This window comes from Coffea eugenioides, chromosome 9 (assembly GCF_003713205.1).
Source record: "Coffea eugenioides isolate CCC68of chromosome 9, Ceug_1.0, whole genome shotgun sequence".
In the NCBI taxonomy this organism is placed as follows: domain Eukaryota; kingdom Viridiplantae; phylum Streptophyta; class Magnoliopsida; order Gentianales; family Rubiaceae; genus Coffea; species Coffea eugenioides.
Genome location: NC_040043.1, coordinates 42,284,629 through 42,356,717, shown reverse-complemented (window position 1 = coordinate 42,356,717; position 72,089 = coordinate 42,284,629). Strand labels below are relative to the sequence as shown.

The following is a 72,089-nucleotide window of genomic DNA, read 5'->3' as shown; positions in this document are numbered from 1 at the left end:
ACTATACCACTCCAAATTGAAACTATTTCCAGGTAAATTACGTTCTCGTTGGATTGGCCCTTTTGTTGTGACTAATGTCTTTCATTATGGTGCAGTAGAGATCCAAAGTTTGAAAACGGAGAAGAAATTTGTGGTGAATGGTCACCGTCTCAAGCCGTATTATGAAGGATTTCCAATTGAACGGGTGGAGATGATACAACTGGAAGACCCGATTTGCTTAGTTTAAGCAAATTCTAGACTCCGTCTAGCCAAAGACGTTAAAGAAAGGCGCTTTTGGGAGGCAACCCAATTTTTTATTTTGACAGGTGATCATGGCGTGCCCGTGCGAGGAGGGCACGCATTAATCTCACAAGTTCCAATTTCAAGGTCAGAGGATGTTTCTAAAACATGGCATGCCCACGCCATGTTGGTAAAATCTCAACATTACGAAGTGGAATCTTGGCGTGCCCGCGCGGAGAGGGCACGCGTTAATGTTCAAAAACTGATTCTCAAGTCAGAGAATGTTTTCTAATCTTGGCGTGCCCACGCCATGTTTGACGAACTAAAAAAAAAAAAAAAAATTTCAAATTTTTGCAATAAAAAAAAAATCAAAAAAATCGAAAAACAATTACTTCCTTTCTTAACATTCGGTTAGTTTTTCAGCAATTCAATTTCTGAATTTTTTTAAAAAAAAAAATGTAAGACCAAAAACTATATTTTCTTTTTCTCCTTTCTTCTTTTTCTTTCCTTCTTTTTCTTTTCTTTCTTTCCTTTCTTTCTTTCTTCTTCTTCCCCGCTGCTCGCTTCTTCTTCTTCATTGTAAGCTCCGCCAGCCGCGCGCAACCCAGAGCTGTGCGCAGCTCCTCCTCCCTGTCCATAGCTGCCGCCGACTTCCGCCTGAAGCCCACCACAACCCAGCGTCCACCTCTGCATGCAGCCGCCAGTGCCTCATCTCCACCAGCTCGCGTCGACCTCCTGCAGCCCAAGCAATGCCAGCCGCCACCACCTCCATTTGCTCTCTCACTCTCTCTCTCCAAACACCACCAACTGCCGCCGTCACTACTTGCAACGCAACTAGCTCCACTCTCCAGCTCAGCTCTCTCTCTCCATCTCGATCTCCCTCTCCACTGCGTCAGCTCTTTCTCCGTGCGCTACCCAGCGTGCAGCTTTTCCTTCAGTCTCCACCAACAGCCACAGCAGCTGTCCGCAACTCATCTAAGGTCGCAGAGTTCAGCGGCAAACACTACCACCGCGCGCGAACTTTCCTTGGCCGCGCCAATACCTCCTGCCCAGCTCACTATCGCAAGCTCGACCTCAGCTTACCACCAACTCCAGTCGCTCCTCTCCACCTCACCGGTGCACCGTCGCTTCCCTCACGCGCGACTTCAATTCCAGATCACCTCACGCCACTTGCCAATTTTCGACAGGAGGTGCTGGATTTTTCACTTAGTGAGTTGTTTGGGGCTTCAACTGCAATTTAGGTTCTTGGCAAATTGGTTACCATTTTGAATTTTTTTTTAATTTTATTTCTGCTTTGCTTGGTGTTGTTGGATTTATCAGTGCTTTGGTTGGCCGTTTGATTTAATTTTTCCCTGTGAGTCCACCAGTGGTATTGGTTGTGATAGTTTGCCTCCAATTTCTTAATCTTAAGTGATTGACTGTCCAATTGGAGACACTTGTTATGATTTTGGGTCCAATAGTGTCTAATTTATTATAACTTGTGTCTAATTGTGGGTAAATTGCTGAGATTATTTGTTTAATTGGGAGGTGCCTTTAACACTTAAATTTGCTTATTGAAGTAGTTGCCTTGTGTGAGAGTCTTTTGTCTTTTTCATTTCAATTATTACGTTGATTGGGGTGATTTTGAGGTGCATTGTTTTTGCATTTGGCTAAGTTTGGAACCACAAGTGCTTATTGATTGCATTTACTATAAGTGTTGGAGTATTTCTATAACTTGTGGGTGATTGAAGTGTGCATTTTATTCACTGGGTTGGTTTTCATTTGTTATTGCTTTAAATTTTCTGTTTCCATTATTTGTTAGCATTTGTTGTCTCTTGTGGATTTGAGTGACATTTGGAGAAATGGTGAAACCCAAATCTTCTTCTAAGTCTAGAACACCCCGGCCCTTCGACCTCCGCTCCACCTCCTTCAACCCCAAGGGCTGATCAGAGAATTTGATGTCTTGACGACTTCAGGGGAGTTTCGTTGCCCTTCTTCTTATTTTTACTAATTAATTATCACATTGAGGGCAATGTGTACTTTAAGTGTGGGGGGAGATTTGGATTTGATTGGAGTTTCTTTAAATTGTTGCTTTTCTTATTGTTGTCTTGATGAATAAATGTGGCATCTCACTTGTCTATTGCTGGTTATGATTTATTCTATGAATTTAGTTTAAGTGGCAAGTAAAAGCATGTTATCTTGGTGAATATCATGAGTTTAATGACTTGGTGCAAATTGTGGTTAAATTGTTTAGGCAATATAAATATTTTACTAGCAATTGTTGTGTGGATTAGGCAATTGTTGATCTTAGTTCTCCATATTAGGAGATGACGTGGGCCATGATCTTTAATTATCTGGTTTTCTGGTGCTTTAATTGTGATTAATAAATGACCCTACTCCGCTAGTGTCGTCACCCAGTAACCGGGAGTCTTCACCACAAGTGTCGACTTTCGCGTCAAAAAGTGACTATATATATGAGTAGTTAGTCCTGAAGTTGTGAAGAGTTGAGTAACTGGGCTCTTTCATCTAAAAATGTCAGAGTTCACGTCAAAAGACTTGAATAGCTTGGGACTGAGCATTTATTAAAAAAAAGAAAAAGAAAATAATAAGTAAGCTTATGATCATGTTGGCCTGCCGATCCTTGTTCTTCAATGTTGAGATTTTGATTTTCAGTTGACCCAATTGCTAACTTTTGCTAGTTTAATATTTTGATTTCTTAGACGAGTTAGCTATGAATTGGACGAGTCTATGATTTCAGGAGCTAACCGGGAGAAATATGTCTTGACACTTAGCCACTAAAACTTGATTTTGGGATAAGCGTAGCTTGGCAGTAAATGAAATGAGAGTTAGCCATTGTTGAGTTTAGTGTTCCCATACTTGAGGACAAGCATGATTTAAGTGTGGGGGGAATTGATAGGGTATTAATTGTTAGTAATTTTATCGTTAATTTTCCTCTTTATCCTTGCCAAATATTGTTTTAATTGTCAATATATATTTATATTTGGTATTTGGATATAATTTCAGAAAGTGGAGCAGAAAAGTGCTAAAAGGGGACCTTCTTGAGAAGATTTCTCCACACGTGAAAGCTTCTAAAAGCTTTCCACCATCAGCCCAAATTGTGCAAACCAACGGAATTGCTGATGAAGAATTGAATTGATATGATGAAATCCACTAGCAATAAGAAATCAAAGCGGGGACCACGTAGAAAGTTTGTTCTTATTGTGGGAGATATACTCATTAGTCAAGGTGTTGGCTTTGATGATTGAGCTTTTCCACTTAGCTTCCTACAGAATTGCTGATGAAGAATTGAATTGATATGATGAAATTCACTAGCAATAAGAAATCAAAGCGGGGACCACGTAGAAAGTTTGTTCTTATTGTGGGAGATATACTCATTAGTCAAGGTGTTGGCTTTGATGATTGAGATTTTCCACTTAGCTTCCTACGGAATTGCTGATGAAGAATTGAATTGATATGATGAAATCCACTAGCAATAAGAAATCAAAGCGGGGACCACGTAGAAAGTTTGTTCTTATTGTGGGAGATATACTCATTAGTCAAGGTGTTGGCTTTGATGATTGAGCTTTTCCACTTAGCTTCCTACGTCACTAGTTCTCTTAGGAAACTAGTGCTAAAATAAAATAAGGGAAAGGCACTAGACGAGTGCTATATAAGACATTAGATTAGTTTCTCTCTACGGAGAGGAAGATAGGTAGTTTTAGTCATAAAATAGGATTTTGTTCTTTCATGTTTTGTGTGGTGTGAAGATCTCTTCAGTTGGTTTGTTTTGTATTTTTCTTCCGTCTCTTCCTTTAGACTAGTTTCTTTCATGAAACTAGTTCTATTTCATTAGATTACGGAGAATCAAATTTTCATTTTCAGTTACTAGCAAGAGTTATTTATGTCTTCGAATTCAATTAAATTGCGTGGGAATTTTCTTATGAGGCGTGGCTAATCTTCTCCTCTAGTCAAGGATCAACGCGAAGACGCAGTCCCAAATATCTGTAAGATCTAATTAATTTTACGTGTTCCTTAATTTGTTAATATTTGCATGTTTTCTATTTTAATTTCCATGGGATTATTTTGTTAATTGGATATCAAGGGCCCGATGTGCAATTTGACTTATTAATCTCCTGTCAAATTAATCAATTAAATCCGTAATTGTTTAGTTGGTTAATATTAGTGACAACTAGTATTTTCACATACTAGGGGGACATGCAATCTGATTTAAATAACCCTCGTAGCGTGTTATTAATTTGGGTTAGGCTTTTCTAGTTTTTAATGCAATTAGGAAATTAATTCCTACGGTCGTACCTAGGAGTATTTCCTGGTTAGGGGTAATCAACGGTCGTACCTTGGTTATCAATAAATTAAGGAAAAGCTGGTCGTTAGAGTTTATCGGCGACTATAACTAACCTGTTAATAAAATTAAGTGAACCTTCTTTGCATCAATGATCGGATGAATGGACTGTGTTTGCGTAGTTGTATCCTTGGCTAGAATTTATTTATCATTTATTTAATTGCTATTTACAATTGTATTAATTAATTAATTATTTTTAGTTAAATTGTTTAATTATTTTTAGTTTATTTCTGATAAAAATCCCCCGTGTCCCGAACTTGAAAAGAATCGAATTTTTCCCAGTCCCTGTGTATTCGACCCTACTCACTACTATACACAGAAAATTCATTTTTTTCGAGTAGGTATTTATTATTGCACAGGCTCGGCACCTGTCAGCACTGAATTGCCACTGGAAAAGTGGCACTGAGGATCCCGTGTGCTGGATGCTACATCATCTATATTTGAATTTAAATCTTAAATTTTATATATGTGGCATGCATCTAGACCCGCTGGTATGTACACCGTCAGTATATAAAAGATTTACCCTATGGTGAGGAAATAGTATACAAGCTCAAACTGAACCTCACTGCAATGTGGATCCTTGGTACATAAAAACATATTTGTGTCTTTTAATTTAACCAAAACTGCATAATTGTCATTTCATGTGTAAGTGTCATTGATCATTATCTTTTGACACTTGTATTTTGACGAAGTGCTTTTGAATTTTTGTTCATAAAAATTTCCCAATATATTTTGTTGATACCAAATTTATTAATTTCTTACACGCTCATTTCCTTTTATAATTCTTGAGGTTAAAGATTTTAGGGTTAATTGTAAAGTTTTGAAAAGGTATTATGCTAGATGAGGTTATTTATAATTTATTGTCAACAAAAATTGACTACATAATTTGCTAATTCTATTCATTTTTCCCTTGGATATTTACCATTACTTATACATATGCTTATCCTTGGTATATAAAAGTATGGTGAGGAAGTAAGAATCCAACAGTTGTATTACGCAGGATGAAATGTGCTCTTTCAGCGCTGAGAAGAATTGCAAAGTCTCATGCCTATTGAGAGGGAAAAAAAATTTTCTGTCTCTTTTCACCAGGCGCGGTTCCTCTTTGTCCAAGAATAGGAAAGAGAAAAAATATCCCATTTATTAATATATTTTTCTTTCTTTTTTGTTTTTGTTAGTTATATTAAAGTGGTTAAAAATTTACAATTAAAATAATTCATTGAAATTTAGGAACTTTTCCCTAATCAAAGCCTTAACATGAACATCAAACTTCATTCTTTGATGCAATGCTGAAATTACCTCCTCCAAGGGTTCATATAATTGCAGGAAGCTCCTCTCCAATTAATCACTTACATTTACCTCCCTTGACTCAATGGAAGATGGAACAACCACAAGAACACACAATCAATATTTTAACAGTTAAAAAAGAAAACAAAAAAAGTAAAATTAGAATAACACAATTATTGGATGCTTGGATCAATTCATGGGACAATAATAAAACTAATAAGTATTGCATGATTATCTACCTATCTCAGTCCCTAATCAAACCTTCTTCCCTAATACCTTCCACACAGCCTTCTTCATGAAAAATTGAAAATTCCCTCAATCTATTTGCCTAATTACCATGTCATTCCCATAGATTATGGACACTAACACTATTACGGATTTTATGTCTTATGCGTATATTTTAGTAAAAGGATAGTTCAAGTTTGTTTGCCAGGTTATAGGTAGGTAAGGCCTCAGAGTCAAGAATCATTTTAAAAAACGGAAAGGAGTACATGGGAATAAATTAATAAAAATGACAAAATAAATTGTAATTACTAGATGGGTGCTCAATAAATTTCAATCATTGCCTTTCGAGTCCAAGTGTTCTCATTTTTAAATTTAACAAGTTTTCCTACTAATTCATTATGCAAGTTTTCCTAGTATAGAATTCAACAGGACAAAAGCCTAAAAGCATTTGGCTGACAAGTGTCGAGCCTGTATAATAACAAATACCTACTCGAGAAAAATATAAACTTATATATAGCGGTGAGTAGGGTCGAATCCATAGGGACTGGGGATAATTTATTTCTTTTAGAATCCAGAGTATGAAGGCTTATGTATAGTTTTTGAAACTATAGACGAGTTATGTAAAAATATACTAAATCACAGGGAGGTAAAATGTAATTTATCCAAAAAAAACTTAGGAAAATTACCTGTTTCATCCCTTACATTTTACAAAAATATTCTTTTCGTCTCTCACTTTTAAAATGAAGCAAATTCGTCCTTGACATTTAAAAATTAAAACTATTACATCCCTGAACCTAATTTTCAATCTGAATCAAACCATCCAATAACCCAGCAATAAATTTCGAAAATAGAATTGATAGATCATTCGGTCAACTTCATCATATTCACATGACATTTATTAAACCAAAAAAATAAAAATTATAACATAAAAGGCCATTCTTTGTCTTGGAATAGTGGAATTTTTTTTTTTGATAAATCTTTTCATGCACCGTTAGTATATCCGCTTGCGAATCTAAATGTGTATCATAAATATAAAATTTGGTGTTTAAATTTAAATTAAAATGATATGGCGGTACATAAAACCGTCAGTGTACACAATGATAATGTAGAAAAGATTAATCTTTCTTTTTTATGTTATAATTTTTTATTTTTTATTTTTAGGTTCATTAAATTTCACATGAATATCAAGTTGAGTTAACCAAGTAATCTTCCAATTACACCCCCAAAATTTGTAATCAGGTTGATTGGTGATTTGATTTAGATTGAAATTTAGATTTAGGGATGTAATAATTTCAGTTTTTAAATACCAAGGATGAAATTGCTTCATTTCAAAAGTGAGGGACGAAAAGATTATTTTTGTGAAATGTGATGGATGAAACCGATCATTTTTCCAAAAAACTTTTACAGTTATTATTTTTATATTGGATTAATTTTTCTTATACTGTCAGTGTATTTTTAAGTGTTAAAAGACCAACAAAAATCTATGGAAAAGCATTCCCCATTCTAATGCCAATTCCCAATTCTCTCTGTTCCTGGAAATCTTTCCCAAGTAAGTACCACAAGCTGCACAGAATTCACAATGGATGCCACGATAGTACCACAGACCTGTTTAGCTTGAAAAACTCCAGCACTACTAGAATGCCAAAGTTCATACACTGTCTAAGGACTTCGTAGCTTCGTAGCTTCGTAGCTCAATTACACAATTCGCAGATGTTAGCTGCACACTTTTTAATACCCTTTTGGATTTGTTTCTTTTAGACAATAGTTTGGCAGCAGGTGTATTGATTGTTGTATATACTATCTTTTTTTCCCCTTTTTGTTCTGCATTCTTGTAGCTATGTTATTTTTGACATTAACTCGGACACATTCGTGTAAGCTGTGAGAATGAATGAGAAGCCCGTGTAATATTTGTAGCCTATAATGTTAATAATTTTTTTTTTGTCATAGTTTTACTTGGAATATAACTAGCGTGTAAAGCATATATTTAGTGGAAGGAAGTCAAAATTATATGATCGAAGAAATGAACACGATTACGGACAACAAATATCTTGGAAACAGCAATTGGACATGTTTTCGATTGGTCTATGATGCCTATGCGTCATTCTTAAGTTTGCAACATCTTCACTTGCACAAATTTTTCTTGAGTCATTTGGGCAATTTAATACTTTTTTTTCTATACATGGTTCTGAATGTAGTCAACTATAGGACGAAATCAATAACAATAACTTGAAACAAAGAGAAAATAAATAAATAAATTGCTAGCTATCCAATCAATGGGTATTTGGAACATCATCATGTACATTTTGCCAATGACAGTCAGGGTTCGGGTATACTAAAGCTAATTTCCCTCCTATATTGTTGTTGGCAAAATACAATGCCTTTGTTTGGATAGAGTATTATTCCAAATAATTATTTGGAATAATTACTGTAACACTTTTTGTCATGTGATGTATGTGAGATAAAAAGGAAGTTGATAATATAAAAAGGTACATTGGGAATTGTGTTTATGATGCAAGCGAAAATTTTTTTTTTTTGAAAAATTGGCTATAATTAATATTTTTCTTATGTCATTAACTTTTGATTATTTTTTGACTCATATTTGATTCCTTCATTTTGGTAAGTAATGCTATCTCTTGTTAATTTTCTTAATGTAGTCATTGAAAGCATTACTTCAATTTAATTTCCTTGTTTAGCTAATTTTTTGAATTAAAATTTTCTGAACCATAATTGACCACCTTCTTTTTGTCTATGGGCAGGTCCAAAGGGTGTTGATGCACTTTCGAGATTCATTTAGCTTGGATTCTGTGCTTATTATTACCTCAATGGAGTACTAATTTTGGGGATGGTGATGACAAAAGGCCGTTCAAAATTCCGACAACACCCCTCGAGTCTAAAAAGAATCCATAGGGAGGATATATGTCTACTTTTTCTTTTAATTGTACTATTGCTTAGGAGAAAAAGAATTAGAGGGTTAGATGTGGATTTTCACTCTATACTTTTAATACAACAGTTTTTGCTTTTTTATTCGTATCTAAAATTTGCTTTATTTAGCACTGTTGGTAATTATATTTGTGGTGCTCTCATTTTCTCATCACCTTGCTTAATTAGCCAAGCGAATAGGCCTAAAGATTTAGTACTACTTGTTTAGATTAGAAAAATATTCACATTATATGCGAATTAACTGAAGATAAACTTTCCAAGTTGGGCCCTCGAGATAATAAGCTGTGGATCTCACAAACGAATTTGAGTCTGATGCACAAGAAAATGATTTTGAGATAGACAACACTGACATAACGTTGAATGAAGTGACACAACGTGCAATGTATGTGCTCCAAACGAGCAAAATAAAGGAGTAGTGAAGAAGAAAACAAATAGAAGAAAAAGAATATATTACTTGTCATGATCCTTTTTTCCCTTTCCACTTTTGTTGATGTGTGCGATGTGATTGAATCAAATCTTAGGGGGTGCTTGGTTCATGCTTTGGAATTGGTATTGGAGATGGAATAATATACAAAAAATCAGTATGGGTATGAACCCCTATTCTACATACTGGTGCTTGGTATAAATATAGTTGGAATGGTATCAAAATTAATTTTTTATTTTTTTAATTATTGTTCTCTTTCCTGGATTGATAATCACGCCCACCACCAAATCACTACCAATCCAAATCTTTTTTTGTTTTTTGTTTAACAATTACCAACAAAAACTCATGACTAATCAATAAAAGATCTGGATATTTGTCATTTTTTTTCTTTTCTCAATAAGTTGCAACTGGAACTTTCAAATATTCGCAAAAAATTTTGCAAAAGGAAACGGCAAATTGCATCCTTTGCTGAAACGTATGAGAAACACCATACAATGCAATCCAGCTAGAGACCTTCACAAAGAGAAGAGAAGAGATCAATTGCGATGAGGAGGACGATTTGATGGCGAGGGAGGAGAGGAGAGGGTCCACTGGGGTGAGGGGGGAGTGACCGGTAGTGGGAGAAGAAGAGTGATTTGTCAGATGCCATGGAAAAGGAAGAAAATCGGAAACAAAGGAGAATGGGGTGTTGTCAGATGCAAGGGAGGAAGGGGAGGGCAGGATTGTTGAAGTCAAGGGAGGAAGGGGAGGCTCGACAGTGGAAGTCTGGGAGAGAGAGAAAGGAAGTATTTTAACAAAATATTTTATTTTTTGTTTATTCACTGTTGGAAATGAGTTGAGAATTTTGAGTGAATCCTCCCAATTTACTCAGGAATCATGAATTGGATATGATTCTAATATTTCAATTGCCATTACAGTGTATCGGGAACTAAATATTAGAATTATTGTCATTCCATATGCCAAACCCCTCAAAACAAGCGGCTGTCTTTCCTACCCCAACAACCAAATCTCCACCAACCAAACAAAAGAAAGGAAAAAGAAGAAGAAGAAGAAGAAGAAGTCATATAGCCATGAATATCATGCTTTAATGTGATGCGGTAAAATTATAGCATAAATATGTATTCAGTGAAACTCAAATTCGAACTTAAGTAGATTTAACTTGAGCTGATTTTTAGCTGCTCGAATAGCTTTATGACCTCGAACTTAAGCATTGTGCGTGCGGCTTGAAACATCAATCATCGAGCCTAACAAATATTCATTTACTTTTTGGTTTTGGTTAGGGTAAAATTTGTAGTGTATCATCCCTTATTTAGAAAACACAAATATTAATTAATGTTGCATAAAGCTCAATTAAGATTGTTTGATCTTCATTCAGTTAGGGTTGATTGAGTTTGAGATCAAGTTCAATCAAATTAGAATTATAATTGAGCCAAGCTCGAGCTTCAATTTCAAGAAGAATGTTGGAATAGATATAGTTTATAAAAAAAAAAGGGAATGAAAGAAAAATAAAGAAACACAGAATGACGTTGCCAAAATAAATAAACGAATAAGTAAACTGGATGACAGCTGTGCTTCACTTTGAGCAGAATAGTTTATCCCTGTGCTTTAGCATAGTTGACTGTACAAATTTAAAATCGAAACTGTCAATTAGTCTGCGTCACATCATTTTATTGGTGTCTCCCATTTTCCATGAGGCCAGACTTTCTTTTCATTTTTTCTTTTTCGGTTTTTTTTGGGTACAACGCTAAATTATTGCATAATTACGTGTAGTTTTTGAAGTTTTAATGCCAGATGAATTTCCTTAACCTCCCTTGTTTGCAAGTTAATTATTTGATCTTTCTAGTTTTGCCTTGTATCAATCAACAATTCTTCTCCCTATTTCTGGATCTCTGTCTTGTACAAATTAATAGTGATTTTGAAATTACAAAAATCACATTGTTGTGTGTAGGGATGGCAACGGGGCGGGGTTGGGGCGGGGGTCCCCTCCCCCGCCCCCCCCCCCGCCCCGTTGCCTATTAGTTCCCCCCGTCCCCCGCCCCGTCCCCCGTTTCCTGCTCCCCCCCCCCGCCCCACCCCCGCCCCGCCTTGCCCCGCTTTCCCCGCGGGTTAATAAAGTTTTATTATATAATTTTATTATAATTAAATTTTAATAAATAATCAAGTACTAAAATATCAACACATCACCAAATTATTATTTATTGTAATTTTACAATTGAAACTCATAAAAACAATCAAACAAAAGTTATTTGAATACAATCCAATATGATGAAATAAATATAACTAAAATAGTCAAGTTTTCACTTTTAGTACAAATGCAATCACTAATTTTTTATTGTGTTTGTGCTTTTTTTTGAGCAAAAAGTGTTATTCTATTAAGTGTAATTAGAAATTTAGTATAAATGTATTAGTAAATTTAGTATAACTAATTAATAAATTCTATTAGTAGACATGCATAATTATTCATATAATTGATAATATCAATTATATTACATAAACTAATATACATTATATAATACATCTAACTAATAATATCATTATCATAAGTTTATAACTAATTAACTTACATATTATATATATTATATATATATATTTTTTGTTTTGCGGGTGGCGGGGCGGGGGATGGGGCGGGGGTATACTCCCCCGCCCCCCGCCCCGTTTCTAAGCGGGGGGAAATAATTCCCCCCGCCCCCGCCCCAACCCCCGCCCCGAGAGCCCCCCGCGGGCACCCCCCCCATTGCCATCCCTAGTTGTGTGTGTGTGTGTCTATATATATATATATATATATATATAATAGTGAATGATAATATGGAGGGACTTTTTTTTTTTTTTCAGGCACACGGGATATTTGGGCCTTCAGCCCGACTAATCCCTTGCGACCCGAGAGGGGAGGCCCTACCCCCTCGAACGCGGTAGCCCTAGGCAAGACTCGAAACCTGGTAAGTGTGGCTTGAAGAGGCACTTGCTACCAGAAGAGCTAACACAGGGAGGGCAGGAGAGACTGATAGTAAGAAATCTTAAATTTAAAATCTCTCATTTATTAAAAAAAAAAAAGGTCAGGGAGAAGGGTTAGGTTGCCACATTTCGTTACCTTGTATTTATTGCACTCTATTATTTTCCACCTAATTAAATTAATAACAAGAGGAATCAGCATAATTGATTATGGTACCTCAATAATTTCATATATTTATATTTTTGTTGACTTCATAAATCAGGAAAAATTATATATATTTATATATATAATGGCAGGGTAGAAGGGTTGGGTTGCCGCATTTCGTTACGTTGATACATTGTGCTCTATTATTTGTCACCTAATTAAATTAATAATAACAAGAGGAACCAGCATAATTGAATATGTTACCTCAATAACTTCATATATTTATATGTTTGTTGACTTCATAAATCAGGAAAAAAAATCCTTAATCAGTATGATAAGACCTAAACATTCCTAAACATTTTTTCCATCCTAAAAGCAAATATATTTTTGCTTAAATCCGTTCATTTCTCTGATATGCCTTCACTAATCAACCAAAGTTTCAATATTTTGATCCAGAAAAACTGAAGAAAAAAATTATGAATATATAAACTCACAAATTTATCATATCCATGTTTACTATTTTGAAGTTTTGGTTAAAGTGGGGTTGATAGCTCATAGCTGTGCGGGGAGGCTTCATTCAACGAATTTGTTGATGTTGAACTCTCTTTAACTTTTGTCTAAGTTAATTAACAAATATTTTATTTATTGTGTTTTATTTTATTTATTGTGTTTCTTTCTTTCTCACTCATATATTCTTCAGATTTTACATGCACTAATCACTTAAAATATCTAACTGATTAGTAAAACCAAATTTTAATCACAGTGTATGTCAACAACAGTTACAGCATAATTAGGAAAACTATTTTTGGTAAATTATTTGAGCAATAGTATGTCTGTGAGGAAAACCCGCATTTTATGCTATGGCCTTTTACTCCATGGTTGGAATTTAAAAGACTTTGCACCTTGATTAAATTGATCTCATATTTATTGTCCAATTTGCAGGTATAAGATACAAATAATAAAAGAAAGGGTATATGTAGGATTAATTACACTTTTTCCCTTGTGGTATAATACTTTTTTACATTATCATTTTATGGTATTAAAATGTATATAACCCTACGTGGTTAGCACACGTAATCTTGACATCTCAGGTGGCTTCATTATGAAGAATGTTTATGTCATTTTGGCAATAAAGTCAAGATGGAGAGCTTTAAAATCATAAAAGGGTTATTTAGAAAAACGTTAAACTGCAAAGGACTAATTTACCCAAGAAAAAGCAAACGTAAATGGATCAGCAAAAATATCATGTATTAATAACGCCTATTATTAATAAGAGTAAATCTTATATACACTACCAGTGCATGCGTTATCACTATTAGATCTATGACACATGTGTAAAAATTAAATTTTAAATTTAAATTTTGCATGGTTGTCATTTATCCAATGCTGACAGTGTATATACTGTCTGTGGAGGAAAGATTAATCCTAATAATAATTTGTAAAAAATGTACAACGTTGAATTCAAGGCAAATAAACGAGAATTCAGCTTTCTGGTTCTAATACTAGCATTGAATGAACAATGCTGCATCCTTACCTAAGGAAAACACTTTATACACGTTTCTGACAAGGTAGAAGGTATTGTCATAAGATTTCATCCAACAAGTGATCTTCTGAAGTGCGATATTGTCTCAACTACCATTAATTTTTAAGTCTTGTTTCTGTTTTCAGACAAGTGATCTTCTTGTCTCTTGTTATGCCAAATCAAAGACTAAATTATCTTTAGCACTCTCATGACACCACTCGAATAATAAACTAATGAAGGTCACCACTATGCTGTCCTCCTACTCTTTTCTGCTCTTCGTATTGCTCATTTCTGCAAATCCTTATGCAAGAGCCCTTCAAGAAGGAGGCAATGGAATAGAAGAAGAGCTTGAAGATGTGAAAAGATCAGATTTCCCAACTGAATTTCTCTTTGGTGTTGCCACTTCTTCCTATCAAGTATACAAATCATGTGTTTCTTTAACTTTTGTGTATTTGCCTGTGTTTTTGGTGATATATTTTTCCATGCAGTTCTCTTGAAATTTGTCTAGCATGACACTACTCCAATGGTTTTAGATTGAGGGTGCAATTCTTGAAGATGGGAAGAGCCTTAGTAACTGGGGTGTTTTTGTCCATAAAAATGGTGATAGTGATACTTTTTTACTGCTGCTTATAACAAGGTCTTTTTCTATACAAATTTGGATAAAGAAATCTGATTAAGTTTCTACTTTGCTTCAAATTGTATTAGGCAATGTAAACAATGGAGACACTGGAGATATAGCCACTGATGATTACCATCGTTACCTGGTATCAAATTAACTAAGTTACCAACTCCAGTACTCTGATATCCTTTCACTTTACCCTTAACATTTTACATGAATGATATGAAGATGTACATTAAAGATTTCAAGCAATGAATCCATTTAAAGCATGTGGCTTTTGAATCATTCATGACAGGAAGATATAGAGACAATCCATTCTCTTGGAGTGGATGCTTACCGGTTCTCCATTTCCTGGTCAAGAATACTTCCAAGTGCGTTATTTTCCTTTCAAGGATAAACTACTTAAGGAGTTCCTAAACTACTTCAATAATTAAGTTTGTTCCTAAACTATTTCAATAATTAAGTTTTGACTTCTCATCTATTTCAAGTCTCAATTTGGTCCATCAACCATAAAAAAGGTCAATTTTTGATCCTTTAGTCCATCTCCACTAGTCAATCTGATGGATCTAAAGGAAAAATTTAACGGATCTAATGATAGGAATTGCTAAATTATCAAAATTTGACAATTTTTATTATTAGTGGATCAATTTGTGTTTTAAAATAAATGAGACGTCAAAGTTGACAATTGAAATAGTTTAGAGGCCCTTTAAGTAGTTTACCCTCAATGGTATAATCCCTTTTGGTCCCTCTTCTTTTCTTGGAATGCCACAAACTCACAATAAATCTTTGAATGGTTTGTTTAGATGGGAAATTGGGTGGTGTTAATGCAGCTGGAATACTGTTTTACAATAGTATAATCGATAATCTTCTACTCAGAGGTATTGAGCAAACATCACATGTTTCTTCCACCCTTCATCTCTTATTTATTACTACTCTGTCGTTTGAGAGGTTTAGATCACGTTATATCCAACGCAGGCATTCAGCCTTTTGTCACAATTCACCACTGGGACATACCCCAAGTGCTTAGTGACGAATATGGGGGCTGGCTAAATCCTCTGATTCAGTATGTTGAACTTAATATTATGCTGGATTTTATGTGAATGGTATATAACTCCGCAATAAGATCAAAAGCTTGGGTCTATGTGAATTGAATTAGGGATGATTTCGTCCATTTTACTGAAACTTGTTTCAAGAAGTTTGGTGATCGGGTGAGGTATTGGGTGACCATCAATGAACCAAATTCGGTTGCAGATCTTGCCTATGAAAGGGGAAAACATCCTCCAGGTCATTGCTCCCCTCCTTTTGGCAACTGCTCAGCTGGTAATTCAGATACTGAGCCCCTGATTGCAATGCATAACATGTTACTTGCCCATGCCAAGGCTTCCAAGCTCTACCGTGAGCAGTTTCAGGCAAGTAAAATACTTCGTTGGCATCAATGATGTACAGTATCAGCTGTTTTAATGGATTTTACAGCTAAAGTTCGTTGTTTTCGTCACACCAATCTTGGTACAGCCCAAACAAGGTGGTGTAATTGGAATTGTGGTCCATGCAATTATGTACGAACCATTTACTGATGATGAGCATGACAAGGAAGCTGTAAAGAGGACATTGGCTAATAATGTGGCTTGGTAAGTGTTGGCATCTCCTCCTTAAGCTGTGCCATTTAGCCTGCGATTGGGAGCTTTTACTGTCCTCTCCTCTCACGCGATTGAAGCCTATTTGGATAGAAAGATTGAAATCAAGAAGCTTCTCTATGTGAAATAAATCAAAACATGACAAGATGACACGTTCTTGATGTGCTATGTCTATAAAACAGGGCTTTCGATCCTCTAGTGTTTGGTGATTATCCTCCAGAAATGCGTCGCTATCACAGAAATGAGTTACCCAAATTTACACCAGAAGAAAGACTGCTCATAAGGGATAGCATTGACTTCCTTGGACTGAACCACTATGCAACTCTTTATGCTAAGGACTGCATACACTCAAGTTGTGCCCGCTCTGACTCTGCCTGTGCCCCTGGTGGAGACCGTGCCATCGGCGGCTTTGTCTGTACTACTGCAGAGCGTGGTGGTGTTTTGATTGGGGAACCAGTACGAGAATCAGATATTCGCTGAAATATCAAATTCAGATTGCTATATGACTCTTAAGATTAGTTTTTTCCCTCATGCACTTTTTTTTTCTGGTTTAAACAGACAGGGTTGCCTATATTCTCTGTTGTTCCAAGAGGAATGGAAGAGATTGTGGACTATGTAAAGAATCGATACCATAACAAGCCTATGTTTATTACTGAAAATGGTAAAAATATACTTTCGATAACATGCTTCTGTTATCATTTGTCTTACCATTGAGAACTCATAATTTTAACTAATCTGTAGGTTATTCTACACCTCCACAACAAGAACAAGTTGATGACTTCCAACTTGATGTCAAGCGAATTGCATTCCACAAAGCATACCTTGCCTTCTTGGCTCGAGCCATGAGGTGATATTGTTCCCATGATTGTAGTCACATTCATCTATCCTCATCTACTGCCATTAATGATGCTTTTGTCGAGCAGATTCTTCGCCAATTATGGGATAAATATTCTCTTTTCTACTGATTTAGAAACTAAAAAAGGTTTATAAATTTTTCAACACTATGGAACATTTTTTCTTTAAGAAGCTATAGCCTATAAGCCTTCCCCTTTTGCCTCTCATCCTTCGGGCAAGGTATGAATGCATTTAAACAAATCATATCACCTCTCGTACAAAAAAGATTCATGATTTCATGTTTTTCTTGATGCATGCTTTCTTTCGTACTGAAAATCTTTGCTAGAATAGCTGATCAATTTACATACTTTTGTTTGACAGAAATGGTGCAGATGTGAGGGGCTACTTTGTCTGGACATTGATGGATGACTTTGAATGGTCATCGGGTTATGATGTAAAGTTTGGATTTTATTCTGTTGATCGTGCAACCTTGAATCGAACTCCTAGGTCCTCCGCCAAGTGGTACAGAAACTTCCTCGGGAACATCAGCTCCAATAGCATGAAGCCAAGAACTGCAGTTGCATTTTGGAGCAAAGTTGGTAGAGCAGAAGAGTGATGAACTGGTTGTTTTCAGTTCATTTTCCCCTATGTATATTTCCCCTATGTTTATGGATTAATCTTTCCTGCATTGTTCGTGGATACACTGACAGAGTTGAATAGATGCTATATCATTTGAATTTGAATTTAAACATTAAATTTTATATATATGGCGTGTTATGCACGTAGATCCGCTAGTATATACACCGTCAATATATAAAAGGTTTACCCTACAGTAAGGAAATAGTTTACAAGCTCAAACTGAACCTCACTGCAATGTGGATCCTTGGTACATAAAAACATATTTGTGTCTTTTAATTTAATCAAAACTACATAATTGTCATTTCATGTTTAAGTGTCATTGATCATTATCTTTTGACACTTGTATTTTGACAAAGTGCTTTTGAATTTTTTGTTCATAAAAATTTGCTAACATATTTTGTTGATACCAAATTTATTAATTTCTTGCAAGCTCATTTCGCTTTTTAATTCTTGAGGTTAAAGATTTTAAGGTTAATTGTAAAGTTTTGAAAAGGTATTATGCTAGATGAGGTTATCTATAATTTACTGTCAACAAAAATTGACTACATAAGTTGCTAATTCTATTCATTTTTCCCTTGGATATTTACCATTACTTATACATATGCTTATCCTTGGTATATAAAAGTATGGTGAGGAAATAGGAATCCAACAGTTGTATTATGCAAGATGAAATGTGCTCTTTCAGCGCTCAGAAGAATTGCAATTTGCAAATCTCATGCCTATTGAGAGGAAAAAAAATTTGTCTCTTTTCACTAGGTGTGGTTTCTCTTTGTACAAGAATAGGAAAGAGAAAAAAAAATCCCATTTATTAATCTATTTGCCTAATCCCCATGCCATTCCCATAGATTATGGACACTAATACTGAGTGTGTCCACCTGATTTATACACACTGATTTGCTTGCATCATTAACACATTTTTCAATCACTTTTTTATCTCACATATACTGACCCATTGGAAAGGAGAACTCCATCGCTGATATCAAAAAAGTGTTACAATATTTTTTCATAAAATTATCTCAAATAATTTACTATCCAAAATATCTTATGCGCATATTTTAGTAAAAGTGTAGTTCGAGTTTGTTTGCCAGGTTATGGGTAGGTAAGGCCTCAAAGCCAGGAATCATTTTAAAAACCGAAAAAGAGTACATGGGGAATAAATTAATAAAAATGACAAAATAAATTGTAATTACTAGATGGGTGCTCAATAAATTTCAATCATTGTCTTTCGAGTCCAAGTGTTCTCATTTTTTAATTTAACAAGGGTTTCCTACTAATTCATTATGCAAGTTTTCCTAGTATAGAATTCAACAGGACAAAAGCCTAAAAGCATTTGGCCTTTTCTTAATATAAAATCTTTGGACCTTTGTCCTCCTTAATCAAAAGAGAATACACTTTATCGCCACCCAAGACCAGCCAAACGTTAAGTTTGAGTTGGATTGTCAAAAAAATGTCGTGACTAGATTGTCCTTTTATAGCGATTAATGGGCAAAAATACCCTTAGTTATTTAATCAATATCCTTAGAATTAAACACAATTTTACCTCCTCTAAGTTTTGGAATTTATAACGCTTTAAAAATTTAGATATCATAATTATTTAATAACATAACAGTCTCTGTAACAATTATCCTTATTAATCATAGAAAAGATACACCTTTTTGTTTAACTATAATTACTTACTTTAATATTGCCTAAATTAAATATAGATAGATATTGCTAGTAATATGAAGGCAAGTTTTCTATTTTAAATGTTTTATTTTAACAAAACACATTTTTTGTTACAGTGGAGCAAATAATCTAAGTTTTGAAAACATTTCCATGTCTTTAGTTTAATCAAAACCCCATAATTGTCATTTTATGTTTAGAGTTCATATTGATCACCATATTTTGAAGCATATATTTTGACAAAGTGATTCCACAATTTTTTATTTATAAAATTTTATCAAAATATTTTGTTAATACCAAATTTATTAATTTTTTACAATCTCATTTTTTCTTTGAGATTAAAAATTTTAAGGTCAATTTTAAAGATTTCAAAAAGATATTTGGTAAATGAGGTTATCTATAATTCATTGTCAACAAAAATTGACTATAGAAACTGTTAATTCTATTTAAAAAATTATAGAAATAAAATGTAAGGAAATGTTGAAAACATAGTAAAATTCTAGGATATTTATTTTAAAATTTATATGAGATATTTCATCAATAAAGTTTTGGGATAAAATATACTGGTTTTAAGTGTTATAGATTACATTATAACTTTATAACCACTTTAATATATTTAATAAAGATTATTAAAGAAATGCGTGCATTTTTCAGTTGAGGAGAACAAAGTGTGATCAAACACTAGGGCCATAGTTGGAAGAAAAAATTTGTGTATGTTTTGAGGCTATTATTGTTCTCATGATTAGGTCTGTCATTTCAAATGAGTAGTACTCTTAATTTATATTTTTATTTATGCGGTTGTTAAGAAGGTAAGATTTTATATCTCTCTTCTATTATTTACATTATTATATTAATAAAATTTGATCTGGCAACTCTCTCTAATAGTATACGACATTTGCCAAATTAAAAAAACGAAAAAAGACTATTATTCCAAATAATTACTGTAACACTTTTTGTGATGTGATATATATAAAAAGATGGTTGAGAATATAAAAAGGTGGATTGAAAAATATGTTTATGATACAAGTGAAAAATATTATTTTGATTTGGGAAGACAACGTAGCTAGGTATACCCCTATTTAACATAAAATGCAATAAGGCAAAGTCCAAAAATGTTTACATTTTTCCTTTTAAACAGCTTGAGCTTTTCTCTTTTCGAGTATTTTTTTTCACATCACATTTTCTATTTTTCTTTCAATGCCTGACTTGGCAAGCTCTAGGAGAATTTAATATTTATCATTCTCCATCTAATTTTATTATCACGTATTATCGTACTACATTAGGGTAACATTTCAATGTCGCTTTGGAATTGCAGTCATGATCTTGTGCTACATTTTGTGTTATGATTTCATGTAAAGTTGATTAATTTTTTTTCATTGTTACTAATTTCACTATCAAATACTACAAAGTTGTATAAGAATTTTTTAAGAAAAAAAGGAATGAATGAAGAATAAATAAACACAAAATTAACCTCACATGAATTTCCTTAATCTCCGATAATTCCAGGCTAATGGATTTCTTTAGCCTTCATAATTCTAAGCTAATAACTTCTAGTTTTGTCTTGTATCGATCAACAACTCTTCTGACTTCTCCTTATTTCTCGTCTCTATCTAGTATTACCTAAGAGGATTTGTTTTTGGCATAATAAAATTTTAGATATGTTTCCTAAGGGGAGATAATATATGCAAGTTTGTTTGTTACAAGTTTTTTAAAAATTTTAGCTATAGTAACTTCAAAAAAATTTCAAAATTTTAAACTATACACTCAAAATATTCAAAATTTACATACTTCAAAATTTTTTTTAAAAACTTCTATAGTAAGTTACAGTAAAGTTTTAGACAAACTCCCAAAAAACTCACTTGCCAAACGAGCCATAATCAATGGGGTGGAGTTTTATTATTCTTTCCGAAAATGGCTATAGGAGAATTTAGATTTTGATAACTACCCAGATTTATTCGCAATTTTTTCCGACAAAATATTTTGCCATTGCCTCAAAATGTTATGCACTAAACGTTGCATTAGTATAATTAATCTGCTACCCAATTAAATTGACTACAACAGTAATCAACATGATTGAGTACAGTACTTGAATGATTTTGTGTATTTTATGTTTGTTGACTTCATAAATTGGGAGTAAAAAGAAAAAGATCATTAATCAGTAGAGCTAACGTCATGCAAACGAACAACTTTCGCATGATTCTCGAGTGATAAGACTCCTTTCACCGACTATGGTAAAATGTGAACATTTTTTTGCCTCTCTTTTGTCTTTTTGTATAAATGGAAATGTTTCGAATTCAAGATCTCTCACTTGCGTCTAGGGATAACAACGGAAGCGGGTACCCGTCCCGTAGGAAAGTAATGGGACGGGGCAGGGAGCGGGGCCTGGGATGGGGACGGGAGGAATTTTTCTCCCCTCATTTTAAATGGGACGAGGTACCCGCTCTCCCCTCATTTTAAATGGGACAAGGGGCGAGGGGCAATACCCCCGCCCCATCCCTATCTCGTCCACCGCTTCAATTTATTAATATAAATAAATGTAATATATTATATAATCTAATAATAATAAATTTAGAATATTTGGCAACTAAACATAACATTTATCCCATTTCTATCCAATTTCCTAGTTGATATTTGGCACAAGCATGTTACGTGTTCTATGAGTATTCCCAAATGTTATCTATACAATCCAATAAAGTGTTTTAATTTTCTTGGTGTTTTATTTCAACAATTTTCTTGTTTCATTTTTCTTTTTTTCAGTTTTTTTAGTTTCGTATTTTATGTTATTCTTTGAATTTAGCTTTAATTTATTGAATAAAGACTCTTAAAAAAAAATCAAATTATCACCCACGAAGAAGGCAGGGCGGGGCGTGGGGGGAATGGAGATGGGGGATAGGGCGGGGACGAGAGGAGTTTTTTGACAATGGGGTGGGGACGGGAGACGGATTCCCCCGCTCCAAACCTGCCTTGTTACCATCCTACTTGCGTTCTTTACTCTCTCTTTTTCCTTCCTAAAAGCAAGAATTACGAAAACATGCTTTTTTTATGATTTCTGTAATTCTTTTAAGCCCCTTCGTTTCTAGTTTCTTTCTGGCTCACATTCTTTAGATTCTGCATGCACTAATCACTTAGAATATCTAGTTTTTATATTAATATTCAAATTTTAACTACACTGAATATCTTGAATTGTTACAAATGTGGAAATCTGAATTTTGTAAGTTACAAAGTAACAGTTTTTGAGTGAGGATGCTATGGTCTTTTAATAATGTAGCTGGTTGGAATTAAAAAAAAATTGCATGTTGATTAAATTGATCTCATAGTTATTCTAATCATTGCAAGTATAACATACAAATAAAAAGATAAATTCATAAGATAAAATTCGTGTATTAACAAGGTCTACCATAACATAAAAAGATTTGTCAAATGTTGATTTCAAGGCAAAATGTTGATTTCAAGGCAAATGAATGCAAATTCAGCTTCCAAGCGTAACGCAATATCACCAACTTGTAATTCCAACTTGTAATTCATTCTAGATGCTTGTACAACTTTACTCTCCTGCCCCTCCCCACACCGTTCCCACATTCCAACATAATCTTGAACTTGACAGCGGAAAAACTTTAAAAGCAAATATGTAATATTTAACTATGGTTCATTTGGACTCTAGATAGATAAATTACTTTTTACTTCCCTATAATTTAGTGTTTTACCACATAACCCTTTTATGATTGAAAAATCTATATATAACATCTTCCTAATTTGGGTTAAAGTGTCACTGTTAGTTTTTTTCGTCAAAACTAACGGTCAATGATAAAGAATCAAAATAAAAGTAATAAATTGATAAATTTACTCTTTCATTACTTCTTTTCTTCCTCCAAACATGAAAGAAAGAAATTGAAATAAATAATAAATAAATAAGAACTAGAAAATACCATTAAAAATATGGTTTAACAACCTATAATAATATTTGTAGTAAAAAAAGATATTTTTTGTTTCTTATTTATTTATTTTATATTTTCATTCCATCTTGTTAGTTTCTTTTTTATTTAATTTTATTTCCCTTCCATCTCTTTTGTATTTGAAGAAAATTAAGATTTTGTACGCCAAAATATAGATTTTCAAAATCATCTCTTTTATTCCCAAAAAAAAAAAAGAAAAGAGAGAAAGAAAAGGAAAAACAAAGTAGCGAAATGGTGAATTTGTCAATTTATTAATTTGACTTTAACTTTTTATTAAAATTAATGGAAAAACTAACAAGTGACACTTTAATCCAAATTACGGAAGGGTTATATATAAGTTTTTAAATGATAGGGAGTTACGTGACAAAATACCAACTATATGACGTAAATGGTGTTTTACCCATCCCATATATAACAATTGTGTCTTCTTAAAAAAATTGTATAAATAATTAATAAAGAATTACAAATTACTTAATTCGTATAATACAAACAACCAGGTGGCAGTGTTCGGCACTGTTTAACGTCATGGGATTTCAGCCGACAAGTCATCCTCAGAAGCTGTATGTATCTTAGCTACCACCAAACGGACCCATTAATATTTTAAGTCTTGTTTCTGTTTCTTGACAAGTAATCTTCTGTTGCTTCTTTTACCAAACCCCCGACTGAAGTGTCTTTAGTCTTTACCCTTCAGAACTATCATTACACCACTCTTATCTTTTTCAACGAAGGTCACCAATATGCTCGCCTCCTCCTCTTTTCTGCTCTTCATATTACTCATTTCTGCAAATCCTTGTGTAAGAGCCTACAATCAAGGAGGCAATGGAATAGCAGAAGAGTTTGAAGATGTCAAAAGATCAGATTTCCCAGCTGGATTTCTCTTCGGTGCTGCCACTTCTTCATATCAAGTATATAAAATTACAAATCATGTGTTTCTTTAACCTTCTTGTTCTTGTCTGCATTTTTTGGTAGAATACTTTCTATGAAATTCTCTTGAAATTTGTCTAATATGAAACCACCTCAATGGTTTTAGATTGAGGGTGCAATTCTTGAAGATGGAAAGAGCTTTAGTGACTGGGATGTTTTTGTCCGCAAAATTGGTAATTAGTGATACTTTTTAACTGCTTCTTGCAGCTATGTGTTTTTCTATACAATTTTGGTTAAATAAATCTGATTAAATTTCTACTTTGTTTCCAATTTTTTAAGGTAATATAAAGAATGGAGACACTGGAGATATAGCGACTGACCATTACCATCGTTACATGGTACCAAGTTACCGGCTCTGCTACTCTAATTTCTTGTTTTTACTTATCTCAATGTACCTTAAACATTCTAGATGAATGATATGAAGATGTAAATTAAAGATTTTGAGCAGCAAAACGATATAAAATTTTGTTTGCTTTTGGATCGTAACAGGAAGATATTGAGATAATCCATTCCCTTGGGATGGATGCTTACCGTTTCTCCATTTCCTGGCCAAGAATACTTCCAAGTACGTTTTTTTTTCTTCTTAGGTACCCCTTTCGGTCCCCATTTTCTTTGAATGCCACGGACTCATAATATATGTTTGAATGGTTGTTTAGATGGGAAATCCGGTGGTGTTAATGCAGCTGGAATCATGTTTTACAATAGTATTATTGATAACCTTTTACTCCGAGGTACTAAGCAAACATGACATGTTTCTTCCACCTTTCATCTCTCATTTACTTCTATTGTTTCAGAGGCTTAGATACATTGTATCAATGCAGGCATTCAGCCATTTGTGACAATTTACCACTGGGACATGCCTCAAGTGCTTAGTGACAAATACGGGGGCTGGCTCAGTCCTCTGATTCAGTATGTTGAACTACAAATCTGATTATGGATTTTGTGTGGATGATATTTAACTCTTCAGTAAGATCACAATTTCGGGTATATGTGACAAATTAGGGATGATTTCCTCCTTGCTGAACATGTTTCAAGATAAATTGGCGATCGGTGACGGAATTGGTGACCATAAAGAACCAAATACAGTTGCAGAATTCGCCGTGAAAGGGAGTGAGCCTCCAGGTCATTGCTCCCTCCTTTTGGCAACTGTTCAGCTGGTAATTCAATACCGAGCCCCTAATATGCAGTGCTACATGTTACTGCACATGCCAAGGCTTCCAAACTCTATCGCGAGCAGTTTCTGGCAAGATCAATACTTATTTGCATAATAATTGACATCAAACTGCCATTCTGCCACCCTTTGTTTTACAGGTTTACAAGCTTAACTTTGTTGTTATCGTTTCAAAAAACGGAGTATTAATCTGAACCACACATTTTTGTTGCAGCCCAAACAAGCGACGGCTGTTACATAGGAATTGTGCTCACTCATTTAGTTTGAACCATTAACTGCTGATGAGCATAACAAGAAGCTGCAATAGGGCTTTGGGCTTTTAATCTGTTGGTAAGTCAATGACATCACCTTTAACTGTACCCCTCTTACCCTGGTACTGAAGTCTTCCACAGTCATGTACTAGACATTTTAATTCCCCTTTTCCTCGCACTCAATCGCAGACTAATGGCTAAGCATTGAATTAAGAAAAATTTCTATTCTGAAAAGAATCAAAAAACAATGCCCCATCTTTTATTGCCATAGGTCCAAGTTTTATAAACAGGGCTTTGATCCTTAGTGTTTGGTGATTATCCTCCAGGAAAATGTGTCAATATATGGGAAGTAGAGTTACCCAAATCACATCAGAGGAAAGATGCTCATAAGGATAGCATTGACTTCGTTGGACTAAACCACTATGAAACTTCTTTCTTGCCAAGGACTGCATTACACTCAAGTTGTTCCTGCTCTGGCTCTGCCTGTATCCCTGTGGAGACCGTGCATCGAGGCTTGTCTCCACACTGGCAGAGAATGGTGGTGTTTTGATTGGAGAACCTGTATGAGAATCAGATTTGTCCTGATTTATTGCATTGACTGTATATCAGATTCTATTTGTTATATAGCTTAAGATTAGCTTTTTCCTAATCTTGTTTTTTAGCTGTTTTTAACAGGCAGGGATGCCTAGATTCAGTGTTGTTCCAAGAGGAATGGAAGAGATTGTAGACTATACAGTGAATCGATACGATAACAAGCCCATTTTTATTACTGAGAATGGTAAACATATACATTTGGAAATATCTGTGATTTGGTTTAGTTTTGAACATCCACAGTTTTTGCTCTTGCTCTTGTGCTCTTGTTCCACATTGAGTTGGCTCTGATCGTGTTATTCAGATAAAATTTGCACCTGGAGTGCAAGTAGATCTATGTTTTTCCAGTTTTACATGTTATGTTGTCTCAAAAACTGCTACCTTTTCATGTCTTATTCTAACTATTACCACACAATAATCAGATTTTTCTAACAAGTGCTCAATGGATACTCGTGAGTACACAATGTGAATGTATACTCACATTTATTACTCCCTGCATTTAAATACTTTCCCGATTTGATCTCACTTTTCCCAGTAATTAATACATGAAATCCATCTTATTGAGTGTCCATTGACCACTGAGCATTGTTAGACAAGCTCATAATAACTCTATCTTACCTACAGGTTATTCTTCGCCACTGCAACAAGATCAACTTGATGATTTACAGCATGATGTCAAGCGAATTGAATTTCACCAAGCATACCTAGCATCTTTGGCTCGAGCCATCAGGTGAGATTGTTCCTCTGATTGTACTGAAATTATTTGCTCGAATAACTAATGAAAGCAAGCATTTTTTGTTTGATAGAAATGGTGCTGATGTGAGGGGCTATTTTGTTTGGGCTTTGATGGATAATTTTGAGTGGTCATTGGGGTATGATGTGAAATTTGGACTTTATTCTGTTGATCGGGCAACGTTGAATAGAATTCCTAGGTCCTCTGCCAAGTGGTATAGAAATTTCCTGAGGAACATCAGCTCCAATGGCATGAAGCCCAGAACTGCATTTTCACTTTGGAACAAAGTTGGTAGAGCAGAAGAAGAGTGATGAACTAATGTTTTCAGTTCATTTCCCCCCTTTATTGAACATATGTTTATCTTTGGTATATACAAGTATGGTGAGGATATTGAATAGCAAGCTCGAACTGTGTCGCACTGCATTATGTTGTATTATGGGAGATCAAATTTACCCATACAGGTTACAGCACTAAGAAGAACTGGAAATTTCGTGGCTATTAACAAAAATAAAAAAAAATTCGCATTTTCTTTCACCAGGAATGGCTCCTCTTTGACCCTGTGTTTCGGAAAATGCAAGATATTTTTTTTTAAAAAAAATTCTTTGGGTCAATTACACCTGTCTCCTTTGTGGTTTAGTGGTATTGTAAATAACGTTCCTATAGTTTCAAAAATAATACATAACTCCTTCATAGTTTAAATTAAAGTGTCTTTTGTAATGGAATCAATTGAAATGTTGAGATTACCTTCATTTATAAACTAAGATGATTGGAGTGATCAAGATATATAAACATAATATGCATGAAACTTTAACTTATTATGGTTCATTGCTTTATCATATAATCTCCTTATAATTTAGCATTTTATCATATAGTCTCTTTATAGTTTTCAAAATCTATATATAACTCCTCCTTCTGCTTAACAAATAAAATTCATCTTAACATAAGGGGTACTTTTGGAATGTTATTCGACTCCATTCTGTAATTTTGGCATTGTAGTCAAAATTATGAGGGAGTTATATATCATTTTTGAAATCATAAGAGAGATATGTAGAAAAGTACTAAATTATAGGGGGCAAAGTGTAAGTCATCCTTTTCTGGATTTTTTTTTTGTCGCAACGATAACATTTGTATAATCTAGTCTAAGGGGAGGGGGAGTTGACAAGATTTTTCCGTCGGAAGAAGTCGCAATTAAGTGGCAAATTGGGAGGCAAGGGACTCTTGACCTCCCACCCCCACCAAGATATTTATTAACAGCCCAAGAAGTTGTTGGCTTTTTTTTGGATAGTCACATTTAATTTTTTGTTATTTTGTCTTTTTAAAGAAGATTAATAGTGGTTCTTCTTTTCTTTTTTTGTCGCAACGATAACATTTGTATAATATATTCTATCCTAATCTAAGCAAAGGGAGAGCTGACGGGATTTTCCCATCGGAGGAAGCCACAATTAAGTGGCAACCCTTTAAGTCTTGGTGGTACTGACGACCCAAGAGGTTGTTGGCAATAGTGGCTCTTCACTTACTCTTTTGATGATTCGAACCATGACCTTTCAATTATACTCAAAGTATCTTACCAACTAGGTCACACTTGATTGCCAAATCATATTTAAGTAGTCAAAACTTTCCAATTAGAATAAGGGTTAAATACCCAAAACCCCCCTGTGGTTTGACTAATGTTCATTTTACCTTCTTATGGTTTGAAAACCTACAATTTGACTCCCCGTCATTTCAACTAAAGTAAAAGTCTGACGGAAAACATCTAAACTAACGTCTGAAAGGAAAATGCCAAAATTGTCCCTCTATAAGTCAAACCCTTGGAAGAATGTTTCGTGCATTTGAGAATGGGTAAAATACCAAAAACCCCCATGTGGTTTGCCAAATGTACACTTTATCTCCCTATGGTTTGGAGCCCTTGAAGTTTTTCTTAATATTATTTAGAGCCCTTGTAGTTTTCAAAATCGCTCATACCTTCCCTAGATTACTGGTTCATAACATTGTCAATCCCTTTGGGTTAAATTAACATTAAAAAAATGTGTATTATAAGAGAGATAATATTTAAGTTTCATCTCTACCCTTATACTGTCCTTTAAATCATTATTAGGACAACAATGGAAATAGAAATAACACTGAAAGAGAAAGGTCAAAACAGGAGGGGGCATACCTCCAATAAAGAGCAAAGTTGCAGCAACTGAGCAGTCTTTTTAACTATTACCTAAGGTTGCAAACGAATCAAGTCGCTTGCGAGCAGTTCGAGTCAAGCTCGACTCGAGCTCAATCAATATCGTCGAGCTTATTCTAAAAAAAAAATTTATTTTTATTTTTTCGCGTTCGAACTTCAAAATTATCAGCTCGTCGGGTTCGAATTCGAGTTCGAGGTTGATAAAACTAAGTCAAGGCTTGGTTTAATTAGGCCAAAGTTCGACTCAACTCGGTTCATTTGCAAGTCTATTATTACTGCAATGAGTAGTACTTCAGTTTTTATAACTCTTTTTTTCAGTTTTTCAACTACATAAAAATGCAACAACACAACAAGAGAAGGAACATGAATTCAGCAGCAAAAGATAAAAGTTAAGAACAAAATTGGGAGATGATATTATAGCACAACATGGCAATTTCCAATAGGAGGGCGCTCTTGTAATTGGCCAACATCATTTACCATAAAGAATGATATTATGGAAGGTCCTCTTACAATTCACCAACACAATTTGCCAAAATATTTTTAACAACAATAACGATGATAATATTATGTTAACACTAACATAGAAGTGAAACACTAAAAGCTGGGTGATTTTAATGTCTCAATCCTTTTTTTTTTTTTTTTAAAAGAGTGTCACAATCCATATTTTAATTCCGGAGAAATATTCTTTTCAAATGACACGTTAATCCTTTTCAATGTGAAGTCAATCTTTGACTGGTTGAGGGTGCGTCCGTTAATTTAAAATACAATTGCAACAAAATTAAAATTTGAAAAACCATAAAAGTATCCCTCGAGAGTTGGGTTTTATATTTTTTAGTCCCTCACTTTTAAAATAATGCATTTTGGTCCCTTACTTATGAGGTTTTATACTTTTTTAGTAACTCACTTGTAAAACAGTGTAATTTGGTCTTTCACATATCCAAAAGGCATCATTTTCACCCCAATTCTCATTTCCAGTTACATATTCACTTATAATTCTTAGTTTCATCTAAATTGAACCAAAGCTTAATATATATATATATATACATATATATATATGTATATGTATGTATTTATATTATTGATGTACCTAAATTCATTCTTTCCAGTTACATATTCACTTATAATTCTTAGTTTCATCTAAATTGAACCAAAGCTTAATATATATATATATATATACATATATATATGTATATGTATGTATTTATATTATTGATGTACCTAAATTCATTCTTTGAAGATTTGAATCCAAGATTTATAGATATTGAATTCAAACCCCTTGCCCTATGCCTGTTTCTTAAATCACACCAATCCCTTGCTAAAAAAAGATCAACTATTATTTTTATTTTCTAGATAAAAAAAAAACTAGGTAAAGGCAGAATGTTTAATTTTAGTACTAAAATTTTATTGGAGGTGATTTCAGGCACAAAAATAATATGTTTGCTTCATAACAGCATATTATGAGTAAAGTTAAAGAGTTCTTAAAAATGTTTTCTTTTCTTTGTAATAATTTAAACTTCTCGTCTGAATCATGATAGCATTAAAACTAAGGCGGTTTCCTACTCCAATTTAGCTTCAAATGGTACCTGCACTAAATTTTTGTGGATTGGTCATGATTTTACACATGAAATTTGGCAAGTTGGTTTTACTTATTTTAGGTGAAATGTTATCAAAATTCATTTTTAGGCTGAAAATGGTGTATCCTATATGTGTAAGGGACCAAAACTCTTCATTTTAAAAGTGAAAAACTAAAAGAGTAGAAAAGCTAAAATGCAAGGGACAGAAACGCATCAATTTACAAGTGAGGGACTAAAAAAGCACAAATCTCAAATCTGAAGGACTATTTCTGCAATTTTCCATTAAAAGTACCAATTGGGTCCAATGCCATGCGCCCCAAGAGTTACTCCTTTCGTTATCTGTTCGGTATCATTACGTCAACATTTACCCAAACCTAATATCCTATGGTTTTATACAAAAACAAAACAATATATACTTTAGAAGGCACATTACTTTACTTTTTTCTTTTCTATATGGACAATCAGCATTAGCTTTTCAGAATGCAGATTTCTATGATTTCTTCGTTCTGTCATTCTAGTAGCCAAAAATAATTATTCAATGTAGCAATTTAATAGTAGCAAGTGAACTTCTGGTTTCTATAGAGCAGGTACATCAAAAAATTAGCAATAGAAATTTCTCATTTCAGCCATCACCCTTCACGTGCAAAGTTGAACTTTCAGAACTTGAACACAAAACAAAAATTCCTTAAAAACAATAAAAGGGAATAATTCCATAATCTAATTTTGTATAGTTTTTCATGCTTGTGGATTAAGTAAATTAAGTTGTACTCTAAAAACTCACTGTAATTTTATTTATTATCACATGATTCTCTTAACATTTCAAAATATACACTTCATCCCCCTCTGGTTTCATATAAAGTAAAAACTTAACAGAAAATAATTTATGTTACGTCATTAGTTGAATTTACCAATAGTATCCTTACTTAAATGTCAAAACAATTGACAACTTGATCACCTTCTAAAATCACATGGAAATTATATGGATAAATACAAAATCACAAGAGGTAAAATGGATATTTATGCAATCCATAAAGGAGTTAAGTAAACATTAAGTAGTCATTATGATTTTATCATACGCATTTTTAGAATGCGTATGATTTTTAAAACTATAGGGAGTTATATGGCGATTTTTGAAACCGTAAAGAGGTCATCTAGCATTATACAAAACCACAAGGGGTCATATGTAATTTACCCTTAAAATGACACCCATTGGCTTTTTGTTGAAGTAGTGATTATTGACTTGGAGCCTTTGCTCGTACTGTGTGGTTTACACTTTGGAATGAAAATGATCCTAACGTTTCGATAAAAAAAAAAAGATTATTGACTTGGAATCTTGGATGGGCGGAGGCTTGGAGATAACAACTTCACTATCAGTCTATCACATCATCACACGTCCAGCTTCCCAAAATTGACTTGTCCCATTTTCCCACTAAAATCTCTCAAATATACAGTTTCTGCATAGAGCTCAGAGTCCTCAGACTTCTGAGAAGCAAACAGACTGGATGCTGAGCAGATATCGGGTGGTCTTGATTATCTTCTTGGAGCACTTGAAAGGCTACATATTCAGCCAGCCTTCAGTGCTCCTGTGAAGGATAAAATCCCAGATCTTCATTTGGAGTTGAGGTTCGTGAAACTGATTTCTTTGTGCTTCAGAAAGTACGAGGAATCAGCTGATGAGGACATCATGATGCAGTCTATCATGATGAAGATTCAAGCTGTACTGGAAACTGAAATCGAAGATGTGGAGATTCTGACTTGTACCTTGCTTGAAAAAATTGAGAATTTGAAGCCAGAGGTGAAAGATATCTGTGATGTTTTGTGGGATTCTTCGTTGGGATTTATGGCTGGTGGCACGAGTGATGAGATTATGGAATTTATTGACTTGATTTTGTGGAATATGAGGGATCTTCTGAACTGGAAAGCTGATCATATTGCTGCTTCTGTGAAGAAGCATATCAAGGCTGACCTGGAGGTGCTGTGTTTTATAGGGAATGTTGTCAACTTCACTGCAAAAAGATGCACCAATCAACAGAAACTGGAAGTATTTTGGACTTGTACGCAATTCATAGTGGTCAAAGAAGCATGTTTGTCAGTCATGTACTGGATTGATGCAAATGATGAAAATCTGGCAACTAAGTCGGATGATAAGACTTACGATCCAAAGGTCATAGAGATGTTTGTTGGGGTCCTGACAGCATCAAAATCATCCCAATATGAAAAACTTATGCTTAGTGAAATTGTCACAAGCCTTGTTGATTTGCTCCAAGAAGATCTACTGTCCCCCATGAAGGCTCACATTGCAATCCTTTGCGAGGGGTTGGTATTCTTGATAGCATTCCTTGTGAATCCACCAGAAAACTTTGAAATAGAAGCTGGAAATGCACTTTTGGCAGAAATTGACGCTGTCATTAAACAGGTGATATCTTTTATTTGTTCCCTTTACACTGATGAAAACAAAGAAGATATTTCCTCAGAGGAGAAAGTTTGCCTTTCTAGTTTGAAAGAAAAGATTGAGATGGTCAAGGCAGAGGTTAGGGAGTTTGTCCAGATTACAAGTTTGTCAGAGTCTGGTTTCCCTACAACTAATGGAGTTGGATTTATTGATTTCCTTTTGGAACATCTAAAGAAAATGTTGAAATGCAAGGCCAGCAGTATTACTTTTGCACAGGACAAAGTTGAGAGAATCCTGGAGGAGCTACAGTCCTTAAGGCATATCATCAAGGATATCATGGAGCTGCAAAATGAGCACAAAGAAACAGAAGATCTATGCAAAAAAATTATGAATGTGGCATACAAAGCAGAACATGCTGTCAACTCATGTTTAGTTTCGGAAAATCCTATCTGGTATGACATGGTATGCCTTTCCCATATCATAGAAGAAATAGAAGTGATTAAGCCTGAGATCCAGGCGATCACTGATCAGCAAATGTACAAGGCCAGGTTGCCAGGTTTTCAAAATGATTCTACTCTTATCCTTCCTGGAGAGGCTAATACCTCAAGAAGCGAGGAAGTTGTTGTCGGTTTCAAGGATGAGTCAGAAGCAATAATTGATCGACTTATAAGAGGATCAAAACATCTTGATATCGTCTCAATTGTTGGCATGCCAGGTCAAGGTAAGACAACTTTAGCAAAAAAAGTCTATAATGATCCATCTGTCAAATATTACTTCAATAGATGTGCTTGGTGTTTTGTTTCCCAAATGTATAACACTAAAGAGCTATTGCTTGACATCTTAAGCGATCTTAATGGTCTTGATGTCCGAGTCTCTAAACCAACAGCAAGAGAAGAAGATCTAGCTGAGTGGCTCTGGAAATGTTTAAAGGGACGAAGATTCCTCATTGTTATGGATGATATTTGGGACATTGGAGCTTGGGATAGCATAAAAAGATCACTTCCGGATGATGACAATGGAAGCAGAGTTATGTTCACTAGTCGAATTCGTAACTTGGTTCTGCAAGCTAAACCAAATAGTAGTCCTTGTCCTCTTTCTCCACTCTCCGATGAAGAAAGCTGGGAGCTATTACAAGAGAAGCTATTCAATAACAATGGCTGCCCCTCGGATTTATTAGAGGTCGGACAGAAGATTGCAAAGAACTGCAAAGGCCTACCTCTAGCTGTTGTTTTGGTTGCAGGTATCCTTGCAAGAGAAAATAACGATCTTGAATGGTGGAACCAAGTCCAAGAAAGTATGGGTTCACACATTGCTAGTGAAGGTTGCATGGACATGCTGGAATTAAGCTACAAACATTTACCGCATCGTTTAAAACCATGCTTTCTTTATTTTGGAGTTTTTCCGGAGGCTAAAATCATTAGAGTTCAGAAATTGATGAAGCTGTGGATCGCGGAAGGATTCATAAAAAGCGATGAGGTAAAGAGCTCAAATGATGTGGCAGGGGAGTACTTGATGGACCTAATTGATCGAAGCCTAGTAACTACTGCAGCTACAAGTTCCAAAGGAGAAGTAAAAGCTTGTCGTATTCATGATCTACTTCACGATTTCTGCTTGGCAAAAGCTAAAGAAGAAAATTTTTTTCAGTGGGTACATGGACATGATGTTTCCTATCATTCTCCGATTCCCAAAGTTTATGATGAATATCGCTTGTGCATCAGTAGTGAATGGGAACAATTCATTCATTCAAGACCTGCAGGTCCTGGTGTCCACTCTTTACTGGTGTCTGGTATTCATGTAGAAAGGTGCCAGCATTCAAAGATGACATCCTTTTTCTTGGGTTTTAAATTTCTTTACGTGTTGGATTTGGAGTGCATATATGTTGATGATTTTTTCCCTGAAGAAATAATATTGATGATTCATTTGAGATACTTAGCAATATGGTGTTGCACCAACTATATTCCATCATCAATTGAAACATTATGGAACCTGGAAACTTTGATTGTTAAAGGTGCAAGGATCTATAGCATTCCTCTGCCAGATACCATTTGGGAGATGAAAAGTTTAAGGCATGTAGATATTCCTACTATGTCTTTCAGAGACTATGAGAATGATGAGTCCTGTCAATTGCAGAATGTAGAGACTTTTGCAACACCAACTCTTACTTCAGGGAAAGACACAGAGGAGCTACTGAGAAGACTACCAAGACTTAGAAAGCTTAAGTGCAACTTTTTTGAAATACAATTGGATTCTGAAGATCCCATTGGGTTTCCTGCATTGGGCTGTTTAAGTCAACTAGAGTCCCTAAATGTTTATAACTGTGGGGATATGCTTATTGGTGAAAATGATGACCAGTTTCCATCTTTTAGTTTTCCAAACACTCTTCGAAAGCTGGCTCTACAAAACTTTTGCCTTACAAGGGATGCAATATCAGCAATAGGGCAGCTACCAAATCTTGAGGTTCTCAAACTACGGAAATCTGCCTTTTTGGACCTAAAATGGGATATGGAAGATGGGGAATTCATAAAGCTCAAGTTCTTACAATTATCGGAAGTGCAGATTGAAAGGTGGAATGCCTGCAGTGAGCCCTTTCCCAGCCTACAACGACTTGTTCTGATAAATTGTAAAGGCCTTGAGGAGATTCCATCGAGTTTTGGAGACATACCTACCTTGAAGATAATGCGGGTGTACTGGTGCCACAAGGCCACTAGTTCAGCCCAGCAAATTTTTGAAGAACAACAGGATATGGGAAATGATGGCTTTGAAGTTTTTGTCTTAGATGACTAGAGTCTTTAAATGGAGAAAGGTACATACTTTCAGTTCACATATAAGCATCTAGAGATTCATTTTCATCATCCATAGCCACTACTGTTGCAAATAATTAAGCAGCTAGCAGATTTATTCCAAACTCGGAACATCTACCTTGCTTTTATTTGCAGTCCTGCATTTTGTGTCATGTATCCTTTTTTTTTTTTGAGCATGTATTTTCATATACCTGAAGTTGGAATTTTGATTATTGATCTCAGTATCTTTTATATGAATCAGTATTACCATCGGCTTGCATCTGACATCCTATCACAGCAACTGTGACCAAATAGTCAGGTACATTGGCTGCAATCTTCACAATTTTTGGACATGGTGTACTTCCAGATGTTGAGATAATAAGCATATCTGGAGACCAAGGGAAGTTCTATGAAGGAAACAGTACAGCACATGTATGCAACCTTGGTAGGAGTCGATCAAAGGCACCAACAATCCAATATGTTTTGGCAAATGTAAGGGCAAGAAAGAGGTGCTCAATCCATGAGGATGTCATGTTTGAGTAACATAGATGCTGTTTTGTTCAATTCTTGAACTTCACTGATATCTAGTCATTTGTGTGAAAGTTTGATATATATCTACATCTTGCAAAGAGTTTGAGACAAATTTGTGGTAGTGCAATTCTGCTACTTTGATAATACCAATGCATCCGTGCATTGTGGTCAGTAATAAATTTAAGGTTTATTGGTAAACGGCAACAGTTTGGCGGAATCAATTAGATGTTACCGTTAGGGTGCATTTGATAAATCTAAAGTCTGAATCCATTAAATTATTGAATTGTTAAGTATTAAATCTAATATATCTGAGTGCATATTGCATTCAGTTATAGGTGAATAGTTTATCACTTAATTTTGAGAGCAAGTTTTGTCTAGAAAATTCAGTGCCGGTTAATTAATTCAAATGTTCAATTTTTAATTATCAAACGATTTGAATATACTAAGATTTGATTCTATTAAATTTAAGTGCCGAATTGAATTATCAAATAGGGTCTCAGTGTTTTCAACTCTGTTGCTTAGTTGTGGATGTTGCACATTACTCACTTTTGCTTTTTGATTCTTTTGAAGGTTCGTCGTGTTAGAAATTTAAACCCTCAAGGATTCTTTTCATGGTGGATGTACCGAATAAGTAATTTGATATTTTGTCACAATTTTTACCATTCTTGCACCATCCAAATACTACATATTGACACAGTTCAAACCATAAAATATTCTCCTATATCATCGATACTTCAACAACCAAGAATCTACTAGTCGAGAAAAAAAATATATCACATGCTTGTATCATATCTTCCTAATTTTAGTATTTTTTCGATGTACAAAAAAGATAAAGAAATAGAGTGAAGTTGCTGGATATGCCATAATCCCAGAAGAGACTGACCAAAACCTCGTTCAGTTCAGGGCAGGGAATTATACTGACACATATGTCACAAAATTCATTTTCGAGTGGGAAACAAAGTGAACCAAACTCCAAATATGTAAAGACACTAAAAGTTATTAGTAAGAGGCTTTAAAAGTGGATTTAATAGGCCTATTTTAAAGTATTGTAAATAACGAGTTTTGGGTTTATCTTCAACGAGACTAATCAATCAGGCCTAAAAGAAAAAACAAAAAAAAAAAAGACTAATTCATCAGACAGAACACAAGAAAAATTAGCATCATAGTCATCAAATCTTCTACTCAGTTTCTTACCATGGTTGAAATGTGTCTTTCATGCTCTGTTTGGATTGGTTTTTTTTTTTTTTTTTTTAAAAAAAGTTTTTCAATTGCAATGCTACAATAATACACAAACAAAAATAATCTCAAAAACACCAAAAACAACTTCAAAAATACCAAAAACACAAAAAACAACCTCAAAAACATAAAAAACAACTTCGAAAACACCAAAAACATTTTAAAAAAAAAACCCTTAAAAAACACCAAAAATACAAAAAAAATAACCCCATCTACAGTAAAAGTTTTTCAACTACATTAATACAGTAAAATATTTTAAAAACACCCCTAAAACAGCTAATCTTTAGTACAATACTCAAGATTGCTCTATGCATAATTTATTGTCACCGGCCAATTAGTGTACCAAGCGACATGAAGGAAAGTCACCTGTAATCTTTTTCTTCCTGTGAAGTCTTCATCCCAGTTATCTGGTGACAAAAAGAATCACATCAGTCCTAGTTCTCACCGAGATCCAAATGGCAACAATTCTTAGATGGTACAAAACTTCTAAATGCCTCCAGCCAATTTCGTTATTCCTTAGGTTCCATTACCTAAATCAAAACTCCTGCTTCCTCGAACAAAACCAGGCCAGCACAAGCCAATACTTTCCAGGAAACAACAAACAGGTAAAACCTCCCAACTTTCTCATTTTTTAAGCTTCTCTCTCTCTTTTTTTTTTTTATTCCTCCTCTTCCTCAACTTTTTCTTCTCTGATTCTTCTCCTTCCTCTATCTTCAACAATGCAACGGCGAATCAGGCAAGTTTTTTGCTCCGTAAAGGAGCATACTAGTGTGAACTGTGCCAAGATTGCCACCATTGGAGGCTTTTGTGATCTTGATCATGTGGTTATAAAAGCTACATCTCCTGAAGATTTACCATTCAATGAGAAATACGTTCATGAGATCATGAAGATTTTTTCCATCTCGCCTACTTCTTATCGGGAATTTGCTTTGTGCTTTACTCGTCGATTCAGCAAAACAAAATGCTGGCGAGTTGCACTGAAGTCCCTGGTTCTACTGCACCGTCTGCTGCGATCACTGCCTGAAGACAGCCCTTTTCGAGCAGAACTCTTGTGGGCTCGATCGAACAGATATATATCTCTTTACCCTTGTGATTTCCAGGATTTCTCCTCCTCTGCTGCAGAAGATTACACCGATTTTATACGATCATATGCTCGTCTTCTTGATGAAGCAATTGATTGTTCAGCAATTGAAATCACAGAAACAGATGAAGATGATATGCCAGATAGCTTTCCTGATAAAATGAAAGAACTTGGAAGGATGATTGAAGTCCTGACACAACTTCAAAGCCTCATCGATCGCGTCATGGATTGCCGGCCAACAGGGGCAGCTGCTAAAAACTTCGTTGTTCAATCCACCATGAAAAACATAATCCGTGATAGCTTTATGTGTTACACTACTTTTCGAAAACAGATCGTTGTGGTCTTAGACAATCTCATTCAGTTACCATATAGAAGTTGTGCTGAGGCATTTGACATCTACAAAAAAGCAGCTATTCAAGCAGATGATCTCAGTGAATTCTATAATTGGAGCAAATCTATGGGATTTTGCGGAGCATACGAGTTTCCCTTTGTTGATCGAATTCCACTGATTCAGATTCGAGCTCTAGGAGCTTTCCTTAATGGCATGTGGCAGTTAACAGAGTCGTCGTCTTCACCAATGTCTCAATTAACCTCAAACGTCCAGTCTCCCTCGACCTCGAGTATATCTGACGATGAAGCTGATAAACACCCAATCAAGATTAATGAGATCTCTGCAACGACAAATAAGCAAGTGAAACTCGAAGAAGAAACAATGAAGAAGGAATTGCAGAAAGATCAGGAGATAGGACCATTGATACAATTAGATGTTGAGAACAATGTCAGTTGGGAAGCCCTTTTGGAAGCTTCACTTCCTTCCTCATGCATTGATTCAAGACGCAATGTCTTCTTGCCAAATGGTCCTGGATATGGACAACAATATGGAAACCTTTCAGCAAACCCGGGGTATGCAGATCAGATGAACGGTTGGCAAATGCAAGTGTATATACCTTGTGTGCTGCCCTCTTCTGCAAATCCCTTTATCCATACCAATAGCATGCCTATCTATCACGTACCATTTCCAGCTAATCCTACATATCCATGGTGACTTTGATGCTCTATCACTAGTACAAATTGGATTAACTAGTATTGGCAACCAGCCTCACTTTTGTTGGAGAATAGCTTGAGAGAGAACATGCGTAGCGTATCACGTATCTTGTAACTTTTAACAGTAATTTTTTTTTTTGGTTGAAAATTGATAAAGTGAATGAGGAAAAAAGTTCATATTTTTCGTGTGTTTCTTTGATTTTAAATTTCATGTAAAAGGCTCTATTTATTTGTTTGGACTTTCTTTCTTTCTTTCTTTTTTTGGATAAATTAATCATCAGCAGTGCCATTTAAAAAACTATATTGAGATGGAACCTATGTTAAATTCGCACGTAATCACACTTTAAGTTAATCAAACAATAGAAACTCACATTCCAATACAAATCAAAATGTGCTCATCCAACTCAAATTGAAACTTGGTTAATTAGGGGTTCACAATCTTTTGCTTGAACAACAACTAAAGGATTAGGTTCTTGTATGACTACATTCCTCAAATGCACGGTTAAGTGTTGGTATCCTACATTTATATCAATAAAGAAAATGTAAAACTCAAAAAATATTTAATCAAACCATTTGACTAATAATTGTATGTATGTATGTATGTATGTGTGTGTGTCTGGGAGGAGGAATGGGTTGGGTGGTACGTAGGCCTGTCAACGGGTCGGGTCTAGACCCGGATCCGGACCGGATCCGTGAAATTATTGCGGGTATGGGTAGGGATTTAATTCCGTTTCCCGGATCCGGATCTGTCAAACAAAAAACGGGTCGGATACGGAATATAGTATTCCGACCCGTATTAGACCCGGATCCGGATATAAATGAATTAATAATTTAAAAAATATATATTTATCAATATAATTTGATTAGGGTGATGTATTTGAGTAAAGTCAATTTGATTTCTTTTCTTATTTGGTTTTTTATTTGCATTAGTTAGAAATTAGTTTACAAATATATTTTTTTCTCATTTTTATTAGAAATTATAAATTTTGCTAAATTTGTTCGGGTAGACCCGACCCGGATCCGGGACTCGCCGGATCCGGATCCGGAACATAGAATAAAAGACCCGTCGGGTAAACGGGTCGGATCCGGGTCCGGTATAGTAATCCGGGTCCGGAATAATGAATTCCGGCCCGTTGACAGCCCTAGTGGTACGGGCTGCTTACACTAAAAAAAAAAAAGTGTGTGTCTATATATATATATATATATATATATATATATATATGATTGTTTGTTTTAATTTTTTTTTACCTTTCTTGTTTTTATTAGTACTCATCCTAAGTATGGGGCTAGATACTTGTATAAGCATACTTATAGGTGTGGTAAAAGTAAAACATCAACCACAGTTAAAACTTCTTTAGGTTTTCACTTAGAATAAGCCAAATAATATGAGCATTCTAACACAACAAATTTGATAATTAAAAAAGTATTTTTTAATATGAGTAACTAATAAAAACCCATGAAATGGCAAACTTGAGCCAATGTTCATCCTATTGATTTAAAATAGAACCCATTTACTAGTAATATGTACCCATTAATTAAAATTGATTTTTCCTGTCTTCCTTTTGCTTTTCCTAAATAGATATTAACTCCTCATTTAGTTGATTTAAAATAATGTTGCTTATTCTTCAGAAGAGTTAGTTTTGACTAGCAACACCGTGATTTTTTTTCTATTAAGTCAATAAATAATTAAACATGTATATATTAATCTATAAATTGCATTTCTTCTGTGTTAAATACATCAAATGATTTACTTTCAAGATCAATAAGGAGAAAATATTCCAAAAGTAATTAGCTTGATTAATAATTGTTTGAAGTTAATTACAATTATTTTTAATAGCAGTACGTGTTTATTATATTGAAATGGCTGAATTAATTTGATTTACAATTAGAATTGTAAAACTCTGTATTAAAAATCAGCTAAGAAAATGTATTCATCTTCATATGACACATCACTATTCATCTTTTTATATTTTGATTTGGGAATGATTTTGGCACTCCATAATTAATCTTAGACGTATTACTTATGCTTCCTATTAATTCAACTGACCTAAATGATCATGCCCCAGCATAGTAGACAAATTTGATAAATGTATTGCTAAATTATATATAATAATGATTATGCTACTTTTAGCCAAAGAGTAGTTATTTTTTTAGAGTGCTTTGAAAAGCTCAACACCTTAACAAAGAGTAATAAATTAGATTAAAGAAAGTCAAAATTTAGATAGTTGCATAAAAATTTCATATCCCTTAAATCATACTCCCTCCGTCACTTTTCGGGAACTAGAGTATTTTTTAACGGTAGGCAAAAAGAAGAGATATCCGTCTGCACTTCCTAAATTGTCCCTGCCCAAACTTTGCCTATAAGTGGTGTGGTGAAGTTATTCAAATGATTAATGCAAACAAGTCAACAATCTGGGCCAACTATATTATTAAAGCTACACTAACTCTTTGCTTATGTTGCACTACAAGCGCTGGCAAACATCCACTAGTACCAGTTACGCACTTTAAAGCGCGTCTCGGTCTTATGACAACTTATGCTAAACCCACATATTTAAAGGTAGTGCTTGAAGGGTAAAGTTAGAAGAAGGGGAAAAATTCATTTGCCATTTTAGACGTGACAAACAATTTGGGACAGACCAAAATGAAAAGCATGACAGTTTTAGTGGGACAGAGGGAGTATAATCTCTTCATTACTCTGCCAAATCAACTTTTTGAGATGGAACTGCATCAAATCAATAGTCGTGACACGCAAATACTAACTCATCTCACATAGTTTTGTCACAAAGGATACATTTATATCCACTAGCATGATTGAATTTCATTTTTCATTACAAGCCTTCTGTCTTCAACTCAAAATTGCACGTAGGAAATGTCATGCTTGCTTCTTTCGCTGATGATTGCATTCTTCTCCAATCAATTTCTTTCAATAAATAACTTGCTATTGCATTTTTTAGAGAGAGGATCCATGATGATTCTCCACATATCCTCTTGATGACTTAAATATGTGATCTAGTTATAGCTGAAGCATTAATTATCAAGTAAATTGCGCTTCATTATATAACATGTCATTGCATGTAGTATTTTCCTTTTGATTTCTTTTTTGTTTCAATTTCACAATTAATATGAAAGAGATAATGGGAAAAAAGGTTGCATCAAGTGTCCTACGTCTCTGAAAAAATATAAGGACGTATTTAATTTTTGGAAAAATCATTTAAAACGTCTCTCATATTTGTAAAATAGTTTTTATTGCCCCTCACTTTTAAAAATGTAACCTTATGTCCTTTACAAATTCATATTGGTTAAATTTGGTCCCTATTGAGGTTTTTGACTAGTTTTTGGGTGAAATCCATCACGTGCCTTGCACATGATCATTTTTTGAGAGGCAAAATTATCAAATCATATTTCACATAATCCGAATCATAGTCTCTTACATTTCACCAAATGAATTTTTTCGTTTCTACATTTCATAAAATGAACTTTTTCATTTCTCACATTTCACAAAATAAAATTTTTCATTCCTTATTGATCATGTGTATGAATAGCTTTTTTTTTTAAACTCATGTATATGTTTTATTTTATTTCACTTGAATAGTATGAATAGCATGTAATAAATTTCTATTTAATTTCACCTACAACTCCAATTAGTTTGTTTAGGTGAAATCAAATATAGAATATTAAATGCTATTTGTACTATTCAAGTGAAATCAAATAGACAAATACATAGGTTTTCAAAAATAAGAAAAAACTATTCATACACATGATCAATGAAGGATGGAAAATTCATTTTTTGAAATATAAGGGACGAAAAAATTCATCTTGTTAAATGTGAGGAACTATGAATCGGATCATGTGAATTGTGATTTAACAATTTTGCCCCTAAAAAATGATCAAGTGCAAGGCACGTTGATTCCAGCCAAAAAATAGTCGAAAACCTAAGTAAGGACTAAATTTAACTAATGTGAATTTGTAAAAGACGTAAAATTACACTTTTAGAAGTAAGGGACGAAAAAAGTTATTTTATAATATGTGAGGGACATTTTGAACGATTTTTTCTTTAATTTTTAATTTCTTTTAACAAACAAATAAATAAAAGAATTAAAACATTTGTTACTGGCAGCTAGATAGATAAATAAACCAACGTTTTGCTCCAAATCAATTGCTTTTTTATAATGAAATTTATGTCAATAATATTCTATTACCAAATATAATCTCAAGGTTAATTTTTCGTAAGCTTTAGTTTAGTTCTAGAAAGTCAACTTTAAGCAATTACCAAATTGAACTCCTTCTAAAGCCAGCCTTTGACAGCATGGGCTTCAAGAATCACATTGGGTCCCAGTTGATTTCGAATTCTCACGTTGATCTTGCAAGACAATAAATTTTCTTCTAAATGTAGCTTCGGCTAATTTCTAAAATCTATTTGCAAGAACTCATTTTTTGCAATTTCATATAATGTTTAATCTTAAAACCATTTTTCTTCAAGGGAGGGAGACGGGAGGATGAATTAAGGGTTCAGGAGAGAGAATATAAATGAAAAATATCGAGTTCGAACCCTCCCAAATACAGTATTTAAAAAAAAAAAAAAAACTTTCCTCAAGTATTTTCTTCAATTCCCCAATTATCATAAATAAGCCAAGGCTTAAAAATAACATTGAATTACACATTGTGGGCAGTGTTGTAATACGAAATTTAATGTACCAAGCTGCCACTTCAGCCTCGTGCTTTTAATATAGTAGAAGAAGATTACTACACTTTCATTTTTGAAAGAAAATGCGAAGTAGAGAAATGAACAATCTTTAATTTTTCTTCCAATAATTCTGATGCAAGTGACATTTCAGTCATGCATGACCTTGTTTGAAATTATTAAGGAGCAAACGAGAGGGCAAAGACAGATTCAACAGTAAAGGTTTTTGAAGAAGGGTCATTACAAAATTTACTTACATATTAACAACATGGGCCAATTACAAAAGGAAAAGCTATTAAAGTAAACTAATCCAAGTTAACGTTAACTCAACTGGGCTAAAAATACTACTAAACAACGAAAGCCCCTGTGGTCATAGCACAAAATTCACATCTTACAACAGTCTAGATCAGCAATTCTATCATATACCCAAACAATTTGCTTTGGATGAATTCTTAGAAACTCAATGCGAGAAAATGCTGCAACAGCTCGTTTAGGGGAAAAATGATAATACAGGCACTCGCGTTTCAGCATGGCAGCGACTTGAGCACCAACAGCAGGCTCATGGATATTCTCAACCCTGGGAAATTTTGATTGGCAAATATCACTAATCTCGAAATTATTTCCGATGTCGTCTTTTTGGTTCAACTCTCTGCCTCTTGTCATCATCCCACTCTCTGTCGTACATCCTGAAAGATGTAGTCAAGACGTTCAGGAAAAAGACACAAAAATCAGTCTACAAGACAAAGGTCCGACTTTCAACCTTGCTACAAGTAAATTAGAAAATCCCCAACTCAGCTCATTTCATAACCAATAATTATTACTAACTCCCCGAAGTAGCGTTTGTTCTAAGGCACTTGAAACAGAAAACCCCCCTTGGGAAGGGCAGGCAGAGAATGACATTGAAAAGCAAACTCAGCAGCATGAGAAAACTGCATGTGGCTTTGGATGAATCAATCAAAGCATTGCATGCTCAAATGAAACTTACGGATCAGTATCACGACGGGCTGTCTTGCTGGCTGCTTCTTTGCCATGCATCCTCAAACTTGGCTCCTCCAAGTACGCTGGGCGTTGGACCATAGCTCCCTTCCGGTCTCCTGCCCTATCCCTTCCATCATATGGTTGCGATAAATTTATTGTAAGGGGAGGAGCTGGAGCAGCTGGCAAATATTCACCAGGTTCTGATGGCATGTGGTCCCTTTTCAGTTTTCGCCTTTTCGCATTTGAATCTATATCCTCCTTCAGAAGGCTCACTTTCTCCCTTTCTCTCTCTCGATCCCTCTCCTCTACCTAGGAAAAAGAAGCAGAAATATATAATCAAATTCCATGTCAGCGAGCAACAACTTTTGAAAAATTCCGATCAACTTCAGGCAAGAATTTCATATTAAACTCCTGTTGCATGCTAATAAAACTATTAGCTCCAAAGGACATTGAAGAATTGTCATCAACACAAATTTTAGTTCTGTAGGACATTGAAGAACAGTCAGCCTCATTCTTAGTAGAAAAAGGAAAATAAGCAGAAATAAAATCTAAATGTACATGAATGGTAAGTGGTGAAACTGCAACTCTTCCTAAACCTACTCTTCTCAAAGACCAAAATTTTCTAGATGATGTAAAACAAAGAGAATGGACAAATAGTAACCAAAACTAACAGAGAGCATGATGACATGAGGTAGCACAACTTGCTCATAGAATTATCCTCAACAAAATGAGGTAAAAGAATTCATGCTGCCATACTTATGGAACTCTCACCTCATGGGCAAAACAAGACAAAAATGTAAATTTGTCTGTAAGAATTACATCTCACTCAAGTTTCACTGACTAATTTATAACAAGTCCATTAGTCCAAAGCCAGAGCAACGGTCCTAGAAATGAAAAGCTAGAAAGCAACTCTTCAAATCTGTAAAAAGTCGATTATATGGAAAAGAATTTCCATGGAGACAAGGCATCCCTGCCACTATTCAAACCACTGATGCATTTATCATAGCTATACAGCCAAAAGGGCACCCCCGCACACACTTTAACTGCAAACTCCTTGGAGAAGTGAAAGGCCCCAATTTTTTTTTTTATTGGCTGCATCACTTTGATAAAGTCCTCCAAATTCTCAGCAAAAACAACTACATGTCATGGCGGACACAAAACCAAAATTTCACTAGAACAATCAATAGTAGTATTTTACAAGGTTTCATAGAGTACTCGAGCAATGATGAATACCTTTATCAAGACACCATCTCGTTCTTCACGTTTTCTATCTCGAAATTCATCCTCTCTCCTACGCTTTGGATCATCTTGTAGTGGAACAACATTCTCTTCTGATCTTCTCCTCTCTCTCTCTTCATGTCTAGGGGAAAGCCTCTGAGCATGTCTAGCAGTTCCAAATCGTCTATCGGCATCCTCATCCCGTCTGTTTGCATTGACTGATTGTGGGACCATGTTAGGCGGCAATGGTGGAGGTGGAGGTAAATTTTGCCCATGGAAGCGGTCTTCATTATAGGATTTGTCTACCGAGGTTTCTGCATACCTCACTTTGCTCCTATCATCTTTGTTTCTTTCATCCTTAGATAGTCTATCAGAGTTCCTATCAGCACCTCCTCTCTCTTGAGCTCTTTCAACAGAGCGTTCTCTTCCATATCTTTCAGTTGACCTATCTCTTTTTTCAGATAAATTATCATCCCCACGAGGTTTATCTACACGCTCCAACCTATCCCTGTTATCCCTGTCATGTCTTTCACTGATTTTATCCTTTGATCGATCTACAGACTTATCTATGGATCTGTTTGTCATCTGTTCATCAGTTCCTGGCTTCTCCACATCCACTGGGTGTGGTCTATCCCCTGCTCTGGCATCAATTGACCTCTCCTTTTCAGAGACTCGAACATCACCACCATCTAGATCTCTGAAATCAGTCTCTCCTTTCCGACGCTTATTCAATCTATCCACGTCTTCAGCAGGGCTGGCCCTCTTTTGAGGTTTATCACCAGATTTGGAGGACGGGGCAGCACCATCTCGCCGGGGAGAATGAATCAATGATCTAGAAGATTTTACTATATCTGAAGCTTCAGCATCATCTCTCACAGCAGAAACTTTTGAATCAGCTGACCTGGCATTTGCAATCTCCATTTTGGATTCACTGGCATGTTCAGCAGATCTTGTTGATGGAATCCCTTTACTTGAGGCACAAACCATGTTATTATTGCTAGAAATTGCAGAAGAAACACCAGCAGTCCCACTTTGTTTGCCTTCAGAGATGTGAGAAGATGGATCTCTGTCGCCATTAGTGTTTGAAGTTCTGCCAACAGGTTTTACAGATTTAGTATCGTCCTTCCCATGATCCTGCTTTAGTTGTTTTGAGAGGGACCCAGCATTAGCAGATCGTTTAACTGGAGCTCTTCCCTGCAAGGAGGAACACACGTTGCAGCGAGAAGAAATTAAGTATGAAGACCAGAATAAAGCAGCTACCGAAAATGTTAAAAGCAATGCTGGAACATTAAGGTGCTTTTTGAAACCAAACGTGACAACAGGATAACAAATTACTACAATCTTCACCAGAACAACTGATCTCATACAATTTATCACATTATTTTCTTCTAACACGAAGCAATAGCCCAGAGGTGTCAAACCAGTACAAGAAGTAATATCTCATTTTACAAGATGCTTGTTATCAATTATGCTCAGCTCCCATAATATCGTTATACGGTTGAAATGCAAGCCCAGCACACCAGCACTGTGATTTCGGATGAATTAGAAGAAGAAATTGCACCATTTTCTTCTAGAACAACAATATCACACACAAACATCTAATGAACATGATGGCTGATTGATAGATCAGAGAAATACAGTTCTTCTTACATATCTCATCCCACCAGACTGTTAAAAAAGCCAGTTAAATCCATTCCGCACCAAACCATCTTTATCAGAACCAAAAATGCCTTACAAACAAGTTCTCAAAATATTATAAGATTTTCAGTCATGTAGGAAATTTCTTAATTGATTCTAAGCTGAATGTCAGAAATATAAACGATATGCTGGATCCATATACTAGTTTTGTTCCATGACCTCTCCCAACCATAAATTAGGAATTTGGGTTTCAAAAGCACAATTTCAACCATGTAGCTAAGACAGCATTTTGTGAAATAATACAGACAGAAACTTGCAGGTACTAGTGGTGTTGAGACTGTTTGCCAATGGTAAACGAACAGTCTTGGACCAAGTGCTGTTTTTGGCCACAATAATCACGGTCAACTGAAAGATGAAATTCAAAACTAGCATAGACATCAGATATTCAAAAGCTAATCAATTATTCCACATTGGATAAATCAGCATCCTCCTAATACTATAAGTTCAGCATATAAACCAGTTACTTAAATTCCAAGTTAAATTTCAAGAAGTGCACATCTAGAAGACTGCCAACCGGTCATAACATCATGAATGAAAGCCTGAAATAAACAGCAAAAAGATATGCGGCACATTACATTGAATCTACGATATTGAATCTACTGTGGAAGTAATCCAGAATATGGACAAAATGGACAAAGCACCGACATCGAAAGCCCCAGATAACAATCATTCACCAAAAGGTATTTAACCAAACATATACAAATAAGTCAAGCAAACTGAAGTCCAAATCCAAATGGTCTAATAACATGAGACATCATAATCTATCAATTCTATTTCACCCAGTTACCATCTCAATATCTATTAACATATGTAAGAGTACTGAGTTATAATAAATAAAAATCTAACTAACATGACATTAATCATTATGATGACAATAAAAACATGAATAATAAGAACCTGTGCTAGTCCAGCAATTCAGGTGCCTATTGAATGCCATTGTAATAAGTTATGCTATACCTCGGGTTCAGTAGACATCTTCACAGCCATTTTTGTGATATCCTCGGAAGACCTATTATTTGATTCATCTAGTTGTTTTAGGATTTCAGTTGACCTGGATGTCCCACTGTGTACAGCAGCAGATGGCACAGAGGAGTGATGTTCAGAGCCATTCACTAATGAACCACCTTTGGCTCTTGCAGATCCTGAATCAGATTTTAGTGCAGCACTCTCTGTTATCCTTCCATCAGCAGGTCTTGTTCTTAGATCTTTGATGGAATTACTATAATCTGAATGTACATTCCCTGCAGTAACACTTCTCCCTACAGCAGGTTCACCCACAGAAACATGCTGGCCTGCACCATTTTGTACACCAACTGAATTTATACCTAAAGACTTTGAAGTAGCAACTGCTGCAGGCTTCAGGTCAAGGTAACCCATGCCAAATTCTTCATCTGTAACCCACGAAGACTGCCCAAATGCACCCCAAAAAATAATTTTAAAAAAAAAAAACAAAGACAAGTTAGGCAGCCAATCTAGAGCAAGAAATAGTACTTATCCCAATGTTTCTATGCTGACTCCAAAAGCAACCAAGAAGACACATCTAAAACCTGTAAAAAAAAGTTAAAAATTTACCTTTCTAGCAGCCAAAGCAGCAGCAACACCTGTAGCCAATACCTTGAGATCCTCCCTTTCATCACCTTTAATTTTAGCTACCTGCACCACAGAAGCAATTGTTCAAACCCCAACAAGAAACTTATAAAAAAAAAATTCTGCATAAAAGTTGATAGTTTTACCCGCTTTTCAAGATTGATACCACTCTTTCGAGTCACAGGAAAAACACTTGAAATTTTGGTCAGCATGATAAGAGCATTTCGAATTTCCATGTACTCCATTGATTCCAAGCACTGGATGAGTAGCCTTGTGATCCTCTGACTCCACTTCCAATGTACCTTCACGCAATCAGTAAGCCCACTTATCCATTAGCAAGGTCCTTCAGACAAAATAATATTTAAAATGTATATTTCATCTAACATGCAATTTAAACTTGTTTTTCCACATCCATTATAAAATGTCTGTATGTAGTTGTGCACGATAGTAGCAGGATACTGAGAAAACAATAATGTCAAAAATGACAAATGAAGGAAAGGAAGCATACCAAATAAGCAGAGAAAAGCAACATGTAGACATACAAAATGTCAGTAAAAGGTACCGAGTTAACATGAGGAAAATCAGTCTTAACAGTCCGGAAATGCCAAATAAGGACAGAAAGCATTTAACTGGGTCTGATACTCGAAAGTAATTTATGAAGACTGAACATCAACTGCCAATTTCACTGCAACAGTTAATGGTACTACTAAAAATAATCAAAAACATTCATATTCTCCAAATCAAATCACGGTGGTATTAATTGGTAATCAGTAAGACAGAAAGGAAAAGAGAATTTAGTACACACAAGAAACAAACACCATGCATGTAACATTTGATCTGACCTTGATAAATTGGCTATAAGTAACACGCTGGCTGTTCGGATATCTGTAATAAACAGCAAATCCAGGCATGTTTCCACACTCGCGTTCATATATCGATTCATCACTCTAGGAAAGAGAAGAATTTCATCAATGCACAAAATTCAATAGTTCTGAGGCACGAGAAAAACAAAAAATGAACTGATAAGAAATTGCTCAGGTATCTAGTAAAGACAAGGACTGTCTACCTTCCAAAAGTAAGCAGTCTTTAATGTCTCATACAAAAACTTCCCTAGTCGACCCACTTCATACTCAGTACAGCAACAAATCATTGGTTGCAGTGTTTTACATATGAGAACATCTATGTGATTAACGGTATTGAAAAATGGTGTGCCCAGGGAGTGCAGAGTATTTACAAACATGGCACAGTATACAGCATCAGGCATGCTAAATGTACAACGAGGGAATATACAGCGCTGAAGAAACTCCATGTTTATCTTTAAAGTGTCCGGACAGGAACTCAACCATGTATCTTTTTCACGAGTTAGGCGCCTACGAACACATGCAACATGTTCTTCATGCTGCTGGAGTTCCATTGTCAACCGATCTAAAGACTCCTGGATTCTCTCTTTGTCTTTCTTCCGTTTGGTGATTGCAGAACTGGAATTATCAGAAAGTTCTTCCAGAGCTTTAAGAGCAGCATGCTGCTTAGCAATTTCAGACTGGTAACGATTTCTAGGAACATAAAGATCATAAAGTGTAAGACCCCAAAATGTCGCATAGAGGTCTGGGGACAAGCTATTCCAGGCTTTAGAAGGCAACATTGTTCTGATTGTATCAAGAAGATCAGACCACCTGCATTTAATAGTCAACAAGAACTTAATTACACAAATGATAAAAGAAAAATGCTAAAAGTATAGTCTCAGAAGTATATGAACTCCATATTAGATAAAATCTCTTAACCAACTCAAGAACATGTTTTAGGAACAAAATCTCTTTACATCTATATTGTTAATATCTCCTCTCTATATTGATTACTTGAACACCATTAATGTCAATAACTTGACGAGGTTGTTTAGCAACCACAAATTTAGCAGACATTACAATCCTGCAACTTCCCTACGGGATGGAATAATATTCTCCAGTTTTACAACTTGTACAGAGAATACACAAAACAAAAGAAACAAAAAAAAAGGTTGAAGAACATTACGAAATAGGTTTGCGGGAAGAATCAAGATTCAGAAGTAAAGAGGAGGAAGCATCTGCAGTTCCAGACTCCTTGTCAGCAGAGGTACCAGTGACTGCATCATTGCAATCTAATGGCCAGGAAGATTCCAAGTGGTTGTGGCACCGGAACAATCTCATTACAGGCCTATAAATTAAAAAGGCCACCTGATCCCGAAACAAAAATCACAAATGCCATTAAGGAAAATAGCATTCAAGACCTCATACAGACTGAATTGAAGTATAAAAGGAAAAGCCAACGGGGAAAACCTCAGGATCAAGATGGTAGAGGTGCACAAGCTCATTAAGAGTGGGAACCAGAAGACCATAAGCTGATGTTGGAGTCACTGCACCAGAGAGAAATTCCACATACTGTAGAAGGGTTCCGTGGCACCTATCAAACTGCTCACTAACCATTTTAATATGAGGTACAGCAGCATCTATGACAACCCTGCAAAGAAATATTTTACAACAAAAAGCATAACCATTTCGGCAGGAAATAATCATGCTTGGTACAATAAAATCAGTATGCATTGCTAATAAACCCATCAGAGTAATCAGGAACTATAGAGAACTAATTTTAACAGTCAGTTTCAGGACCCCGTCAATTTACTGACCCCAAACCAACCAAGAAGTGGACACGATAAATAGACCTGGGGGAATTGGAAAAGGGATACAAGAAGGTAAGTGGAAAATAAACCAGAATTACCCTAGAAGAAATTTGCAGTGCTCATCAAGAGAAAAAATTTTTAAAATTCAAAAAATAAAATAAAAAATCAAGTGCAACTATAAGTACCATCTACAGCAGCATGGCAGCTAAAATGTTGTTTTTCCAGTTACAACCCATATAAACAAAAGTCTAGCAGCTTACACTGCACGATGTTGTGCAATAAGTAGCAAAAGCGGAACTGCCAACTTTGGCTCTTCCCTGGGAAGCAAAGCATCTCTCAACCTAGTAGTTGACTTGACTAAGGCCTGCAAAAATATTTAACCGCCGCCACCATATCAGAAGGAAATTGAAAATCACATAAATGAAGTACATATATGTCTCTTAAGATCAAACTGAATTTTAATGTTCAATCCTCAGATCAAAAAATGCAGAACATTCGCTTACTCTAGTAAAGCGAAGCCAGTTAGGCAAAGAAACTATAGTCCAGAGAATTTCAGTTGTTACCACAAAAACACCAGTACTCAAACATAGAAGAAAATACAACTCCATTACATTTGCAACATATGAAATGGCAGTTTAGGAAATACAAACTTCTAAATGCCCTTGAAAGAACGAAAAACAAAATAGTTATCCATAGCTGCTTAAAAGTATAATCAGGATAGCTGACCATTCACCAGGTTATTTTGATAGCAATATATCCACTTTCTGTGCATGTTATATCAATAATAAGGTAGAGTGAAGAAAGTTACTTAAATTCAAGACAAAATAAGAAAAAAGAAATAGAAAGATCAAAAGAGCAGGAAAACCAAAGTATAATAACTAAAAAAATGCACACACAGACGGGAGATGTGCAGAAGCGATAATAGCTTTATGTTTAAAGCTAGACATATCTATCCTGTTTAGCTATTTTAAGTTGACAAACATCCAAACTACTGAAAATAATAATCAGAGTTGTGCCTTTGACCTTCATGATAAATAAAAATACAAAGCCTCCAAAACAAGAAGCTAAAATATCCAACTCATTAGTGAACTGTTGAACAAAGCCAATATCAGATGGTTCCAATCATGGCTTAAAATTTACCATTCAAAACTCAGTCGGCTATCTCAGGCTCAAACTATAAACATAAAGCAGACATTCCTCTCAAATTTTGTTCCACTTCAAGGATACTCTTCCCTCAAGAAATACGAAATTAAGAACAACAATGACACAAACTACAGTGTACCTTGTTATTCCGTGTTACTCCGAATGAAGTAGCCTGATACCGAAGAGTCTCACTTCCAGCCATGGCATCTAATTGTTCCTCAGTCATATTCTCAGTGTATTGAACATTTGCCATCTGCTGTATAAGTTCCTGCAGATTATCCATCAAACTCCATTTTAGAAAGCCTAAACTATAATTGCAATGAAATAAGTCACTAGATATAGAAGGCAAAATCCACTAATTCTGAAAAGCACCTGAAGGAGAACAAGCTCAATCCCGTTCCCCTTCTTCAACTGATTAACTAGATACTGGAAAAGACCCCGGAGTTCCATTGATGGGTACTTTTTACACCTAAGAGACAAAACAAACAACTTTAGTAAGAATTAAAAATTACATAAACTAAGTTGCAGCAATATTAAAGAAATCCTCTCAATCTTAGACAAAAAAAAAATCAATCAAATATTATGATTTCTGTAAAGTCAACAAAACTCGTACCATTTGATTTTGACTCACTAAGCAAGAAAAACCCAAACTACATAAAGAATGTCAGAAAGGTAACCTTTTAGGAGCCGTGTTATGTTGGTAAACCTTAGAATACATAAAAATAGAGTTTGAAGCAGCATAAGCTGCTCTTGCAATATGGTTTTAGTTTCACAGGAACAAAGAAATTGCTTTCAGAAAATTAATTCACACAAGGCTCATATATGCATTTAGGTTATTTCCACACATTAGCTAACATAGTACTCCAGGGTAAACAAAAGGCCTCATACAAAAGTAACAAGGATAAGTGTGCAGCCGCAAGTTTTGGTCCACAAAAAAAATGCTTTAACATTCAAGAGCCTATTCCTTTATGTTTTTGGGTAAGGCCGCTCCAGAGTCCTACATGATGCCACAGAATTAGTTGATGAATTGTAGGTTGACTAGGTAGAAGGAAACTATGGTCCTCCTCCGCCTAATTCTATGGCCATGGAAAATGATATCCCTTACAAGCAACCCGATGAATACATAGAGCAAGTAACCAAATTAGATGAACTACCGTCTTTGAATAATTTAAGATGACACAACTAGAAGATAGATTCAATATGTCGATAGAAATAAGCAATCAACAAAAAGATATTAAACAAGGCAATTAAAAAAGTAAGCTTAACCTGCCTACATCTCTATTTTTGTTTCAAACGTAACTCAGAGACGACCAAAAATATGTCAAACAATTAAGCCCAGCTCAGGATCCTTAAATTTTTTTCGCATGCAACTAAAAAACCTATAAATAAGTTAAACCACCTAGTTTTCTTGCAGAAAGTGTTTCTTTGGTGACGCAAGACAACCCTAACACCAATAAATGAAGCGATTACTTATTTCAAAATAGTGAGTTAAATTTTTTCGTGCCTTTCAAATAAAAAACATTGTAAAACTTGAGCTGAAAAAGCAAGTTCACAGTTGTGATGGATGAGACCATGAAAAGCTTTTGCCCTGAAGCTTTGGAGCATCAAAGCTAGAAAATTGACCTCTTCATAAATGAGCTCTAGACATTGAAGCTAGGCAGATGCTGAAGCCACGTATGAGGCATGCCTTTCCATTTCAATACTGGAACGCAGTATTTACCACAGGATGTCATCAAATTAAACTCAGAGACTAACAAATGCCTTCAACTTTGCCACCAAAACTACAATCACCAAGTAAGCATTTTGACTTTTCCCTTCTTATAGAACAAAAAACTATGATGTCCTGTCAGATAGGGCCTTACAACTGTAAACCTTGTTGTCAGTAAAGAGATATACTTAAAGAATATTAACATCCAGCAACCACCCAGTGTCACTCCTCAACCAAATGAACCAAGTTTTTGCTTTCAGGGTGCATGATCGATCTTGCATCATTAAACTAAATTCAATTGTAGATCAGAATCTACCAAAGCAAAATCCTAGATTTTGAAATCCACCAGATGAAGAACATAGGCAGCATCCAAAACAGCTACTATGCATTCATCAATAACCACAACAAACAAGTGCCTAAAAATCCAACACCATTCTTCGAAAATAAACTTGCATGATTATTTTTTTGCACATGACTGTGTTCTGCCAGTCAAACAACTTCTTGAGCACTTAAAGGACACTACACCAGAAAGCTGTGTGCGCATCTAGGGGTAGCAACTATTATCTCCACCAGACATCCATGAGCAACGATCTTTAAATGGTAAATTCAACAGTTTGTCTTCATCTGCAAAACATCTAAAGTGTCGACATAGACCATGGAGACTGCCCCACCTGGCTTTGCTAAGATCTCAACCCCCATAAAGGTAACGTAGGTTGCACTTCGGAAGTGAAAAAGAATATAAACATAACAATGCTGCCATAACAACTGTGCCTCTCAGTCCTTTCCCCAACCTCATGAGCACTGCCTAATCTGTCACATTGTGCCTCTCAATCCTTTCCCCAACCTCATAAGCACTGCCTAATCTGTTGCATTGCCTCAAAGCTCCAGATCACACAGGTTCATCAAAGGTCAATCTGCAACCCAATAAATTGGGTAAACCATCCCATGGGTCTAAATTCTGTGGAAAGGAGTAAGTGCGCAATACAGTTACAGCAAATGCTATACCAGTTCCTGAACCAAAATTTCTCAATGAGCATTATTCACCACCAAGCAATAACCCTGTGCCACCCAAGCCAAACTGGAAGGAAAATAAAGGGAAAAAAATAAAAAGGGAGGACATAGCAGAAGGAAAATGATTCAACCACCATTTCTGTTTCTTGACTCTGTGGAAGAAATAGAAAAGGATGCTAAACAACAGTTGATTCAGAACCAAGGCCTCTTGATGAACTATAGTTGCAACAGATTTGAAATTATATTCTATAACTTCACAAATATAAAATAAAAGATGACGCTAACAGTGAATGATTGTCACACTCAAGAAAACATAAGATAATAAATAAGTATACTGCAAACATAAAGAATCCATAACAAAGTAATACAAGGGGAGAGAAGAAAACATACAAGTGACCCCAAAATGATGCCAATGATTGAAGCCAATCTGATAAATTAAGGCCATCGTCCTTTAGCTTCTCACGGCCAGCTTGCGCCAAACGTTCAATAACAACATATTCCAGAATGTCATACTCAAGCTGTTAAAGCAGACAATGAGCCAGCATTAAGCACATTACAAATTATAAAGAACTAGATCAATAGAAAATGACAATGAATCAAAAAGTTAAATACACATTATCCCCTTAAACCATCTTCAAACACCCCCCCCCCCCAAAAAAAAAACTTGTATTAATTCTAGCCATCTCCTTATTGAAATTAAAGTAGACCATGAACATATCAAACAATAAGACCATGCCAAGAAGACACAGCATTCCAACAAGACTTTGCTTCGTCACTTCTATGCACAAAACCATGTAAGTGCTCATCAGAGCACTTTTTTTGTCTCACACAAACTTCTATTCGCATCAAGCAAGAGGAATTCAACAGTGTGTTTGCACACTGTAAAGACAGCTCTAACCAACTTGAATAAACTTTAATCTTTTGCAATCACTACATAAAGTGCTTCAAGACATGATAGTTGGACACACATTTTTCAGTCAAATGGTTAACTACAGAAAATTACACTGAATTGCAAATGTCTATCATATGTACACTTTCTTTAAGTTGATTGTGCTAATTGTGTGGAATTCAGACTAGCCATTTGAGAAGGTGTACATGTACACATGCATGCCCATGTAAAGCACATCTACAGGAGATTTCAAATGAAGGCATAAAGGTAAAATTACAAACGAAATTATTTTGTCTTTTCTCCATATGAAGTACAATTGCTGATCAGGTTTCAGCTGAACAAATTTAAGTTACAAACGGATGATGCAACATTGAGTGATGATTATCACCCAATGCAGAGTTAGATATAAACTACCATACTCTAGGCACAGAAAGGCAGCATAGTATGCTATGTAAGAAAAGCATCCAGTAGTTGTTTGTGCAATTATCATTAAGAAATTTTACTTCTTTATGCTCATTGCTTATCAAGCTGGTATTTTTGTCACAAACTTAGTAGGATAGGCAATTGTCATTAAGAATTTTTACTCGTTTATGTACCTTGCATATCAAGCTTCTGTCACAACTTACTATCACACTAACCAGAAAACTAAGTACACCATATTGGCCATGAAAATGCAATCCAGGACAAATCACATGTACTCCCCTCTCAATTAATAATCACCAGAAATTTTGGGATTATCAATTGTCACATGAATTATTCACAAGTTCCCACATGTTACAACTTAAGCCCAGGGGAAACACTGCACAAGCTATCCAGGACAAATCACATGTACTCCCCTCTCAATTAATAGTTACCAGAAACTTGGGGATTATCAATTGTCACACGAATTATTCACAAGTTCCTACATGTTACAGCTTAAGCCCAGGGGAAACACTGCACAAGCTATCCTGTCAACTAAAGTTTTCAATGCACAACCTATCTTGAAACAAACATAAAAATTTAGACACAGAATCTGAAGCTAAGGTCGAAAATTAGATTGCTTAAAGTGGAAGCAAATATTCTCAAATAACTATTCAATTAGCCTGTTCAATATAGTTTACATGCAATATAGTACAAGGCATGGAATAGTAGATTAAGGTTATTTGTGCAAAATGAATCAGCTGCATGAGTTATTCACATCATAAACTCACGCAGGGCAGCTAAGTTACAGCATATATATACTTGGAGAAGTCTTAGCAATTAAGTTTATTGCAAACATACGAGACCAATTGAAAGGAGATGTTTAACTCAAATCAAGATAAACATAAATATCCAGCAGAAGCCACACCTGAGTCAGGTATTTAAATGCATCCACAACAGGAGTAATCATATCTCTATAAGCCTCTATCTGCACCAAAAAATGACAAAAAAAATAAAATTCAAAGACATCTTCAGACCCAAAATCTTCAATTGAGTGCAATAAGAAACTTTGTAGCAAAATACACAACCTGATGAACAATTGTCCGAAGCACTGTCATTGGATTAGCATGAGCTAATTTTGCAACCATTCTTCCAAGTTGTTTCAGATTTTCTTTTGCAAGGCGTTTTAAGATCCTCCTTGTGTCCAACTAAAACACCGAAATAACCAAATTTATACAAGGTTATATAACATGAAAAGATTAATGCAATTCATTCCCACGTATTATGAACTTGCACCTTTGCTGTTTGCCTCGCAGCCAAAATCATCGGAAGTTTCTCGTCGTCTTTTTCCCATTCACCATATAATCGATATCGTGCCTCATAAGGAAGGAGACTCAACAGTTCCCAAATCTCCTGGCCGACCGCAGGATTTGCAGGTATCAACTGTAGGGAAGGAAGTAGGCATATTCCAAGTGCTTCCTCAATCCTCAACCTAGCATCCTTTAGGTGGGGACGAGGAGTCCGGTTACCACTAATAACAGCAGTATGAGAATTGAAAGGTGCATCATTATTACTGCAAAGTTCAAGTGCACAAAGATAATAGCCTCTCAGCACTCTGCAGACCTGCTTGGATAAGCCAAAAGTTAATCCTGTGCTTACTGCAAAAACAACCAACAAGAAAAAAGAACAGCAACATAACAAACACTACCTTCTGCAGCAATAAAGTATCCCGATACAAATAAGGTCCAGCAGACACAAGCATCTCAAAGAGCTCCTTAGGAAGGTCAATGAAAGATCTACTGACTGACGTACTTGTAGCCTCCATCAAGTCAATACCAGCACCAGCAGAGGTACTATAACTAACAAGTCGCATTTTGCAGACCACCTCATATGCTGCAGATATTGATTTCTCAATGAGCCTGAATAAAGAAATGCAAGGTTAAGATAGATTCTCGATCCAAAGAGCATAAATGTCTCATACAACAAATGAAGCAGCAGACTACTCGGCCAAAATGAAATCAAAGAAAACCAACCACAGAAAACAAGAGAAAAGACAATAAAAGTACAGCATCAAATTTAACTCCAATCTATATATCCCGAGATATTAGTTATTTACCTAAACAGACCATCACAGATCTGAACATGCTCCACTGGGTTAAGTCTCGCGAGACGTTCAAACAACATACGAGCATGATACCTGGAGAACAAATTTACAATGTCAGTTCATAAAAGACTAAACTTGCCTTCAACACTCTTCCAAAGCTCAACAGAGGAGACATACAATACAAAGTTTAATATCTCTGGAGCAACCAAAAATATTGACTTGCTTAAAGTCAAAATGTCAATAGGACACATATAGAAGATATCAAAGACAAATAAATATCAGAAACTGAGTTTTTCTGCATTAATATAATTAGAGGTACAATGTCAAGAAACGAAACAGATTTTCTTTTTAAAGAGTGCTAGATCAACTAATGCTTCTGAAATAATTTGATATAACCAGGCAAGTAAATGAAATTCATGATTTTGCCACTTCTCAACTGAGTAGATCATTCTACAAGCTCTCTGCCCTACTAGGTTGTGATGTAGTGGCAGAAGGCAGGTGAGGATGGTGAGGAAGCAAGAGAAAGACAGAGAAAGGCAGAAAAGGGCCCACAGTATCATTTACAGCTAAACCAATTGCAAATTTAAGTGATAACAAGTAAAAGCTGGATACGTATTTTCAGGCTTCATTTCCTGTGTCATGTACCAAATTACACAAACCATGCTCAGGTAATCCAACATCACCAGGGTCTCATTAATTAACCAAAACCTTCAATAAAGTTTAGATAAAGCTTCTAGAAATCCAACAAATGGCCCTATTGCCCCAAGCTAAACTTGACCCATGACCAAGAAAAAAAATATATAAAAAACCATTTAGAAGACATTATCAAAATCATTTGGCAATAGATTCTCAAATAGTTATCCAGCTAAAATCCCCATTTTTTAAACAAATAACTGAGGCACTTTAGGACTAAAAACGCCACCGAAAAAGGGAATAAAAAGTTAATCACATTAACCTACAAGATGAAGCTATATTTCAGAATCACATAACTTAGTTGATAAAAAAAGCATACGGCTTTGTTGAGAAAGAGAATGATGAAACAAATATGGAACACAAACACACACTCAAACTCCATATATACCTCAAGCAGATAAAGTAAATAAAACCAGTAAAATTAGGTCACATCACAGGCACACAACAAAAGCAGCCACGCATATGTTGGAAAAAATTCTCCAACTAGGGGAGTAATGTTATCTGCAACAGCAACAACAGACGACAATCTTAAAATTACCAGTCATCAACTGCCAGAAATCCCATTAGCAAGCCCAGAGTCTGACTGTTTTCAAGCTCTGAGGATCGCTCAGCAACTGCCTCTCTTTCAATGTCTAAAGCAGCAAACAGATCGACTGTCACATCACCTTGTTTATCTTCATCCATAAGATCCTTTCCAGTAGCAGCAAGATTTATCTTTCCAATTTTATTAGCCTGTTTCAAAGCACCCCCATTCCATATAGATGTCAAAATATAAGCCTGTTTTAAAGCACCCCCATGCTACATAAATGTCAAAACAGAAGACATCATTTTTTTTAAATTGGTGGGTAAATGTCAAAAGATAAGAGTTCAAATTCTTTACTAACAATCTTCCCCCTACCCCTTCCCCAAAAAGAAATCCATTTCGTAAACTATCACACAATTTGGCATTGCATCAACGAATACTCATGAACTAAAAACTAATGGATGTAAATATGGAACTGCAAAACATCAAAACAGGAAAAGAAAATCAACATCAATTCGGATGCTGTTTATTCCAAAAAGATAGATGACAAGGGACCGATGGAAGCATATAAACAAAATATCATGGTACTTTCCAAATTTGATTTTCATTAAAACTGTATATAAACCACAATACCTACTTGAGATAACTCACTCAAAAAGAAAAAATGATTCTCAGACATCGTATTGGAAAACTACCTCATCGAGTCTCCTAGCAGAAAAAGTATTATAACTGTCAAATGCCTCCTCATCATCGGGTAGTAAATGAGAATATCTGAAACAAGTGCAAAGTTTAGTCAGGTTAAAACAACAAACCAAAACAAAGATGCTCGACCCACTAGAATGAGTAGGTGCAGGCCAGTTACAACAACTATGTAATAAATGAATCACAAGAAAATACATCATACTAAGACTATGGAATGGAAATTACCGTAGCAAACAAGGATGTCTTAGTCTAGGTTACCAAACGCAGAAAAACAAGGGGAAAAAAATGAAAACCTGTCATTTAGCACAACCAAATACTGCTCAGGACAAATAAAATAGGCCGCATCCTTGTTGCATTTAATAAGAATTATACACAGATCTCTCATTTCCAATCTCCAACTTATATTAATTGTCATACTCACCAGGGTCAGAGAAATAAATATGGTTCTAAGCAGAAATCAGAACTTCATGCAATTATATGCTTTTTGTAATTATATGCTTTGTATAATCAGAACTTCATGTAATTATATGCTTTCTGTATAACAATTAGTAATAAAGAGGAGTTGTCTAGTAAGCATCAAAGATCCTCCTAGGGTGTTTCAGAAGCACAGAATGAAAACACTTCGGATTCACTTAGGAGCTCAAACTGGGACTCCCTAAAGGGGATTCACACAACAAGGGACTCCCCCTAATGAGGGAAATTCCAAGAGTTATACTTTATGAAGGAAATAAAACAGATAACCTCAATGGGGATCGGGATTAGCATAGGAAACACAGCTCCTTTGACAAATATCTCTTATCCTATAAATTTAACACTACCCACAAATTTACAGAAGGTACTCCAGATATCATGTGTATAATGTATTACTTCAGTTCTACGTTTTCATAGTTGTTTGCTGATTCAAACATCAGAGGTTCGAGGCCTAAGATAACCTTGGTGCCTCATTTTTCATGCGTGCAGCTAGATGAGCAAGTGGACTGAATACAAAGGTCATTTTGCAGTCCGTCACACTAAAGTTAGTCAGCCAGGACCAACGCTGATAAGTAATTTCATTTCACTCAGAATTCTAGATTGCCCAGCAAGTTACAGCTAATGTACAAAATGTTTGCAGTGGACAACACTGCAATAATCTATTATTTAAATAATGCCAGTCACCTTGCTGGATGCATTGACCAACATAGAAACCTGGTCAAAGAATTTAGGTTCCATGAAAATCTCAAATGCATATCTCAAAAGTATATTTAAAAAAATAATAATAAAGTTCCCCAACCCTCCGCTAGTAATACTATATTTTACACCTCAAACAATAACATTTGACTTGAAGGCACTAAAATAAGAAGCTTTAATGGGTAACGATTGAGTAATATTAGAGAAACAAAACTTTGTTTTCAGAAGCCAGGTAAAATATGTCAATTGCATTTTGCAAATATTAAGTGCCACTATGGCAACTATACCCACCATAAGTCAAACACTGGAAACCAATTCAAATACAATGATTACTCATATGTTTTAAAAGAAAATCTGAGATTTGAATCACATGTTGAAAACTTTGTTAGGTTCACATCTAAATATCCTCGAGTCCAAACACAAGGTGACAAGAGGCAGCTTTTAAAATCAAAGGGTACTACAATCACACACAAAACCATGTGGGAAGAAAGACTGAGAAGACTGAAAAGAACTGTGAAATGCAGAATTCCAAGGCTGGTGAATGGATGGGACAATAAGCTAGTATACATGAAAAAGCAGTACAAATGCAACATACATGCATGCAAGCTAATAGTTACCATCAGCATGGCCAAGCAAACCAATATTCAAAACACAGATAAAAAGCTTACATGCTATCAATATCAATGAAGTCTTTCTTAACCAACAAAGCTGTCAGGTGATAAAGCCCAGCTGGTACTGGACAATTGACTTCTAAACGCTGGTAATATTGGAACTTGAAACCCAGGATTTGAGAGGCATGAGACTGCAAAGCAATAGAACAGCCATATTGAATGAGCATTTACATAACAGAAATACTACCCCCAAAAACTTGTAGATATTTCAAATTCAAATAGAAAAAGGAATTTGCAGCATGAAATGATATCAGAAACGATTATAGTAAAAGAAAGGGAATTCGAAAAGCACCCACACCTTGGGAAAAATTGGAATAAGCTCCAAGAACACATTGTTATCAGGCTGAAGTTCAAAGGATTCTAAGACCTACAGATTAAATAAATGCTAATAAATAACTAAAAAAGAAAGGTAAAGAAGATAACAATAAAGATTATATTCAGTACAAAATCCCACTTGACTCACAATGTCAAACACACGGTTTGGATCCAGATCAAAGTGTCCAATCAGCGACTGCATGTGATTAATTACTTTAGAAATTCAGAAAAGCAAAACAAATCAATTAGAAGAAACTCAGGAGCAGGTTCCAACCTTAATGTTACCCACTAGAGCTGCTGACCCATTTTCAGTTGAAGTTTCTGGAATTTGACAAAGAAGAGTAGCCTATACACAGCAACTTTAATTTAGAATGTGAAAGTAGTAAATTAGTTAAAACAGTTGCATAATAACGCACAATCAATCAAAGGAGGAAATAAAAGAAAAAATGAGTTTCCACACTAAATAAATAAAAATGAACAAACCGACCTTACACCTGACAAATGCATAGTATTTCAAAGAAGCATTATCCATTATTGTTGACAAATTTGGTGTGAAGATTAAAACAATTAAAGCAGTATATTCAATGAAACTCAGCAATCAGCATTAGATTCCAGAATTCAAACTTGATCTTTAGCTAATGACATCTTAAAAAGTAGAATGGTTATTAGAGTTCTTGTCTGCACTTAACATATGTTCAAAACACTAAAATCCTCGGAAGCAAGAAAGCAGAATGCTTGAAAAGAAAAAGGAAGTCTGATTAAAATAATTCCATGTCAAATCTGACAAAGAATGTGTAATGTCCTAGCAAGTGATAAACAGGCTACAGTAAAACAACAAGGCATAACAGAACAAATAGGCAAAGCTGAGTATGTAAACTCTGAACACATCTGTATTTTAAGGAACATACATGACATACAGAAGAAATACTGGCCTCCGATTTTGTTGTTTAGACTTTCATTAGGAAACATAAGTATGAATTTTACAGTGCAATACATGCACTACTCAAAAAACAACACTAAAATAAGCTTTTTTGAACAATCATGACATTAACCTAATTCAGACATACCACGTAGGCTAAGTCAAGTAATATTAGTCCATATAGTGGGGGAACTTTTGACATGTTGGACTTAAACTCTACTATTCAAACTAACAAACCATGACTTAGGGACATTGCAAAACAAATAACCATTGGGTTCAAACAAAATTTTCACCAAACAGGAGACATAGTCCCACGCAATCACCATCTTTAGACATTTTTTAAAGCCACTAGTGACACCTTCTGTACATATTGTTACTAATATTTATACACACGAGCTAGAAATTCCAAGTGTCGGCAAAGCAAGACAACTAAAAGTAGAGAACAGCCATCGAATTGCTCTGGACTCTAACTGTCACGTTGAAGATCAATTTTTTAGGCAAATTTAACTGTTTAATTCCAAGTGAAGAGACGTAAATAGTGTGGCAGGAAAAGAAATAAGAAGGAATGTAAACAGAAGAATACCAGCTTCGCATATCCCTCGCTCTCTTCTCTGAGAAGATTAAATTTTGTTTGCTGGTAAAGAAGTCGAGTGTTTACTCTGACCTAAATCCATAAAAAAGGATATGAGGAAATATGTAAGAAGACCAACCAAACTCATGAGGTGCAGATCACCCCAATTGTACTCCCAGGAAAAAATGAAAGTTTCAAAAACTAGAATCCATAATAATATCTTTCAAATTTCCTTTTAGTAACTAGAAAGAGATCTAGTCATATGGCAAAAGTGGCACTCACCTCTTTTGATTTCAGATCTGTAGCCTTTATCTTGATCATTTCAGACTCCCACAAAAATTCTTCCTACAACACATGAAGAAGACTTTAGTTTGCTTTCTCATACAAGCCCAATTCTTGATTTATATTGAATACTAAGAAGAAAGCAATTATAAAAAGGGACCTCACAACGCTCTTGGAAAAATCTTAATGGTACCAATGCAGATTCCACCAGCCATTTTGCCTAGAAAGAATCCATTAAAAAATCCACAATTAATAACTAAACAAAAACTGACATGAAAACAATAAAATATCATCAACTCAATAGACCGAAACATCTTCAAAAACAGAACTTCAAACTTAAATATATGCCACAACCGTAAAATGAGAACTTGATCTTAAAAGCATCAACATTTATGTTCTTAGTTTCTTTGAATTTCTCAAAGATGTAAATATTCTTCTTACATATGGTCAGTTTCAGAAAGAATTGTATACTAAGATAAATTAGGAAAGGAAAAAGAGGTGCCTTTTTGCTGAGTTTTACTGAAGTGTCTCCACAAGGGCATTCTAGAACAAGGACATAAACAACAAATTGCTTTTTTCACTTGGTGCACCAGCTGGACTGAATTCTACCTGCTAAAGCTTTTTAGCAAAAGGGAGGCTGGTATAAATACAAGGATAGTACAATACTAATCACCTGCTGTTACCCAGTAAATAAGCATCCAAACACTTGAACGGTTGGAAGCCATTAAAGATGCCACAACTCACAACTGAGAATAGTCATGCCCAGGAAAAAGAATGTCTCAAAAGGCTGATAATACTGGCAATACTTTGCGTGCTATAAGAAGGAAAGATCTGCAGAGCCCCCAAGAGCTAAAAAACCAGGAGGCAAAGCCATCAGGCAATCATTTGGGTACTGAGTTGAAATGGAATAGAAGTCCTTCAAGAAAATATAATCCTTGCTATGGGTATCATTTCCTTTCATATATCAATCTGATAGGAAATAGCCTCCTATTTGAGCATAATTTTTATCTGGATTTCATAGGTCATCTTACCACTTAAAATAACCTCAGTACAAGAAAAATATTCTAGTCTATACAGATCAAGCATAGGCTTATTTTCCGTATCACAACATAGATTCCAGCAAAAGTAAAGCATAAGCAACAGGTTCCAAGAAGGCAGAACTCATATGTATACTAGGCATATGAGCCCCAGAAGAAACCAAAATAAAAATCAACATAACCAACAGTCAAACGCAAAAGCACTTGGAAACTAAAATGGATTCATCAGTTCAGAGTGGAAGAGGCTTGGGCATCAAATATTCTCCCAATTTATTATCCAAGGCCAGTGATTTCTGTGGGTAACAACCACCTTAAGATGCTTCTAACATTCTGAGTATGTTATAAAGTTATTGCAAATGTGTAATAGTTAACATAAAGTAGCCCAAAAGTAACCGAGGAATCCTAACAGAAATTTTAAATAAAATAAATATAGGTGAGGATAGAAGATATTTGAAACAGAACACAATCTGGTACTACCAGCTCCGAAAATTCACCTCCATGCTAACAAGCATATAAAATTTCATTTTTCTCAATTAAAAACAGAGAGGCTTCAGAATAACATGGAACAAAAGACGCTCTGCATCTGAATTTATTCTTCCATCCAAACACTACAACAGTCCCTGGTCAACAACAATTCCTAAGTCTAGTGTTTCTTCAAGGAATAAAAAGAAACTTAAAAACAGAATTGAGGATAACATTCTCCTCAGAAGGTCAAAACTAATTGACAGAAAAGACAGTTTAAAGGATGGCAAAACCAAGCTTTGCCAGGATAAAATGGACCAAAACAGGTAAGATTGAACATTACAAGATTCCTGATATATTCAAAACATTAGTGATGATGGGTTGATTGATACTTCTTTTCCCATCCTTTAAGGTCATCAATTATCAAGATAATCAGCACACAAGTTGCTCAGACAAAAGAGCTGCATTGAGGGGCCTAGGAAGCACTATTTTGAGGAATTAAAAGAAGAAATCCACAAACAAATGTAATCAGCATCGACAAACCCCAGACTAACTAGCTCCTCTAGTTCCAATGCTGGCGAAAAAACACGAGTACAAGAACACAGCTCTGATGGCTACAGACAAAATTTAATACTCTATCCAACACAAACAGTTGCTGAAGGCCCACACTGTTAGCCAATATTTAGCAAATTAATCAGAGAAACATCAAAAGTTTAATGGAAACTTTAACCTACAACACATCTATCTTATCATAGGGGGCAAAAAAAAGGATGTAATTACACTTAGAATGTGCAAAAATAGAGAGCATCCATCATAGATAATAAGATTGATAGTCATGCTAGGACCTAGTTCACATGTGTCAAATAGACAACAGCAAATGGAAGTAAAACAATTTTTCTTTACAGAAGTCCAAACACTGCAGTCATATAATGCCAAAAAAAAAAAAAAATTCATACCATTTATGACAAAACCTGAAAATTAAGCATGAACGGATATTTTTATGAACTTGTTCAGGATTAGGTTAAATTAGTAAGAACTCTCTCTTTTTGGGTCTGCCATCAATGTGTTTCTGCAATTCTCTTCCTTTTCATGATTTCTTTATCCATAAAAGAATGTAGGCATAAAGGGAAACTGGCAGGATTGCAAAGCTACTGCTTATAGTAAGTACTAGGAGCAGACAACTCAACCTTGTCCCTAGCAGCATAAAGATTAAAGACATTAGGCATATATTAAACTCATAACCTCCTCGGTCGCAATAAACCAATCTTCAGATTGTAAGAAGGTTCACCATTTGTGCACTAAGAGGAATATACCCCTTCCATAATCTTACCGGTGTCAAAATGGGTGACTCGGGCAGGTTTGGGCGGGTCATAATTGGGTAATGGGTATAATTGGGTCAACCCATTTACATCCATTTAAATAAATGGGCATAAATGGACATTTAATAAATGGGTAAGAGCATACTCAATTACCATTTATGACTCACTTAAATTCTACTTATTCTTTCAATTTTTTTGCATGTTGTTTGACAACAAATAACAGCATTTTTTTGTTATTAGATTTGTAGGAAATTCAAGTTTATCTGCCTAGCCAGCATTAAATATTGAGTTTAAATATATAATTATTTTTAAATGGGTATAATGAGTGAACCGAGTCAACCCACTACCCACCAATTAAATGGGTTTAATTGGTACCCATTTAGACCCATTCAAAGTTAATGGGCGGGTTTGAGCGGGTTAACATAATTTGGTTGCGATTGACACCTCTACATAATCTAAAGAAAGTAAAGTATGTCTGCTTACTGGAAAAGAATATTAAAGCCAAATGAATTCAACCCTATTCAAACAGGCACTCATGAGATCAAGATATGATACTTCAGACCGCATCTGTACTCACCAGCTTGATAAGCCGCAAGCGGTACTCTCCCGGGATTGTTAGCTGCATCACACGCAAACGCAGAACATATCAATACAATCTATTGAGAAAGCATGTTAACAAGCTACAACCACAACAATATCTTGAAATCAAGAAAAGCAGTAACTGCAGTATGTAACACAGAAATTCCAATATATTACTGTGCAGTCTGCAGCATTAATACCTAATGGTGTACATTCAAAGAACCAACAAAGGTGCTTGAAGTCTTCCAAAATAAAACAGATTTATCAATTTTCTAGTAGTCTCTAAAGATTTAGCTTAGGCTGTATTAGTGTCATAGAACCAGAAACTTGTGGTTCAACGTTCTAGGGTTTGGATTGCATTCCTGTAATTTCAGTTATCAAATATTTTACATTTTCTATGATCATCTCTATTTCAGGTATTCGGGGAATCCTTCTTAATAGACGAAATATTCCTATTATGTCAATGCCAATTGAATCAATGTTATAAGCTGTGAATTCACACTTTTTGGTATTTGAAACAAACAAATGTCAGGTTAGCATTAGCCATGCAAAAATCAGAACCAAATGCACCTCAAGCAATGTTTAAAAAATGCAAGCACCTCAAGGACTATTAAAAAATTGCAAGCAAGCTTTTGTCATTACAGTTTCAAGCAGCACATCAATGGTTTCTCTTTCAGAATCAGCTTTTTCTGCTCAAGTCAAGATAGAAGCAAAAGTCAAAAGCAAGGCGAACACATCGAAATAGCTTCTAGAATAAGAAAAAAGCTATCAATCGGTCATTTTAGACAACACAGTAAGAGAGAGAGAGAGAGAGAAATGACATTGAGCGTGCAAAGAAAGAAAATTGTTATCCTCCAAAAAGTGCTTGTAGATCACTTAACTATTTCCATAAGTTTGAAATGAAAATCTGTAGCACAACAAGGACATTAGTTACAGTATCACTGGCACAAATTCAAATTCGGAACACTTAATTAAGTACCAAGACAAATGACTAACATTCCAGCAATTACAGCCTGGATAAGACATCCTAAAATCCCCACAATTGAACTGACCCAGATGCCTTGCCTTCTACAAGTTTCATCCAATATAACTCAAAAAGATCAAAGAAACTGTTAATTCGCAAAATATGTCCCTTTCAATGGGGAGAAAATGCCAGTCCTCCAACCATTTTGGCTTCATTTATAACAACTTAACCAACATGCCACCACCCCTCATATTCAATCTAAAACGAGTAGAGGCACCAAACTTCTGTTTATCGCAACACTCAAAAACACAATCACACGTACAAAGATACACACATCCAGGATCAGTACCAAACTTAGTAGTAATACAAAGGAAAATCGCTTAGTCTAAACTTAAGTTCCCCATCTACACGCTACTGAAAAAAGCAAGCATGACTTGAAATACATTAAGAAAGAAGTTAATATAGGGAAAATCAAATAGGACTCAAATATTTGCACAAATAGCAAACAGTATGTCGAGAAATGCTTAAAACTCACATCTTGAGCCATTTGGGTGACAACATCCGCGAAATTTGACCCCATTTCTTCCTCCGAAACACAGTCAGTGAACTCCACCGCTTCCAACGCCGCTTTACACTTCTGAAACGGCAACTCCCCTCGAACCTAAAAATTTCCCAAAACCAAAAAGTTCGTAAAAATAAATACAAAAGCTCAATAATTAATTCTATCAAATCTTTAAGTACCAGGGTCCAACAGAGCTCGTAGAGGAAGCGGAGAACAGGGACAGAATTGGGAAATTTGAAACTGGAATTCCCATTCTTCAATTCTTTAACGGATTCTTCTGTTATGTACAAGCAATCCACAGGCGGGAGAGACATTTTCCTTCTCCAAGAATGGAAAACTCAGCTCTAAAACGACTGGAAGTTGGGCATTGAAGATGAAATTACGGAGAACGAGCAGCAACTATGTGTGAGTCTGTGTGAATTCTAGGGCTCCGAGGCATTCAGGGGTTTTCAAGATGATGAAGAAAGGTTTAATTTTTCTTTTAAAGTGTTTTTCTTGTTTTGGCTTTTAATTACCAGAGGCTTTTATCCCTTGGGAATTTTTTAAAGACACCAACGAAAATGACGAAATAAGTCAGGGTTAAAATTTTCTAGATGCAATAGGACGAATAACGCATTTATATTTGTGCAGAAACGAGTACTCAGAACTTTTTTTATTTGGGTTAATTAATCTACCATTGTCCATATCACAAACAAATCTTGGGCCCTAGTTTAGAATATTTAAGAGGTAAAATTGGAAGCTTAATAAGAAAGGAATTCCCTTTTATAACAAAAAAAAAAAAGAAAGAAAATGTAGGATGTAGAAAGTGGATAGCGAGGATGGATATTTGTAACGATCGGTATTAGTCTGGTGGCCGATGATCCAATGACCGAGGAAGGATTATTAGAATTTTTTCTAATATTAGGTTGAGAGTTTAAATTCTATACCTAATAATTGAGGATGCAAAAGGGGTTACGAGGATGGGAGACGAGGATAAAAAAAAAATGCATCAAGACCTTTAAATCTGTAAGTGAAAAAAAAAAAAAGCCACATGTTTTTCTACTGCTTTATGGGGTTTGAAACCACTGGGCCGATGGCTCAGTGGCCACCAGGGAGGGTCTTAAATCCCTCCTTAGGCTGTAGGAACGAAAAAAATCTAAGGGTTGGAATCCTCACCTGCAGCGAAAAAAATCTAAGGGTTGTACCAGAGCACTTCCTTGGTCTAGTTGGGTCTGTATACCCACTAGCCCCCTACCACAGCTTTCTTAGGCTCCCCCTCCCCCCTAGATTAGGATAGAATAGGTTATACAAATGTATCGTTGTTGACCAAAAAAAAAAAAAAAAAAACCACTCGTTTTTCTACTACTTTATGGGGTTTGATAACCTTTTTGGTTGGAAACTTTTGA

The 72,089-nt window shown here is 35.2% G+C and overlaps 4 protein-coding genes and 1 pseudogene across 5 annotated transcripts; 4 read left to right on the top strand and 1 right to left on the bottom strand.

Annotated features, from left to right (window-relative positions):
- The first annotated feature begins 14,280 nt into the window (after positions 1–14,280).
- On the top strand, positions 14,281–17,750 carry LOC113782622 (beta-glucosidase 18-like). The gene is made up of 12 exons (XM_027328496.1): positions 14,281–14,463; positions 14,581–14,647; positions 14,753–14,811; positions 14,962–15,037; positions 15,470–15,544; positions 15,642–15,729; positions 15,823–16,075; positions 16,179–16,294; positions 16,483–16,756; positions 16,859–16,961; positions 17,042–17,147; positions 17,516–17,750. Exons 1-12 carry the CDS (start codon positions 14,281–14,283, stop codon positions 17,748–17,750), a joined length of 1,635 nt encoding a protein of 544 aa, XP_027184297.1.
- A 6,340-nt stretch (positions 17,751–24,090) lies between these two features.
- Positions 24,091–27,459, top strand: LOC113782621 (annotated as a pseudogene).
- Positions 27,460–31,925: 4,466 nt separating this feature from the next.
- On the top strand, positions 31,926–35,981 carry LOC113782620 (putative late blight resistance protein homolog R1A-3). Its single transcript, XM_027328495.1, has 2 exons — positions 31,926–31,988; positions 32,319–35,981. Exons 1-2 carry the CDS (start codon positions 31,926–31,928, stop codon positions 35,979–35,981), a joined length of 3,726 nt encoding a protein of 1,241 aa, XP_027184296.1.
- Positions 35,982–38,463: 2,482 nt separating this feature from the next.
- Positions 38,464–39,870, top strand: LOC113782618 (putative clathrin assembly protein At2g25430). The gene has a single exon (XM_027328494.1). It carries the CDS (start codon positions 38,464–38,466, stop codon positions 39,868–39,870), a length of 1,407 nt encoding a protein of 468 aa, XP_027184295.1.
- Positions 39,871–44,756: 4,886 nt separating this feature from the next.
- LOC113783025 (THO complex subunit 2) lies at positions 44,757–71,163 on the bottom strand. Of its 2 annotated transcripts, XM_027329031.1 has the most exons (31): positions 70,884–71,163; positions 70,678–70,803; positions 69,177–69,218; positions 65,942–66,001; positions 65,782–65,844; positions 65,512–65,592; positions 64,284–64,355; positions 64,158–64,205; positions 63,993–64,061; positions 63,692–63,825; positions 61,850–61,925; positions 61,170–61,363; positions 59,951–60,031; positions 59,543–59,753; positions 59,131–59,457; positions 58,923–59,042; positions 58,763–58,822; positions 56,937–57,064; positions 54,200–54,296; positions 53,967–54,095; positions 52,945–53,048; positions 52,344–52,524; positions 52,060–52,241; positions 51,098–51,704; positions 50,874–50,978; positions 50,178–50,333; positions 50,017–50,097; positions 49,402–49,851; positions 46,762–47,940; positions 45,536–45,837; positions 44,757–45,236 (listed from the first exon to the last, which is right to left on the bottom strand). In XM_027329031.1, exons 1-31 carry the CDS (start codon positions 71,016–71,018, stop codon positions 45,167–45,169), a joined length of 5,670 nt encoding a protein of 1,889 aa, XP_027184832.1. In that variant the 5' UTR covers positions 71,019–71,163; the 3' UTR covers positions 44,757–45,166. The 2 variants fall into 2 exon arrangements, with proteins under 2 accessions (XP_027184832.1, XP_027184833.1); XM_027329032.1 differs by lacking the exons at positions 63,692–63,825; positions 63,993–64,061; positions 64,158–64,205; ... (5 more) ...; positions 70,678–70,803; positions 70,884–71,163 and adding an exon at positions 62,082–62,149.
- Positions 71,164–72,089: the final 926 nt, after the last annotated feature.

What these genes read in the sequence shown, in the direction of transcription:
- LOC113783025 (XM_027329031.1), bottom strand. Translation starts at nt 71,018, where the DNA reads ATGTCTCTCCCGCCTGTGGATTGCTTGTACATAACAGAAGAATCCGTT. An exon ending in CAGATCTGAAATCAAAAGAG is followed by an intron (nt 65,593 to 65,781) that starts GTGAGTGCCACT and finishes TTATGGATTTAG; the next exon opens with GTCAGAGTAAACACTCGACT. An exon ending in CAAACCGTGTGTTTGACATT is followed by an intron (nt 64,062 to 64,157) that starts GTGAGTCAAGTG and finishes TTTAATCTGTAG; the next exon opens with GTCTTAGAATCCTTTGAACT.
- LOC113782622 (XM_027328496.1), top strand. Translation starts at nt 14,281, where the DNA reads ATGAAGGTCACCACTATGCTGTCCTCCTACTCTTTTCTGCTCTTCGTA. An exon ending in TGGCTAAATCCTCTGATTCA is followed by an intron (nt 15,730 to 15,822) that starts GTATGTTGAACT and finishes GAATTGAATTAG; the next exon opens with GGATGATTTCGTCCATTTTA. An exon ending in TATGTTTATTACTGAAAATG is followed by an intron (nt 16,962 to 17,041) that starts GTAAAAATATAC and finishes ACTAATCTGTAG; the next exon opens with GTTATTCTACACCTCCACAA.
- LOC113782618 (XM_027328494.1), top strand. Translation starts at nt 38,464, where the DNA reads ATGCAACGGCGAATCAGGCAAGTTTTTTGCTCCGTAAAGGAGCATACT.
- LOC113782620 (XM_027328495.1), top strand. Translation starts at nt 31,926, where the DNA reads ATGGCGATTTTTGAAACCGTAAAGAGGTCATCTAGCATTATACAAAAC. An exon ending in AAAACCACAAGGGGTCATAT is followed by an intron (nt 31,989 to 32,318) that starts GTAATTTACCCT and finishes GATGCTGAGCAG; the next exon opens with ATATCGGGTGGTCTTGATTA.